Genomic DNA, 72089 nt, shown 5'->3' with positions numbered 1-72089 from the left:
TTTGGGTTTTTGGTGAGGTACTGCTTGTGAGCCGGAAGTGTTGAGACGACAGATGCGATTTGCTGTAGGACTGGCATAGTCGCCTACAAACATATGTACTGTCATTGTTAAACCAGCAGTCTTGCCTAAAGCAAGAGTCCAACTACGACAACCCAAGCACAACTTAAACACACACGATGCTCATCCTACTAAAAATACATAGGGTAACAACCATGATTCATCCATGTTCAACTTGGAGGGACCAAAAGTACTGGTTTCGGTTGGCTGACAGAAAATGTAAATGGATGAACATAGTAAGATAACACTTCTGGTGCAGGCAGTAGATAAAAACGCATGACCACAAATATAGCTGTTTGATTCCAGCCAGACCTCCACAGCCTGGTGAGCTGATGGTAGTCACTTTCAGAAAAGGGTACTGCATACTGTTGGAAATTACCCTTTCTGCAGGGTCGTCCCTAGGCGTTTTGTCTTCCTCCTCCTCGTTTTCTGACCCTGTTTTTGTTGGCTTTAGGACTCTGCACTTTTTCACTGCGGACCAGTGCTAAAATGCTTGTGCTCTGTGCTTCAACCATGGTAACAATGGCTTCTCCATGATTGACATATTCGGTTGTACTTGTAAGTCCATGGTAAAGTGCACTATGGGGGCCAAAGGCCTCCAAATCAAATGCTCCTAGTGGGCCTGCAGCACTCATTGTGCCACCCACTATGGTAGCCTTTGAAACTTGTCTCAGGCCTGCCATTGAAGAGCCTGTGTCTGAAGTTTGAACTGCCAGATCGACCTGGCAAGTGTACTCACTTGCCAGGTCCAAACTTTCCTTTTTATTGACATGTAAGACACTCCTAAGGTAGGCTCTGGTTAGCCTCAAGGGCAGGGTGTGGTGCATTTAAAATGTTGGACATATCCTTTTACGTTTAACATGTCCAGGTAATGAAAAACTCTCAAATTCTTTTTTCACTACAGCAAGAACTACCACTCCCATAGGCTAGTTTGGGGGTTGCCTAATGACCTTTTTTAAGTGAAATTTCCAATTGGGAAAAAAATAGAAAATTGAGTTTGGTGTCTCTGGACAATTTAAAAACACATCTTTTGGTAAAGGTGGTGTATAAATTGCCGGTCTGAAAATGCCATTTTTAGAAAGTTTGCATTTTCTTACTTTAACCATTCTGTGCCTTAGCCTGCCTCCAATCCACATCTGGTCTCTCTAAGGTTAGGTGACAGCTGCCTCCGTGCATTCCATCCAGACACCCATAAATACAGGACACTTAACTGCACCTGCATTCCAGCTGCATACTGATGGGTCTTCCTGGGCAGGAAGGGTGGAGGGGCTCTCACACTTCAAAGGTTAGTGGCTGACCCCACACAAAGGACTGATAAACGCCCACAGACCTCCTGGCAGACAGGACTGGCTGAAAGGGAACTGGGCACTTCAAAACCACTCTTTAAATTCTCCCCCATTTCAAAGACACATTTGGTTATAAGTACTGGGCCTCTGACACCATATATTAGGAACACTTCTGGACTGAGGACATTCTACGAGAACGAAGGACCGCAGTGTTGTCAGGAGGTACTATCACTTTGCTGTTTGCTCTAATGTGTTGGGCTGCTGCCTTCTACATCTTGCCTGAGAGTGAAAGGACTGGATCTAACTCTCTACATCCTTAAATCTAAAGTTTCCTGAAGGGCCTGACTGAGCTTGCCTCCACTTTATGAAGTCTCAGGGACATCAAAGACCACCTGCATCTTTCTACCAGCATCTGGACTCATCTGCTGAGAGTCCTGCTCTGCCAAGTAGTGCCAAATCCAGTCCTGAGCCTTTGAGGTGAGTGTGGTGCTGCAACAAAAGAACTGATGCAACAACATCGGTGTAACTTTGGGAACCGATGCATCCTACTGCAGAAACACTGCTTTTACTTCTGCCTGCACCAAAGCCCCGGACACCACTCACTGACTGAGCAACGCAATGACCCCAACTTACAAAGAATCCCCAGCTTGGCCGACGTAGAACTGATGCATCAGATCAAGTACTCTTCACTTCTGGATATCGATGCATCACCAACATTGCCCAATTAGAAACAACGCATCACCTGCAAGGGTGATGCACCCCCTCCTCTGGAGCAACACATCATCACCGAGCATCGACACAACAAAGGTACTGTCAGTGGGTTTGCGTGGCTCCTGTATGTTGCCCACGCTCTGTCGTGGTCACACTGCACCTTTGGATTTGCCACGGATAGTTCTGGTTGGAGCTATTGTCTTCTAAGCACTACATTTTGATTTAATCTTTGAAAATTCATAACTTACCTTGTGTATGTTGTATTTTGGTCTTATTTGACTCAGATAAATATTGGCTATGTTTCGAAACTGGTGCAAAGTCCTTTGTGGTGTTTTCACTGTGTTACTGTGAGTGTGCACAAATACTTACACATTGCCTCTTTAGTTTCGGCTGACTGCTCTGTGCCAAGCTACCAGAGGGCGAGCACAGGTAAACTTTTAGTGTGTATCTTCTTGCCCTGATTAGGATTGTGGTCCCTACTTGGACAGAGTGGAAATCTCTGCTAACTAGAGATCCAATTTCTAACACATATGTTGTGCTCTGCCGAACTACAGAACCCAGCTATGGATTACATTTTGTGTCCCAGGTCTCAGCAGTGCTCAGCATAGACACATGATTGTGATGTGCATCAAGTCAAAATTAAAACTTACTACAGCTTTGCTACCTATGGAACTCAGGGTCGGGTTGCCTGCTTTCCCTGGCTATACAGGGGATATTTTCCATACTAATAAGATGTAAGGCATATTTTCCCAAGTTCCACATCACCTGCACAAACTTGTCATTCACAGTGATTATTTTGGGTTGCAACTTGGCGATTTAGCTGAGGTTAAGGCATAACTTTGAAGACGTGGATGGAGAATGCAAGAAGTACTTTACCTACTTTTAAACAGGTCAAGAGACAAAACAATGTATTGACTAGAAATAAACTTATTGCAAAACCGAGGACCAATTCCTCCACTCAAAATAATATGAAGAAGAGCCAGTCATAAAAAAGGTTAAGTGGCTTCTTTTGGTTTTGGTGAGCTGTTCTTCATTCTGTGAGGTAAGCCCAGTGATGTATTTCATTGCCCTGGCAGAGTGCGCTGCCATATTTAGAGATGTTTGGTGGGCATCTCCATGCCTGCAGCAGTGCTGCTGCCACAGTAGCCCCATTGAAGGCACTAATGCTTTGCTGTGTATGCTTCATTTTCACTGCCCAGATGCAGCCAAGACTTTTTTTCAAAAATGATATTGAGAAAAGAAAATTCAAATGGCCTTGCCATACTGAGAGTTTTCTTGTAGCGTGTGAAGTTTCTTATTTGGTTTCCTTTTAAAGACCACTAAAGTCCACTAGGCTTTCCCTCATGAACAGGAAAGAATGATGTTAGAAACCTCCTACCAAAACCCAGATGTACTTTCACTAATGGCCCAAAGACAGTTGTCTCTGAAATTAATCTGCAAGCAAAGTGAGATGAGGTTCTGCTGTCAGAAGCATGATGGTTCCCCTGACTGTAGATGGAGCAGGGGCCCTGCAAGTTTGGCCTACAGTGTATTATAATACATTTGTGGCCAACTATCATATATGACACATTTTAAATAGGGCTCTTGTGGCCAGATGCACAAAGGCATTTTGTGGTTGCCAAACCTGTGATTCACAAAATCAGAGGGTTTGCAACTGCAAAATACCCTTTTACTATTTTTACAAGTCAAAACAAGTCATCCTGCCTCAACAAAGGACTTTGGTGACTTTTTCTGAATCAAAAATAGAGGAAGGTATGAAAGATCCCCTCCCCTCCCCCCAACAGCTTCAATAAGGAGAAGAGTATATCAGTGGTTTGTGGCTGCAATTGTGGCCATCAAACAAGTGGGCAGATACCAACACTTCAAAGAGGGTGGTGTCTGATTCACAAAGTGGAAGTTGTACCTTTGGGACAGCCTCCCCTCTGGGAATCCAGACAGCGGCTACTTGGGGAACAAAAAAAGATTCAGAAGACCACTGCATGCTATAAGAAATTGGTTTGTTATTTGTGCAGGATGTGAGGCCTGTACAAGTAATAGGCTCACCAGTTTCCCTTAATGGAAACCAAGGACCCCATTGTAGAACTTGACTCTCTCTGATTTGCAAAGAAGGGCAGTATAAGGACTACTCATCTAGTAATCACCATTTGCTAGCACACAATAACAGCACTCAATAAATGATTGTCCAGTCAGTGCTTTTTCTTTAAGAAAGAAAGGAAATGTTTCATTTATTGAACACACACTACTAAATACTGCCCATTAATTTACAAATCTATACATCAGGCACATTGAAAATCACATTTACGTTAACCCTTAGTGGGTCATGACCCCCCAAATCACAGTACCCTCCATCTACACCAGAAAGAACATCACAATATAGGGAGGAATCACTTAAATAAAACAGGCCTATTGGCTTTGTCACATGTTACAACCTTAATATATACAGCCAGCCTTTTGACTTTGTCAGGGGGTCATTACTTCAAAATATAAGGCAAGCTTATTGACTTTGTCAAGGGAGTATTACATCAAAAAGACCATTAATCCACATGTAAAAGAAAGTCCACCTGGACTCCCCTCCCATTGCCTTTTGCTGGTGCGGTGTGGGAAGCTAACTCCCACATTGCCCAGCCAGCTTCCCACCCAGCCAGATTTGTTTGTGCCAGTATAGCAGCTAGAACCTTATGGTGACTACACCACACCCCCAGACGTGGGGAACGGGGAAGAGGCCACTGCCAGGGACGGCGAGGTGCAACATCACTCCTTTTTTCTCTTTGTGTTGAGGCCCAGAGTTGACATCCTAGGTCCCCTTTCGTGCATCAGCCTTTTAAGGAATGGAGGCCCACAAAGCAATTGGACCAGGAGAGGGAGGGCCTCATGCATGCCTGCTCTCTTGCCCAAATCAATGCTACACCGACCTCTAGGTACTTCCCCACAGGAGGGGTATAGTTCAGGCAAGCGTCAGAGTCCCACGCGTGCCATCGCTCACAAGGGTTCAAAGGTCACAATCTTTAAGTGACCATAACTCAGACCCAGTTTGGCTGATTTAGATGACCCTCCCACCTGCCTGTAGCCACCAGGAGCAGCTACAGCAGGCCTCCTGGCCTCAAAATCAGCACACTTTGCAGGGAGCAGGTTCCACTGTCTCCCGGCTCCAGCCTCACCCTCTGCTGCGCCCTTCACAGACCCCATGACCTCCTGGCCATCTTGTAGAGCATCTGGGTGGGGGAAGTGGAATCCAAGTCTTCTCCCAACTGACCCTGACGGTTGTAAAGGAACCAGCCTCACTGGTCCTGGAAAGATTTACTGGTCCAAGGGTCAGTTGTAGGCAGAGCCCTTAGTCCATGAGGGAGCTTATCCTTCCAGCTCCCCATGGTATTGCTTCTGTTGCAATCCAGATCCTGGTTCCAAATGCAATAACTCTCTTTCTTCCTTCTGCAAGAGTTTTTAAATGAGGGTGGAAAGTTCTAGAAGCCAAATACCTCTGGCACATCCTGGGGTGCCATATCACCCGTCCACCTCTGACCCAAGCCTCTTGCACCGAATGCTGGGACAATTCAAGATGTCACCATCAATAAGTCACTGTTCTCATCTCCCTTCCCACCAAAACTTCCCCTCCTGTATTGGCTCCAGTTGTCTAAGCTTCCTCCTTTGTTTAGTGGGCCTGGGCTGTCCCAGCCATAGTACAGATTAGCTAAGTAACTAATGAAGATTTTCTTCTACTCCCCTTGTTCCTCAGGAGCTGAATAAAGCACTGTTAATTACTCCTTTAGTATGGGGATGCCTTTGTTCCCTCTGCTGGGGAGCAGAGTAATTAATGTGGGCCATCAGCGTGACAAAAGGACTCGACTCTGACCCTTGGCTGAGGCAGAGAAATATGAAATTTCTGGATGACTCTTCAGGTGTTCATATAGGATCTTGAGATCTGCATATTCAAAATGGCCTCACATGCTTCACCCCAATTTCAAATAGTATATGACACTGTAGGCCCAAGGAGAGCAAAACTGCATTTCAAGGAAGATATCTCCCTATATGTATAATTCAGAGTCACTGCAGACTAAACAGTAAACAATACTTACTTTACCTATGAGTGCCTGCTAATATTATAAGACCTATGCCAGGTGAACATCAATACTTTCAGAGTCCCTTCTGTGCAAGGCTATCTGTGCACAGTTACTGTTGCTGTGCACATTATTGGTCACCCATGTGCAAGCTGCACGTGTCCACACATGTTCACATGTACCCATTCAAGTGCCCCTTAACCTAGCTGCGGCGCAGAGGCCTTATCTTAAAAGGTGGATACTGGTGGTAAACAAACACCATCCAATTACCATATGATTACTGTGGATGAGGCACAAGTAATGAGAATCATCCACAATAAAAAGTCTAAAACCGGGTGATTCGAAAAGGGAAAAAAATTCTAGCCATACTGAATGGACAGAACTCAATTGCAACACATGTTCTTCCAGATCCTTTTTTATAAACCAGTCCATTTAATCAACATTGGCTACTGAAAAATGTTTCCCATTTGAAAACGGAAAGGCTGACACAGAGGTATGCTCTCCCTTTCAGCCAGTCACAGTAGGTCGCATAATGTAGCCTCACTTATTAGTATGGACTAGACAGGTCATTTATGACACCCTGTAAATGTATATGACATACTAATACATAGGTTGTATTGCAAAGTGCAATCATATTTGCAAACCAATCGTTGTGCAAGTTGCACATTTCTAGTATGCAAATAAGAATAGTACATAAGGCCTTCCTTTCTTTGCATGAGGACTTCTATATTCCCATTACAGAATAGGGTGGTAGTCAAATTCTTTAATATCTTGTGGAGAGAATTATTACATCAAGGTGTAAGAAAATGCTTTTGTTTGCATGAGTATTCCCACTTATTTGGACTGATGCTGCTGGTTTTGTGACTGCACACTTGGACACTGCTGACCAGGCCCCAGTGAATTTGTTCCGACCCCCAAAGTATGTCAAATTTAGCTACACTCCTTTAACTTAACTGTGAGTCTTTAGCATATGGAAGAAAAGTGTACACAGTGCATGTAAGTTCAATGTCACTAGTGGAATGCAGCACATACTGTGTCACCACTAAAGTCACAATGGAAAACATGTATCCAGGCCTTACCCTGCAGACTGGGTGTACAGTTTTAAAACTGTCAATTTGTTCTCGCAAAATAAGCATCTTGCTAGGCCTAAAACTTCCTATTTTATACTTATAAGTCATCCCTACAGTTGATCCAAAATGTCCACAGGGTAGGGTGCATGGTATTTAAAACATATGATATACGCATTTTATGATTTACATGGCCTGGCAGAGAAAAACCTCAAAAATTGATTTTCATTGTGGCAAGGCTGACTCTATAAGAAAGTTCTGGGTTACATTATTACATCTTCTGATGCCTATCTTCAGTTTGGGAGTAGCTAGAAAAACATATTCAAGGATTCATTTTAATGATCAAGTTGGATTTTATATTACTATTTTGAAAACTACACTTGTAGAAATTTGTCATTTTCCTGCCTGTGCCCATTATGCCTATCTGCCAGTGTTCACTCTCACCCAGGAGCTGAATGGCTCCTTGATTATGTAAGAAGTGTCTCCCAGAGCTGAGAGAAAGGGAGATAGTTTTACCTTTCACTGACAAGATGGCCACTTGGGCTTTACCCAGGAACATAATTAACTTTAAAGGATGGCTACTGTTAGAAATGGTGTCTCTAGTTGCCAGAGGTGTACACCCTTGTCCAAGTAGGGACCACAATGTGTAAAGTATTTGTGCAATAACTAATACAGTAACACAGTAAAAACACCACAAAAGGAACTCCACACCAGTTTAAGAAAATAGATAATATTTATCTGAATAAAATAGGACCAAAACCACAGAAATCAAGTGTGCACAAATCAAGATATCACTTTTTAAAGGTTTAAATGAGTCTCAAACCTTAAGAATCAGTGGTTGCATCCTTTTAACACACAGTATCTGGGATGCGTCAAAAATAACAATGCATGGGGCAGCAGAGGAGGAGATGCGTTGAAAAGTAAGGCAATGCATCGGATTTTTCAGTGGGGCAAAGATGATGTGTTGTTTCTTTCCACACTGCACGGGATGTGTTTATTTTCCAGGAGCGCAGCCTTGGTGCCTCAATGCAATGGGGGAGATTTTGACACCAGGGAGGATGTGTTGAAAATCCAGAAAGTGCTGTTAGAAAGAAACAGGTGCTGCATCGATCCGGTAGGTGATGCAGTGATTTTCTCACCCCTAGACATGCTCTACGATTTGGTGAGGTCACAGATCCAGTATATGTACCCAAAAGTGCCTTTGAAGTGGAGGACACTTAAAAGAGTGGTGTTGAAGTGCACAGGTACACCTTTCAACCCTGCCCTGTCTGACAAGAGGCCTGTGAGGGGTTATTAGTCCTTTGTGTGAGGGCAGGCCACTGGCCTTTGAAGTGTACGAGAGAGCCCCTCCACCCTTCCTGCCCAGAGAAACCCATCTGTATGCAGATAAATGCATATATAGCTGACTGTCCTGTGTTTCTGACTGTCTGTGTGGAATACACAAAGGCAGCTGTCAACCAGCACAGACCAGACGTGGATTGGATGCAGGCTGTAAGGCACAGATGGCAGTAAGTTCAAAGAAATGCTCAGATAACCCCTGCTGACCCCCTTGGTAGCTTGGCACAAGCAGTCAGGCTTATCTCAGAAGCAATGTGTAAAGCATTTACACATAACACACAGTAATAAATGAAGACACTACAAAAGGACACCACACCAGTTTTAGAAAAAAATAGCCAATATTTATCTATATAAAACTAGACCAAATGTGAAAAAAATCCACCATACAGTAATAAATATAAGCATTTCTGCAAGATGTACTCAAAAATACAGTTCCTTAAAGTTTATAGTTCCACCTGGGGCTATCACGACGTCATGATCAACAAAACCAACAGTTCAGGCCAGCTGCGCCATAGCGGGCCAGCTACGGTGTCAAGAAGACCCTCTAACAGTACTTTTGGAATTGCAGGGCATATTAATCCTCGGCGTGAGCTCTGGAGAGTGGCATTGCCGTGTCGGTTCCAGAGTCGGTGTGGGAGTCGTCCGGTGCTTGAAATCAGGCGCATTGTGGATTGAACTTCGGACTGATGAAGTCAGGAGCGCTGGTGTGGATGTCGTCGGGCTGTGGTGCGAAGTAGGACGATGCAACATGCGGGGCCCACAGGTCATGGTGCAGGCAGTAGCTCAGTGATGGCGTCCAGCGGCGTCGGTGAGACCAGGGCTGTGGTGTGAAGTGGGGCAGTGCGATGTGCGGTGTCACCGGGTCACGGTGCAGGCAGCAGCATTGTCATTGCTGAAATGCTATTGTCAGTAGGCCCAAACCAGTGGTGCGGGACGGGACGGTGCTTCGTGACCCTCACAAACAGTGTATACAGGCACGGTGCAGGCCGGGATGCCTGGTGATGACACTGGAGTCGATAGTGCTGTCATTGGGGGACTGGGGCTGCGGTGCCAGACGCGACGGTGCTTCGTGCTCCTCTCGAGCAGTGTCCACAGGCCACGGTGCAGGCTGCGGTGCCGGTGTCAGCAGTAGCGGCAGCATTGGGGATGCCCAGGCTGTGGTTTGACCAAAACGATGCCGGAGTGTGGGGCCCACAGGTTACGGTGCGGGCAGCGGCTCGATGAAGTAATCCAATGACAGCGTCAGTGAGACCAGGGTCATGGTGCGAACCGGGGCAGTGCGGCTCCTTGCAGCATCAGCAGGTCATGGTGCAGGCCAATGGTTTCTTCTCTTGAACAGCACAAACACACAGTTCCCAGTGCTCCAAGTCGAGTTAACTGAAGCCTTTGGTGTCCTTGAGACTTCCAACAGGAGGCAAGCTCTACTCCAAGCCCTTGGAGAACTTTCTAAAGTAGTACACACAGCAAAGTTCACCCTTTGCACTCTTTTCAGGCAGAAGCACCAACTGCAGGCCAATCCAGCAAAGCAACCCAGCAAAGAGACAGTACTCCTCCTTCAGCTCTTCTCCTGTGCAGAGGTTCTTCTTGATTCCAGAAAGATTCTAAAAGTCTAGGGTTTTGGGTCTTCTTCGTATACCCCGTTCTTCCTTTGAAGGTGGCAAACTTCAAATCAAAGTCTCAAGTGTTTGCAAGATCGTTCCTTGTCGAGGCCAGGCCCTAGATGCACACCAGGGGGTTGGAGACTGCATTGTGTGAGGGCAGGCACAGTTATTTCAGGTGTAAGTGGCCACTCCTCCCTCCACTCTAGCTCAGATGGCCCATCAGGACATGCAGGCTACACCCCAGACTCCTTTGTGTCACTGTCTGAAGGGAATTCACAAAAGCCCAACTATCAAACTAACCCAGAAGGGGAATCCGTAAATAGGCAGAGTCACAGAATGGTTTAAGCAAGAAAATGCTTTCTAAAAGTGGCATTTACAAACTCACAATCTAAAACCCAACTTTACTAAAAGATGTATTTTTCAATTGTGAGTTCAGAGAACCCAAAACTCCATATTTCTATCTGCCTTCAAAAGGAATCTGTGCTTTAAAGTTATTTAAAGGCAGCCTCCATGTTAACCCATGAGGGAGATAGGCCTTGCAACAGTGAAACCCAAGTTTGGCAGTATTTCTCTGTCAGGACATGTAAAACACATAAGTACATGTCCCACCTTTATACCTTACATGTATAAAAAGGGAAGGTTAAGGCCTGGCAAGTAGGTACACTTGCCAAGTCGAATTGTCAGTTTAAAACTGTACACACAGACACTTCAGTGGCAGGTCTGAGACATGTTTACAGGGCTACTAATGTGGGTGGCACAACCAGTGCTGCAGGCCAACTTGTAGCATTACACTCACAGGCCCTGGGCACCTCTAGTGCACTCTACTAGGGACTTACCAGTAAATCAACTATGCCCTATCATCGATAAACCAATCAACAGTACAATTTCTGTATGGAGCACTTGCACTTTAGCACTGATTAGCAGTATAAAGTGTGAAGGGACAATAAACCATCAGAAACAGACCTGAAAAAATAGGAGGAAGAATGCAAATATAAAAATATAAAAGAATCAAAATTTTAATGGGAAGGCTGAAATTTTTCTAAATCCAATAGAAGCCACTCATTGTCCTCAAAATATTTAGTTTGATGCACTTGCACTGCTCCCACAAATCAATCTGAGAGTAATAACTTAGCTTTTAGCCTCCATTTTCAAATTCCTTCACATTTACATAGCGTTTTAAAATTGTAACTTTTAAATGTTGCTTATTTATATACATTTTAATATGCTGGTAATATATTTACATTTCGAAGCAGCAGCTGTGGACCCATTTGGTAGGCTTGGGGACCTCTAGCTCCACCACAGCTGGCATTGTATTTTAACATGTAAGGAATATTTGCCTTGGTAGATTTGCTCGTATGTGGGTTTGTTTTCAGTACGATGTTTTAGTAAATCAGTGTAGTCAGGGCTTGTTCGGTTTGTTGCAATCGCTTTCTTTTTGATCATTCTCCCTTTTACTGACACTGGCTAAAAGCACATGTATCAGCTGCAGCGGCATTTACATGTTGTGTGAGTCTTTCCACACAATATCATTATGCTCCGCTCATGGTGTGCTGAACACCATGGCCTTGATTATGAGCAGTGGCGGCCGGCAGCTTTAGGAGGGAGGGGGGCGGGCGGGGCACACACACACACACACACACACTCATTCTTTCATACACAGACACGCACACACATCCATTAACAACACTCAAACCATTCAAACATGCATGCACGCACCAAACATTCATTTTAAAACATCACACACTCTCATTCTTTCACACACCAATGCACGCACATCCATTAACAACATTCATACCATTCAAACATGCACGCACGCACCAAACATTCAATTTGAAACATCACACACTCACACACACACACACTTACCTTCGGCCTACAGGTCCCAGGAGGGTTGGGACTGCTGCCTTCCCTCATTGGCTGACCTTAGGTCAGCCAATGAGGGAAGGCAGCAGTCCCAGCCTCGTCACAGAGTGGGATGGGGTCAGTGAAACTGCTGACCCCACCCCACTCTGTGACGAAGTGTCACTGATTGACACTCGCCCTGGGCACTTCAGGGCTTAAACTGAAGCGCCCATGGAGAGTGTCAATTGGTGACGCATTCCTCATCACCCAGGGGAGGGCCTCGAGGCACCTTTGCGGGGCTGAGGAGGTCACGCCCATAGGAGCTGTGATCTCCTCAGCCCAGCAAAGTTCAGCTCAGGCAGCCAGAAGTCTGCGCAAATCGCGCATGTCTGCTCCTGGCTGCCTGACCTGAACATGAAGAGTGTCTGTCACGCTGACCTTTGTTCAGCCTGACAGACACTCTTCATGGAGGGCAAAAGGTGGGGGGGTGTGGCCCCTCCACCTTAAAGGATGGGCCGCCACTGATTATGAGGGGATTGGAGTTTTCTGACCCCTGTACAAACCGTGTTCGCGAAGGGTTCGTTATTCTGAGTTGTGTGGAATTTTCCCCACCTGGTAATTCCTGCGTGTGATAAAGCCCTAACCCTTCATTACATTCCAGGAGGTAAAACCTGCTAGAATTTAAAAGGGGGGAATATATGCTATACAGTGGCAAGAATATTTTGCTGTGTCATGCACCAACATCTAGATGTTATTCCACATATTCTTGAAATAGGTGCAATTTATCACACCTGATAAATTCAAAACATAGAGAGGTGAATTTTATTGGGTGCAATAAATTGCACCTTCCCTCCAAGCCAGTCATAATCAGGACCTACGTGTACCCAATTTGCAAAACGTTTTACAGCTGTAATTTACGCATGGAAAAATCATAAATCACACACAGGTTATTTAGTGCTGTTAGCAAATGCATTCACATCTCCTTTTCACCTCTGTAGGTTCCATTTAAGCGTGAAAAATGTTTAAAAAAGCACGTGTGGAAGAGGGTTCTTTCCACAAAAGTGTCAGTGGAGTGGCCAAATAAATGCAATGCAAACGAGGAATGCCCAGACAGTTGTGATATTGTGGATATTCTCAATCATGTGCTCTTTCATTTTAAATAAATATCTGTACATTTAACTTGCATCAGCGACACCCTTTTTAACAAGTGCATGAACAGCTTACATGTCCATAAATTAAAAGATGTAAATACATATTAAGGATAACTATTTTTAAAGACTAAGGGCTTGATTACAGCCTTGGCAGAAGGGATTATTCTGTCACAAACTTGACGGATATCTCGCCTGCCATATTACAAGTTTCATTATATCCTATGGAACTTGTAATACGGCTTACAGGAAATCTGTCACGTTTGTGATGGAGTAATTCCCTTCGCCAAGGTCATAATCAGGCCCTAAGTCTTGTTCACAACAAAATAATAAAAATTCACACATTTCGTAATTCAACACATGCATAATCTGTGCATTGGAGATACTCCAAAAATCAAGGTTTGAAAACACAGTGTCTGATAGGGACTTAAAGTTGCAGACTCTTTACCTTAGAATTTCCCTCAGGCATCAGGCTGGATCTGGAGATTTTTCTTCAAGCAGTACCCATGCGTGCTGTCAGGTGGCATCGGTTGACTCCACATGCATTGTTGGCATCGTGGTTGCCGTGATGATGTCACAGTCGTAAATAGGCACCACCCCGGCTTACTGACATCAGTTCTTTTCTTGCCACGCCAGCCTACGCTCAGATCCAGAGAAGAGCTACCCTCAGTCACATTGTGACTGACTTTTCAACCTTTCTGTCAAAGTTTTGACTCTCTTGGTGTGTTGGGCTGTCTTTCTGTAAGACTGGTTTCAAGCCATGTCACTTCTGTCACTGCATGATGGAGTGACAAATCCGCACCTCGTGTGATTGTGATGCTTGGATCACGGCCTTGACCTGAAGTGGTGCTCCTAGTGCCGGCCATGCACTTAAAGGCTTTGAGGTAGCAGTCCCTAAAGCCATGGCGGCTCGGCCCTCAGCTCCACATCACTCCCAGTCTAATTTGAGAGGAAGGTCATGAGACCACTAGCAGAGCCACGACCACTCATCTTCATCCCACTCCAAGTCCTTGGGACAATCGGGTCACAATAAGAAGTTGAAGAAGAACAAATGTTCTTTGACTTAACCCCATTGCTTGAATGATGCAACACAGGAGGAGCATTGATGCTCCAGGCCTCTATCCTTGTAGCCTGCTTCTGGGTCGACTCCGTGCCTCCCAGAGTTTCTGGTAGTTGGAGCCACCCCTGCCCAACTCAAGGAGTTTTACGAGATCATGCTCCTCATTTTTGGGCAGACCGACCCTTCTGTGATGCCCTCGGGTACAGGAGGGTCAGAGGGGATACCCTCAGGTTCTGTGCCGGTGGCTACGGCCTTGGCCCCAGAGAGCACCTCAGGATCCGTTATCAGATCTGTACCAACACCGGTCATACCGTCATTACCTTCCCCAGTGCTGGCAAAGATCTCAACACTTCTGATGTTGGTCGGGCCCACGATCAACGTCAACCCCATTCTCATTCTCGACTCCGAGCCAGATTCAGACAGATGTCGCTCGACACAGATTCCATCTTCAACAGGGCCTATGTTCCCCAGGCTGGACCCTATAGAATTCCAGCTAGATGATCCAGAAATGGACTGGGCTCAGGAATTGGGCGAAGCCAGTGGTCTAAACACATCTCCTGAAGCTGGCATGCTTTCTCCCCCTACCGTTGCTATGGAGGAGGGAGCCTCTCATTCCAGGGTGGTGAGAAGAGAGTCTGAGGTCTTGGGCCTCGAGCTGCCTTCTGTGGCAGTCAGGACTAACCTCCTGACTGAGGTGCTTCAGTCCTGCTTGAGGCGTGCTCTAGACCCAGCACAGGGGCTCTGTCAACAGGATGATCACCCACCGCTATAGGCCTGCGCCTAACGACCCTAAATTCCTGACTCAGCACCCTACACCTAAGAGCTTAGTCATCCAGGCTACTTCTGCTTCTGGCACATTCCTATCCGTACCCTCGGATAGGGAATCAAAAAGATTGGACCAACTTGGGAAGATGTTTTTCTCTTCCTCCAGTCTGGCGTTGGGGTCCGTAAACACTGCATGCCTTTTGGGCTACTATTCCCATACTTAATGCCATATGGTCACCCAGATGCTGTCACAAGTCTTGGAGGAGGCCCAGCTATTCTCTCCCAAGCTGTTGCTGATGGGAGGGATGCAGCCAAATTCACAATACGTTGTGGGCTGCACATGACCAACTCACTAGGCAAATCGATTGCGTTGACAGTTGACTTGAGGCACCACACTTGGTTGAGGACGTCTGGCTTTTCAGGATATGTCCAGCAATCGCTTATATACATGCTCTTCAATGGCATCCATCTCTTCAGAGACAAACCGGACTCGGCGATCAATCGCTTTAAGGAGTCCCGAGCTACGGCTCAGTCCCTTGGCCTCGCAGCTACTCCTCGCCCCACTGAGTTTGCTTTTTGCCCCTTTTGTGGCTATAGAAGGGCACCCAATCACGTCTATTTCTCTCTGCATGCTGCCCATCCTCTGCGTGGCCACCAACACGGGATCCCATGTGCCCTTGGATCAGGGAGCCTTCATAGTCCTTCGCTTCATCCTGGACCAGTGGAAGGCAGGATGCACCATCACCTGCCACACTTTGAATCAATCAGAATGAACAGGTAGGTTTTGCAAATGGACTGTAGGGGCTACTCGTTCCCCTTTGAGACTGCCTCTCCAGACATGCCACCATCCTACGATCGGATGACAGGGGATCACTTGACACTTCTCCGCAAAGAAGTTATGGCTCTCTTGGCCAAGGGAGCCATAGAGAGGGTCCCTGGCCAGAAGGAGGTTGTGGTTGTTATTCCTGTTACTTGCTGGTGCCCAAAAAAGGACAAGGGCCTTCACCCTATCCTAGACCTCTAGTCCCTCAATCTCTTCCTCAGAAAGGAGAAGTTCAAAATGCTCACTCTGGCTTAGGAAAGTGATAGCAGTGGTCGCAGCTTACCTGCGGAGGATGAGGGGTTTCAGTCTTCCCTAACCTCGATGACTGGCTGTTGAAGGTGGGCTCACCATAGGCTATCTCCCACCTCCAGACTATGGCGCACCTCCTGCATTTGCTGGGGTTCACTATAAACATGCCGAAGTCACAGCTGACTCCCTCTCAGACACTCCCCTTCATTGGAGATGTTCTGGATACAGTGCAGTTTCGGGCCTATCCTCCAGAGAAATTAGTCAAGGATATTCAGGCTATGCTACCAAAGTTTCAGCCTCTGCCTTGGGATTCAGTGAGAATGACTCTGAGGCTGCTGAGCCTCATGGCCTCCTGTATGCTGCTGGTCACAAATGCAGGATAGCATATGAAGGCTTTGCAGTGGGACCTGAAGTTCCAGTTGGCGCAACATCAGGGAAATCTCTGTGACATGGTCCAGATCGCAGGGGGACCTGCACAAGATCTGCAGTGGTGGCTTTTGAATCGTGATTGGGTCAACGGCATATCCCTCTCCCTTCCCCAACCATATCTAGCAGTGGTAACAGATGCATCACTCCTGGCATTTGGCGCTCCATGGGGGAGGTGGAGATCAGAGATCAGAGGTGTCTGGCAGAGTCCAGGCTCCACATAAATCTTCTGGAGCTCAGGGCGATCAGGATTCCATTGAAAGCATTCCTTCCCTCTTTCAAGGGGAAGGTGCTACAAGTGTTCATGGACAACACATCTGCCATGTGGTACTGCAACAGGCAGGGCGGGGTGAGGTTGTGGGCCCTTTGTTAGGAGGCTCTACACTGGACATGGCTGGAATGTCAGGGCATATCCCTGGCGGTTCAACATCTGGCGGGTTCTCTGAACACCAGAGCAGATGAACGCAGCCATCAATGCACGTTCGATTGCAAATGGCATCTCCATCCAGAGGTGGCACAAGGTCTCTTTCAGCAGTGGGGAGAGCCTTGGTTAGATCTGTTTGCCTCTGCAGAGAACACGCAATGGCAGCTGTTTCGCGTGCTGGCAGCAATCGTTCAGTGATGCTTTTCATCTCAAGAGGAACTCAGGCCCCTGTATGCCTTCCCGCCAATACCCACTTCTGCCCAGTGTTCTCAAGAAGATTAAGAATGACCGGGCCCAAGTAATCCTTGTGGCTCCGGACTGGGCACAAAGAGTAGGGCATCCTGAGCTTCTGAGCATGGACATCGATCCTTTACTCAGACTGCCTCTTTGGGAGGATCTTCTGTTGAAGCCGCAGGGGACGGTTCTCCAACCAAAACTGTCCAGTCTCTGCTTTCTTGCATGGAGATTGAGCGGCAGCAGTTGAAAGCTTTTGATCTTCAGCTTGAAGTATGTGATGTTATCTTGGCAAAGAGGCGTCCCTCCACCAAGACAGTATATGCTTGTCATTGTAACAAATTTGTTGAATGGTGTACCAACAAGTCTTTTGATCCCCTTTCTGCACCTCTGTCTGAGGCTCTTTTGTTTGTACGTTCTCTTGCCCAGCAGGGCTCTGCTTTGGGCACCCTTAAAGGTTATCTGTCTGACATCTCTGCTTTCCTCAGACTACCAGTTCAACCCTCCTTGTTTAAATCTCTCATTGTTGGGAGGTTTCTCAAGGGGCTTACCCACATGTTTCCACTGACCTAGTTTATAGTGCACCAGTGGGACTAGAACTTGGTACTCACTTGACTTATCTGTGTTCCCTTTGAGCCCCTTCATAATTGTACTTTCCGCTTCTCACTTTAAAGACCTTTCTTATTGCCATCACCTCTGTATGCAGAGTGAGTGAACTGCAAGCTCTTTCTTCGAAGCCACCTTGTCTCTCTGTCCATGCTGTTAAAGTGGTGCTCGGCACCAGGGCCTCTTTTCTCCCAAAGGTGGTCATGCAATTTCATCTAGGCAAATCTATCACCTTGCCTACTTTTTACGCACCCCCACATCCTTCTCATGAGGAGGAGAGACTCCACCTGCTGGATCCAAAAAGAGCATTGGCGTTCTACCTCAATCGTACCAAAGACTTCTGGGTGGATGATCAACTTTGTTGGTTATGTGGGTGTGAAGAAAGGACGGGCGGTGTAGAAAAGGACCATCTCCACCAGAGCAATTGCTGCAACCACTGCATTAGCACATGTAGTTCCAATCCTGGACATCTGCCAGGTGTAGGAGGCTGGACTGGCTTGGAGTGAGTACCAAGGGGTACTTGCACCTTGCACCAGGCCCAGTTATCCCTTATTAGTGTATAGGGTGTCTAGCAGCATAGGCTGATAGATAATGGTCAGCAACATTGGTGTTCCTGCACATGTTCAAGAAACACTACTGCCTGGACAACCAGGTCTGCAGGGATGGTTACTTTGGTCGTTTGGTCCTACAGGACTTCCTAGTATGATCTTGGTTCGAAGACAAACCTCTGGGGATGGTATTGCTTGGGTATCAATACTAAGGTAAGGAATCTGCAACTAGAAGTCTCTATCAAATGAACGACTTACTTACCTTCTATAACAAATTATCTGGTAGAGAGAGGCATATTCTTCCTTACCGACCCACCAATCCTCCCCACTCTGTGAACTGATTTCTAGGTCATAGACTCCCTTTCAGGGCCCTAGCTCCGGGGGACCATTCTCAGTGTTTTTCATGGCTCCGGACTTCTGGTGTGGAAAGTCGTGAAAAGAAACTGACGTCAGCGCACCAGGGTGGCACCTATATATGACCACGACGTCATCATGGCGACCACGACGACAACGAAGTATGCTGAGTCGAACGATGCCATTGGACGGCATGCAAGGGTATTGCTCAAAGAAAAATCTCCAGATACAGTCTGATGCCTAGGGAAAATTCTAAGGTTAAGAATCTGCAACTAGAATATGTCTTTACCAGATAATTTGTTACAAAAGGTAAGTAACTTGTTCTATGGGTCAGCTATTTTCATAACTTTACTCGGTCAAATGACTACACTCAAACAACAGATGATTTGTAAATCAGTTCAGAACTTTTCTAAATTCTTATAGGATTTAGCTTGGGGTCCCTTAATGAAGGCCATCATATGATGATTGTGGAGTTTAGAACACATTACTGCCAATATTTATTTAATTTATTTCCTTCTATCATTTTTGTATCCAATGCACTGAATTGCCATGTTGAATAGCACCTGTTTCTGTTGAACCCCTGGTTTTGCTTCAATAAATGCTTGTTTGTCATATTAATTAATTGTTCACCATCTGAATTTCAAATTACATGCATGCAAATTGTGGGTTGTTCAGGAAGTAAATTTGCTTTAGGCGCAATTTAGATTCGGAGTCTGATCACGATTTTGGTGGTCCTAAAAGTGAACGACAATCCCATCACACCGGTGGCGCCCCCCCAAGAGTATTACAATGGTCCCGCCAGGCTGACCAGTGGGACATTGTATTACATGTTACTGCAGGGCTGACTGGAGGGAACAGTGCTACAATATTGTTCTCGGCTCATTTAGGAGCACACCATAGCACACAAGAACCATCGGAATGCATACTGTCTGCTCTGTCATACTCTGAATCAAACTCAACCCACTGGACAGTTAACCATAAACTATGCCCAATTGATTTATTTAATTTATATCTTTTTGAAGTGAAAACCAAAAGTTTTTGACACAATAATAACTAGATCATACTTCCTACAAAAGCCAGTAAAGGCCTTAAATGATCTCAGCATACCCACTTCAGCGAGATCGAGGATGACAGTATTGTTACCATAAAATAGGTATGATATTTCCACCTGTTTCAATCTTGGGGGAAAAGAACTTGCTTTTTTTAGATTACAGGAAATATCTGCTTGGAATTTGGAAAATAAGAGGGGAGCAAGGACACAGCCTTGCCTTAGGCTTTTGGGAGTTTCACTTTTCCTTGAAAGAGATCCATTGCTCCCCAACTCAATATGTGTCCATGACTCTTTGTTTAATAGAATTATCAGTACCAGACATCCCTCTGGTATTCATCAATTTATTTATTTTTCCACAGCTTTGACCTATTGATAGTGTCAAAAACGGGTGACAAATTAATATATGTAACATAGAGGACCTGCTGTTTAATCAAAAAATATTTTCTAACAGCAACATCAATACGAGACATCCATCAGTCACGGAATGGCCTTTCTAAAGGCTAATCTGCATGAAAGATAAAATCTTATCCTCTTCTACCACTCTTCTAGATGTTACAACAGTAATTTTGCATAAATCTTGCTGTGTATATCAAGCAGTGTTATCATCATATAATTTTGTAGGCAGTTCCTTGGACCCGTCTTATAAATTGGAACTCAAACTTCCACGCCAAGACCCCAAATTTCTATTTATTTTTAAACTGCCCCAAACAAAGACAGGAGGTCTTGGGCCCATAGTGTAGGATTTAACTGTAGTATTTATGCAGACAGCCTGCCAGGCCCCTGTGCTCTTGATTTTTTTAAAGGTTATAACTAGAACCTGAACCTGCTCAACAGATGGGATCTGGACTGACTGCAAAACTGTCCCCCGATTGCCCTCAACTACCCTATCCCCCAGTAATTAATCTACCTGATTGCCAATATCTTTTACTTTAACTAATGTATTAATATGATGATCCCAGGTTTCCTCCCCTATGGTGTAATGAAGCCCTCTTGGACCCTCGTTGGTTCTCCATTTTAGCTTAATTTTAGATTTTACCTGTTTTAGCCGACATTGCTTTTTAGCAGTGACATTTTACACATTTAGGCTTGCAAGTTTTATTCTAGGAATACGTTGTACGTGTTTCATGTTTTATTCACTTTCTCTCGGCTCATAATCAGTACATTCTGTCCAAAGCTAAAAACACAGTACAAGAAATCCTAGTGAATGCATTGCCTCAAAGCTGTGCCTCTATCATTGCATCATTGCATCAAAGATAAGCCTCTAACACAGTGTTGCTTTGAATATATATTGATGCACTGACCCAGAAGGGGCAGAGGGGCACTCCAGCTGTGACCGTCCATGGACAAATGCTGTGTTCTACATGCAGCTCTGCTGGCGCTGACCACCCAGCTTCCAAAAGGATTGCCATTCACTCTATAGGCAGATTCCTGAATCATTTCTCCAGGTATGGGGGCTAAGGCTAAGCTCTTAGATCGGTCAGAGGGTACACCCACTATGCTTTCAGAATAGTCTTAGGGTTATATAGGAACCTCTAGAAATCTTTTACCATGGTTGGACTGTTCATTCTCTTCACTATGTTGATAGTGCTGGTAACTTTGCTTTGTTTCATCTACCTAATTATCACAGCTCATTCGTTCTATGCAAGGCTACGATCGTTTCAATAAATGTATTGAAAACTTATCTTATATCTCTCTTGTGTTTGTGCCTGGGCATGCATGAACAATACAACAAAATGATAAGATCTGTTTCCTCCTTGGGAGTCAGAGTGGCATGTTCAGGTTGCCATAATCACCTTCCATACCGGTAAAGGTAGGGGTTTGGGTGAAGCACTGACAGCTACCCAGGAATTGGGCCAGCAGTCTCTGGTGGTGTGGAAGGACCCAGTCCCTACATCTGAAGTTCTATCATCTTAATAAATAGTTCTATTATTTTGGTAGAGATCGTATGACAATGGGAATACCTGCATTCTTTTTTCGTACCTAAAATATTTCCAAACAAACTTCAAAAGGTTAGAAGCCTATTCTTTCTCAAGGTAGTAATATTGTCTCTCTATTTCTTTTCTCTTTGTTGGTATGGTTGTAATGGTATTGAGAAATCATGCTTGCTGGTGAAGTTGGACTTCACATTACTATTTTAGAAATGCCACTTTTAGAAAGCAGGTATTTCTGTGCACGTACTGTTCTCTTTGCCTTACTGCCTGTCTCCAATCCACATCTGGTCTGTGGTGGTTGGCAGCTCCCCTTGTGCATTCCACCCAGACAGTCATAAAAACAGGACAATCAGCTGCATCTACATTCATCTGCATACTGATGTGTCTTCAGGGGCAGGAGGGCGGAGGAGCTCTCATTTACACTTGAAAGGGTAGTGGCTTGACCACACACAAAGAATGTTAACCCCCCACAGATCTCCTGGGAGAGAGGGCTGGGTTGAAAGGGGGAGCTGGTGCACTTCAGTCTCCCCCACTTCAAAGGCACATTTGTGTACTGGGTCTGTCCCCCCTAAAATCAGACACTTCTGGACTTAACACTGGACTCTGTCAAAAGGACTGCAGTGCTGCCCAAATGACTCAACTGGACTGCTTTTCAGAAAGGACTGCTCTTCTGCTTGTTGCCCTGCTGTCTGATGATCACTGACTCTGCTGGAAGGACTTTGTCTTCCCAGCACAAGTGGTCTCCTAGGGCTTGCCAGCTTGCCTCTTGTAAGGAAGTCTCAGGGCCATCATAGACTTTGCCTAAAAGAGGAATTCCACACCTCAATGCACTGTTCTGGAAGAATCAATGCAACCCCTGTCTTTCAGCTGAAAAATCAACGCAAAGCCCGTAGACTCGACGCAGCGCCTCTCTCACGGCTGAAAAATGGACGCAGTGGCTGTTTCACTGTCGTTCCATCATCACAGCGTGTCTGGATTTTCCACGCATTGTCCCTGGGTGTCAATTTGTCATCAACCCGCACCACAATAGGAATCAAGGCTCCGTGTCCCGAAATCAATGCATCACCTTTCCTGCGTTGAAAGAATCGACGCATCACCTCACCTGCGCAGTAAGGAACCGACACATAGCTTTGCTTTTCCAGTGCCCTCTGTCCGGCATCGTCTTTGTTTTTGATGCATCCTAAGTACTTTGTGCTAAAGAGATACATTCATTGATTCCTATGGGTTAATACGTACTTAAGCATCTTTAAAGTGATATCTTGACCTGTGTATATTGGACCTTTGTTATTTTGGTCTTGTTTTATTCACATACATATTACCTATTTGTCTGAACTGCTGTGAAGTACTTTGTGTGGTATTTTCACTGTGTTACAGTATGAGTTATTGCATACATACTTTACACATTGCCTTCTAAGTTAAGCCTGCCTGCTGTTTGCCAAGCTACTGGAGGGTGAGCACAGGGTAATTTAGGTTGTGTTGCGACTTACCCTGACTAGGATTGTAGTCACTACTTGGACAGGTTGCATACCTCTGCCAACTAGAAACCCAATTTCTAACAGGACCAAAGGCTTTAAAATCTTCCAAGACACCTGGGGCAACATGTATGAACACTTTTTCCCATAGACACAGAATGGGTAAAAACCTTTGCTACATCTGGCCCCTAGTCCTAATTCTGCACGGCATGCAAAAGTGGAGTTACCTGAGGGCAGAGCTAACAACCTTTTAACACTTGTGTCAAATAGAGAAATAGGCTGTAGAAATTGGGATCATCCATTTTACCCTTTTTAAAGATAGGCAGTATGATTGAATTCAACCAGGATAAATGGTTGGCACACTTAATTCCATTATTTACAACATTTGTCAAGGTTGGTGCAGCAAATCGATGTTGTGTTCACAAACATTCATGAGTACTCCATCTGGAGCTATGTGCCTTATACATTGGGCTTGTTATTATTGTGTAAATAATTTCTGCAACCCACAGATTCAAAAAAGAAGAGGTATTTTCCATTGACTCCTATGATTAAAAATTACCTGATGCTTCATTATTCAATGAAGAATAGATATCCCCAACGTGAGACACTCATCCGTCAACAGGACTAATTGTGGCCAAAGTGTGGGCATTAAACTCTTTGAAAAAGTAGAATTAATCACCTTCTAAAAGGTACAGTTGTCCTTATTGGCACGTGCTACCCAAAAATTTTCCCAAACGTGTTCTCCTACATTGACTTTCCTATTCCTAGTAGCCTTCTTGTAATTTATTCTTAAATCTTGTATATCTTCACTGCTTGCAATGAATGGCTTTTGGCTAATTCAATAGTTAACCTAATGGGATTATGAGCAGTGAAACGGTTTTCAAGGACATTAAAGCTAGTAACCAACAATCCAATGTCTCTACACATTAGTATGAAGTCAATGGCACTAATTAAGCCTCTTCCAGATGTAAATTGGTGCTGCAATGAGAGAGCTCGAACAGAAATCAAAATGAAAAAAACTAATTATGTCATTAACATATAATGTGAGGCTTCACCTTGCGGGTCCTATGTAAAATTTAGGCCCGTATTTATACATTTTTAGCGCCGCATTTGCGTCGTTTGTTGACGCAAAAACGGCGCAAACTTGCAAAATAACATTGCATTTTGTAGGTTTGCGCCGTTTTGCGTCAAAAAGCGGCGCAAATGCGGCGCTAAAAAAAGTATAAATACGGGCTTTAATGTCTTCACTGTTTAGACCTTGTACGCGGCAGGCTACTCCAACAGATGGCTGGCAAAGATGTGCATTGAAATCATCTGGCCAAAATATTGACATATTACCCTTATCTTTCTCGTTCCAGGCTTCTAGGGATTTTCTAAAACTCTGGATGCGTTCCAAATTCTGTTTTCTACATGCATTGTTATAAATTTTAACCACTAATATCGTATTGCTATCAATCCCCTTTAAGTATAGCAGCTGAAAGTTAGGCGAATTCAAACAGGTCTTTTTCTATTTTGAATGAGAGTAACACAGATACCAGGATCAACAGCCCATCCTTTGTCTGGACAGGTCTGGATATACTTGCTGGTGTTGAATTTGCGATGTGTCCATAAATATGATGTATATCAAGCCTCAAGGTTTCCTGTAAGGAAATAAAATAGTATTTTTTTCTATAATTAATCCAAATCTGGGTTATATAACTTGCCTTTAAACCCCGCAATGTTCCAGGAAATGAAGGCGTGTAGTAGCAGGCAAGGTCATTAGACCCTGTTCACGTGTAGATGAGTCTTTGTAGATTCTATTTCTTAAATCAATCCATCTGTTTTAGAGAACCCAGTGGCAGATCTGCTATATGTTGGAACATTGTAATAATGGTGAGCTTGCTGAGAATAGGTCTCGACTTCCTCTTGTGCCAGTGGCTGAATATTGTTGGCTGGTCTGTAAAAGAACCTCAGGGATAGTGCCTTAATCCTACTTTATAAAGATGTGATGTACTCAAGCTCACCCAAAAGACCCCCTACAAGAGCAGCGTCTCAGGAATTAATAGCAATGCAACCTTCTGCCCACCCACCGCACTCTCCTTGTCAACATAGTTTCATCATGCAAATAGCACAGATTGCCAAACTGTTTATTCAGCCTATGAAGAACCTTGTTTATTAGTTGACAGGCTTTCTCTGTTTGTGAAGGGAGTGGTTGAGGGTGGGAAGGACAGCTTTAAAGATGATCAGAGAGGGATTTGCTTCAGGCGCAAATTGTAAGGAATCAGACGCAGGGATGACTCTTCTGTGCTTTGACTAAAGAAATGTTCGTACTTATCAGTGGCGTAACGAACGTTGAGGGGATTCCCCTGCACACTACATAGAAGCCCCCCCCCCCCCCCCCCCCCGACTCATGCATGCAGGAGCTCTCAGGCCTGGGTACAGTGCTGAGGAGGACCCTTGGAGCTCGCCCTCCTCCCCTCACCGCGGGAGGGTGCTGGGAGCCTTTGTTACACCAATGGTACTTATATTTGATTCAGCCGCTACAGCTGGACTAGTTTCCCGCCACTCTTGTCCTAATCCCCCTGATGCCATCGAATTCATTTGCCCAGTGATGGAAGTACCCTTATATTCAACGTGTTTTCATGAATTGCATGTAATGGAAAGAGTTAGTAGACAACTTTTCATCTTTGTTAGTTTGATCATAACAGAACTAAGCATTTCCTTTACATATTCCTCTAAGCTAGATAAGCAGATTAGAAAAGCCTACCATCTTGGACTCTAACCTATCATTAGTGCCCATAACAGCCTTCTTGGAATGTGAAGGATGAAAAAATGGAATTCGAAATATTTCTTCGCTTTTTGCCGTATACCTGAGGTCATGTCGTTTTCTTTCTCTGCAGGGGGCGATCTCCGTAGATCAGCAGTCTGCGCTGGCTGCAAGTCTTTTCGACAGTCAGTGGTGCGATGTAATTGCAACAATAATTAGTGGTACTAACAGACCTATTGTTAGTTCCCTTAATTGTACCAGAGCTGGAACTCTCTTCAGTTAATACATCTACAGATGCTGCTAGCAAAAGCCCCCGCTTTGCTTCTAGGCATTGTTCTACAGTTATACTTTCATTATCTATGACACTATGAATGCCAGTCGTTGACTTTCTTTAGCCCACAGCAGAACTCTCATCCAGATACAATTTAAAGTTAAGAAGTCAGAGGACCAAGATGGGTGGCGCAGTCCACCCTCAACTGGGCTCTGAAGAGCGCAGACGGCCCGGTCTTGGTCCAGACGCTCCCTTGCACGATTATATAGCTCTGGTGTTGGTGTGTGAGGGTCCCTCCTCTTCCTGCCTTCTCCATTGTAATGTGGGGCCCTAGGCCCTCATGCTGGTAAGTAAGGGGACGCAGACACAGTGGTAGGGTGGTACTGAACTGGCCTCAGGCACGTGCGCCCGGCCCCTTTTATTGGCAGGGTCACCTGACTGGTGACGCCTGTGTTGGGTGGGTGTATGTTACATACGTAAGACCAGCCCTCAGCAGAGTGGCTGGCAGAAAGACTAGAATGAGTCCAGCTGGACTCTACATCCCTCCCAAACTTTATTGAGGAACCAAACAAAAGTCCAACCTGTAAAAGAAACAATAACAAAGCACCACAATCAGTCTCTCGGCCTCTAAAAGGCAGACTGCAGAATTGCAGTGGACATGGTGCCGCTGGGAGCACCCGGACACCTCCGCACGAGTCCATAATTTAACCAGGTACAGCTGGGCACGAACACTGTGTGGATGAAGTCCAGATACTTCAGTTGCTTGTCCACGACCTCACAGTTCGCTGGATATTGTTGATCGGGTCCTGCCTGGGCTCATGTGGTCAAAGTCTATTTACAGTTTCTGATGCGGGTGCATCCGGAACAGTGGGGAGTCCACTGTACACAGTTCTGGACGGCATTCTGACTCTGGAGATTGTCTACCTCCTAAGACTGCAGATGACGTGACGGCCTGGGGCACCTGGGAGTCCAGCGGCAGAGAAGCTGCAGTCTTCCCTCTCATGCCAGATCTCCATCAAGCAGGAGTCTCCTCGAGGCCCTTTCACGGGCTTCCACGGAACTGTGTGGACTGTGCTTGCCTATCTCAGGCCCAGCAAAGACGTCTCAGAGGAACAGCCTACAGGACCACATCCTAGTCTCGCATGGAGCCACAAGGTTGTTGATGCAGGGTCCGATTGCTCGAGCCATCCGGATTCAGGTTCTCTGGCCACGGTGCAAAGTCTTCAGGTGACCAGTCTCTCGATATGAGACCTCCGTGCTTCCGGATGCCTGACGTGGAGCTGTCTCAGATGCATTCTCTCAGCGATATTCCGCTCTCACAGGAATTTGTTGGAGGCCCTTGTCCCTGGATTGCGGCGGGACTGCGTGGGCTGTGCGGGCCAACGTCGGCCACGCCAAAGGAGTCTCTCTGAACTCCCAACAGGGCCACGTCCTAGTCTTGTGCAACCCCAAGGGTGGATGGTCCAAATGATCTGGTCTGCTCTCACCGGCAGGCGTCTGGTTCACAGTGCTCATGGCAAGTGTTCAGATGATAAGTTTCTACGTTGCCAGACATGCCTTGTCAGCATCGGTTCTTGTTGCTGACTGTCTCCACTCAGGTGGTGCTGTGCTCCTCCTTCGATGATTGGGCGATGCACCACATCATGATGATGATGTTTTTTTTCGTCCTGTTGCAGACCAAACAGGTGGCGGCGGCTTCGTCAGCGGAAGGACCACTTGATGGACATAGTGGCCACGGCGGGTCTTGTGTGGCCTGTGCAGTCGGCGTCAGGGATGCCATCACAGCCAAGCAGCCGGTGACAGGTGACAGGTCGGTCGTACTGGGAAGCGTGGGGGACCACCCGCATCGCTGTCTTCAGTGACGTCTGCTCACCCCGGTGACTGTCTTGTACTGATGGGTACCTCCTCATCTGCTTGCACGAGTCCTCAGTTGTGTCACTCTACTTCCTTCCACTTTCACACCTGCGATGGAGTTGATCTGTGGTGTGACCGGTCTGTCACACTCCTCTCATCATTTCTTGTTGGCATCGTGCCACTCTCTCTTCTCCTTGGTGTGGCGTCGTGCCACAGGTCACATGTTGCGGCACATGGACCTTGCGCTGCACCTCCGCTGGTACATCTTCCTCTTTGTCCTCGATGTGGCGTTGTGCCACGGGTCACATGCTGCTTCACACGGACCTATCACTGCACCTTCGCTGGTGCATCTTCCTCTTCGTCCTCGATGTGGCGTTGTGCCACAGGTCGCATGCTGCGTCACATGGACCTATCACTGCACCTCCTCTGGTGCATCTTGCTCGATCACAGCGTCTCACGGGCTGAGTCCTGAGGGTAGGACATGATCTGCTCTTCAGGCAGACCTCTCCCGGTCTGGTCCGTTCCCGGATCCTCTTGGTTGACCTCTATCTGGCAGGAGGGTCCCCACTCTCTTCCTCCTTCTCTTCACTCGAGGGCGCCATTCTTGTGCCTCGAGGCTGCGCTGTTACGGCGCTCACTCCTGCCATCTGCTCTGGCAGGGTCGGTCAGTTCAGATGACCTGCTCACTGATGGGCCAACAGTGGCCATCTTCCATCGCTGCGCGGCCAGCTGACATGGCCTCTTTTCCCGTGCGTTACGTCACGCTCTCGGGTACTCTCTCCATCTTCACGGACTTTACCCATGTCGTCACATTCTCGGGCGCAGCTCTCTGTGCTCGCTGCGCACGTGTCAGTCTCTTTTTTTTTTTTTGGGCGTCCTGTGGCAACGCCTGGCATGTCCCTTTCTTGTCCTTCGGTGATGTCCATCACTGCTGGGGCGTGTGGCGTTCTTTCGTCGGTGGCGGCGGACGACTGCCAGAGGCTGCGCAGACCATGCGCGCTCTCTTCGTATCTCACGTGGCACTGGCGTCCGTTTCTCACTGTTGCAGCTTGGCTGGGACAGCTGCAGTCTTCTCCTTCCCTTTTTGCAGCGTCGCCCGCGTCGCTTCCTTCTTTCTTGCCGTTTCCGTCTTCTGCGCCGTTTCTGTCCACGGGCGCACTCTTGGTTTGGAGCAGTCACTTTCTGAAGGTGCTGCTGTAAACTTTCCTTCATCCAAGCTTGTTTTCCCTTTAAAACAGAAATAGGGTGCAATACCAACTCTGGCCACTGGATGCCAGTAGTGAACTTTTTTTCTAACTTGAAAGACAGTCTTTCCTGTTACCGGCCTCGTTTATTTCAACAGATGCCGAGGAGGGCATGCTGCTGAGAGGACTTCTCATGCTGGTGGGGGCTGCAGGTAAGTTCAGTTTTATTTATTTTCTCTCTTCTGTCTTCCCTTTTCTCTTTGTTTTTTTTTCTTTCGGTCCAAACTTTGTTTTCAAGCTGCACAGCCTCGTTAAAAAGGCATGCAGAGGGCACACATTTCAGTGAGAGGGGGTGGGAGGCTCCGGGCACTGTTTTTTTCTTTCAAGTAGGTGCGTGTGAGCACCTCTCTTCTTTACTCCTTTGTTGGAGGTGGGGGCGCGGCCCTGGACATCTGGTGCTTGGATGCACCATGTTATTTCACGTCATTTTCGGTGCGTGTCTGCACCGCCTTCTTTAATTCATGCCGGGACAAGGGGGGCAGCCCCTGGGCATTTTCGTTTCGTTTTGTGGTGCATGCCAGCACCATCGGGGACCTTACGTTGCGGCTGCAGCAGTCCTCCGTGCTGCGGCCGTTTTCCGGCATTTTTGTGGTGGGGGCGGCCCTGGGCAAATCTTCTTTGGTGCGCGAGTGCACCATTCTTTAAAATGAAAAAAACAAAGCGACGGGCCCAGCCACCCTTTTCCAACTTCTCCTCATGGTGCACGGCGCGCGACAGCGCCACTTTAAAAGAAAAAAAAAGGAAAAAACGGTGCCGGCCATTGTTTTTATTCTTGGTGCCTGATCGCACCATGTACATCACACGCGGCCGCAGCTGCATGACACGCTGCGGACCGCCTTCTTTTCCTGGGGCGACGGGCCCCGGCCATATTTTGGCACTTTCACTCTCCTTCTTCGCGGCGCGCGACAGCGCCATTATTTCACATATTGCGCGGACCCAGCAGCCTTCTCCTACTCTGCGGGCCACGCTGCATTCGACTCTTGGGGGGTGGGTGCTCTGGGCATTTTTCCACGTGGGCAGGGGGGAGAAGCAGCACTGCGCGCCTCGTAGCGCATTAATTGTTTTCGGCACCCGCAGCCTTTCTGGCAGTGCTGTGGACACTCCGATCGGCAGCACTCACCCCCTCCTTTCACACCGGTGGTGCTGGGGCTGCGAAGGCCTCCTTCCTCCACCGTCTGCTTTTCCTGCGCCGGTCTTGCTGACAGGATGCATAGGGGTGCCTTAAGCAGAGGCATTCTTCTCCCCCATGTGCACCATCAAAGTTCGTGTCTGCAACCACATGTGATTGCAGATCCCACTCGTCGCCATTGTAATGTGGGGCCCTAGGCCCTCATGCTGGTAAGTAAGGGGACGCAGACACAGTGGTAGGGTGGTACTGAACTGGCCTCAGGCACGTGCGCCCGGCCCCTTTTATTGGCAGGGTCACCTGACTGGTGACGCCTGTGTTGGGTGGGTGTATGTTACATACGTAAGACCAGCCCTCAGCAGAGTGGCTGGCAGAAAGACTAGAATGAGTCCAGCTGGACTCTACATCCCTCCCAAACTTTATTGAGGAACCAAACAAAAGTCCAACCTGTAAAAGAAACAATAACAAAGCACCACAATCAGTCTCTCGGCCTCTAAAAGGCAGACTGCAGAATTGCAGTGGACATGGTGCCGCTGGGAGCACCCGGACACCTCCGCACGAGTCCATAATTTAACCAGGTACAGCTGGGCACGAACACTGTGTGGATGAAGTCCAGATACTTCAGTTGCTTGTCCACGACCTCACAGTTCGCTGGATATTGTTGATCGGGTCCTGCCTGGGCTCATGTGGTCAAAGTCTATTTACAGTTTCTGATGCGGGTGCATCCGGAACAGTGGGGAGTCCATCACCATGTGCAGGCTGTATAACAGAGTACAGAGTCAAACGAAGCACTGCTGGTGTGTGAGTGCCCTTCCTCCTCTTTCAAGCTGGATAATAGAGTCCATTGCCAAAGCGCAAATTAAAAATTCTTAATTGAAAAGTAGCAGATGAGGTAATTACGTACTTCTACTGAAATATTCTATATCAGGAGTACGAAATAGTTATTGAGCTTCTTCTAGAAAAAAATATTTTTGAGGTTATGGTGATGTGCCTTTCTGAAAGTGCTATAGACCATACGGACTATTGCTCACTAAGCTATTTTTTAAAGCACTCTTTTGTTTTGAAGTTATTTCCAACTATTTACACCTTCTGGTCAGTGTCTGCTCACCCAATCTGCGCTGCTCCACCTGCTGCGGCTGCTGGTCCTAGTGAGAGCCTGCCTGACTCTCAGTTCAAGGCCCACCTCCACCCACAGGCACCCACCTGTGCCTCATCCTTGGTAGCCTACGGGCCATCTGTACCAATCTGTGTGTGTCTCTTTGCCTTTCTGTCATCTTTTTTCTCTTCTTGTCTCTTTTTTCTCCTTTTTTCCACTTTTTTTGCTTTTTTCCCCCATGCTCCAACCCTGCTGCTGCTGCCTCTGCGACCCGCCCCGTCCCTGCGATGCGCTTTCCCGCCCTTTCGCTTCTAAGCTGGCTAGTCCCTCCAACCGCCCTCCCCTTCTTAATGAAGGCCCCTGCACAGTGAGAGGATGACTCTTCTGACCTTCTGGTCAGAGTCTACTTGACCCCTCTGTGCAGGTCCACCTGCTGCTGGTCCAAGTGAGAGTCTGCCCTACTCTCAGTTCAAGGCTGACCTCCACCCACAAGCACCCATCCTCACCTCATCCCTGGTGGCCTAGGGACCATCTGTACCTGTCTCTGTGTGTCTCTTTGCCTTTCTGTCATCTTTTTTCTCTTCTTGTCTCTTTTTTCTCCTTTTTTCCACTCCTTTGCACTTTTTTCCCCACACTCTATCCCTGCTGCCTCTGTGGCCCCGTCCCCCTCCTTTCAAAGCTCTTTCCCGCCCTCCGGCCTTCCAGCTGACTGGACTCTCCCACCTCCCTCCCCTTCTTAATGGTGGCAGCTGCGGGGTCGCACCACGGGTGCACTGAAGGCAAGCCCGTCTGTGCCCATCCACACCTGGACCATACCCAGCACAATGGACCCTGGTTCCTGCAACACCCACCGGTACAGCACCAGCACTCCGCATGCCCTCAACCCTGGAAGATCCTCGGCCTACCACCAAGTCGATCCAAAGAACCTTTCCTGCCACCACACGCCCCACCCACAGTCCAGACGGACACCTCAGGTGCTTACTCTTCAACACCCAATCCCTCACAAAACACGCAGTAGACGTCTGGGACCGCCTTGACTTGATCGCCCCTGACATCTCCTTCCTCACAGAGACCTGGATCACCCCCACCTTAGCCCCAGACACCACCACTGCCATTCCTGATGGCTACAAAATTGTCCACAAAGACAGAGTCAATCGACCAGGAGGAGGCATCGCTATCTTCTACAAGAACACCCTCTGCCTCTCAACCACCATCGAAATGCAGAACCGGCCAACCACCACTGAACACCTACTCTTCCTAATTCCGACCAACCTGAACACCTCCCTTCATGGCACACTTGTCTATGGACCACCCAGACCCTGTCCCCAGATCAGCAAAACCTTTGCTGATCTCACCGCCCCCCAAGCACTTGCCTCCACCGACTACATCCTACTCGGTGACCTCAACTTTCACCTTGAAAACCTCAACAACCATAACACCACTTCCCTCCTGGACAACCTCACCCCCTCAGTATCAAGAAACTAGTCAAGCGCTCCATCCCCTCAGCAGGTCACACCCTCCTCCCCGTCTTCTCGGCTGGAAACAACATCGCCATTTTGCACACCTCCGAACACCATCGGACCGACCACCGATGCGTCCACTTGACCTTTACCAAGACCACCGTATGCCACCAACCCCCATTCCCCAGGCAGAAACTGGAACAAAGTCACTGAAGCCCAATTTACCGATGCCCTCAGCCACTCCCCCCACTGGATGCCACAAATGCGTACAACTCAGCAAGCAACCTGCACTGCTGGATTACAGAATGTGCCAAAACCATAGCACCCTTCAAAATTTCAAAAAACCCTGTGGAAACCAGCACCGGAGAAACCGAACGGGAAAATGATAGAAGCCCAAGAATCCAAACACAGCTGCAGACGATTGGAATGAAATTGGAGGAACTGCAAAACAACTGCAGACCGCACAGCCTACAAAGACGCAGTCACCATGCACCACCAGTGCATCAGGGCCTCCAAGAAAGCTGCCATTGAAGAACGCATCAGCTCCAACACACAACAACAAGGAGCTATTCACCATAGTCAAGGAATTTATGAACCGTGGATCAAACACCTTGGACATCCCCCCTCCCAAGACCTCGGCAACAACCTTGCCACCTTTTTCCACTGGAAAATCTAGGACATATACAAAGGATTCAATAACCATAACCCGCCCCCACCACCTGCCAGCATCACCACGGACCCCATCCTGCAGACTCTAAACCACTGGACTCCTATTTCTACTGAAGACACCTAGAAAATCATGAACTCCATCCATTCAGGGGCACCCTCGGACACGTGCTCGCATCAGATCCTGAACCTGGCCAGCGCCACCATCGATCTGCTGGACTATAAACTGTTCCATTGAAACTGCCACCTTCCCATCTGACTGGAAACATGCAGAGATCAACCCCCTGCTAAAGAAACCCTCTGACGAACCAAAGAAAATGAAAAACTACAGACCCATCTCTCTGCTCCCCTTCCAGCCAATGTAACAGAAAAGGCCATCAACATGCAACTGACGGAGTTCCTCGAGTGAAACCACGTCCTAGACCCCTCACTGTCCAGTTTCAATAGCAACCACAGCAGTAAGACAGCCCTCCTGGCAGCCCCCACCCTCTTTGGTATGAGTGCAGTCGTCACCTGGATGCAAGCCAGCTGCCTCAGGCTGAACTCGAACAAGACAGAGATCCTCGTACTCTGATCCACCCCCTCTGCCTCAGAAGACTCCTGGTGACCAGCCGCCCTTGGAAACGCCCCCACTGACCATGCACGCAACCCGCGTATCATCCTAGACTCCATGTTTTTCATGACCCAGCAAGTCAGCGTCGTCTCATTAGTCTGCTTCCACACCCTTCGTCTTCTTCAGAAGATCTACAAGGCACTTCAAACATTGGACCAGACTACCTCAACCACTGCCTGACCTTCTACACCCCGCCAGGCAATTCCACTCCTCCAGCCTCACCGCCATCCCCAGGATCAGGAAACGCACAGCTGGAGGCAAATTCTTCTCCTGCCTCACAGCCTGGACATGGAACATTTTCCCACTTAACCCCAGACAGGCCACATCACTGAAGCAATTCAGGAAGGAGCTCAAGGCCTGGCTCTTCGAGTGATCAGCATGTCCATAACAGCGTCTTGAGACTCCACGGGTGATAAGCCGCTCTTTACAAGTAATGATTGATTGATTGATTGCTATTTTAATAGGCTGTTTTGAGTATGCAATAAACCAAGCTAATGGGTACGAATTACATTAGCTCTTCTCACAGAAATTGAGGCTCAGGAATCACCGATAATAGACTTCCTGAGTGATCTTAAGTATGGGTATCACATTACATTGTGGTGTTTTCACAGTTGGCTTGTGGCTCTAAGCAACCTTCAGCTCATTTGTTCAATATTTCATGTGGGGCAATAGTATTTGTATAATGATAGTAATGCCTGGAACTAAAAAAGAGATCTATATTGAGCCTTCAGTGAAAATGTATCCTGCAGCACGTCATAGTATTATCTACACATGTACTAGTACATTTGTTTCGTTACATTTTCAGGGGAAAATAACTTTAAAAGCCTTGTAGTTTAAGAGAGTCTTTTGTAAAATTTGCGGTTTTCCATTCCTTGTCATCTATGCGTGGATGAAGTGTTTGTGTGCACTGCGCTACAATGAACACAACATTTCAAGAAAGACAAAAACAGGTTTCACAGAAAACCATTTTTTAAACAGCTACAAAAGGACTGACCCCAGTGATAAGGAAATGTTGGATTTTGAATGCATTGTGCTTACTATACACATGAAGTTTCACAGATGCTGTTCCATCACCTCACTTGTGACAGTGACGGGGTCTTTCAAAAGCTGGCCAAAAGGGCTCTGACTTCAAAGGTGCCTTAGGATAAGGCACTGGGTACATAGTTTACACCGCAGTATCATCAGTAACCATGAAATAGCATAGCAACATGATGGGGAATATCTACAAAGAAATGTATGATAACAACAGGCATTGCCCAGGAAGTATAGGGCTAGGCAAATCATTGTTGAATGTGTGTGAACTGTTTACCAAGATAGTGTGGGAGATACTCACTGAACGTTCCTCTGCAGGTGCAATTTGAGATTAAATCAACTGCCTTTCTTGTAGACATAAAGCTAATCAATGAAGGTAACTATGTTTATTTTTTTATCTTAAAATTTGGTAGCTTCGTTTCAATTCCACAAGACTAGAAGTGTGAAATGGAAGTGGGACCAAAGAATTACAACTTCAACAAATTAAATTACAGATTTAGGATTCAATATATAACTTATCACTTTAGCACTAATCCTCTACATGAATATTGATTCAGTCCTCTGACCAAATGTCATCCAGAAATGTCAGAACTAGTTACATAAACAACAGTGAACCATTGTGAATGAATGCAATACCACATGCAAGTGGAAAGTCAGGTCCTTGAGAAACTGTTACAGCAGGCACTCTTTGAGAAAAGTAGAATGCAGAAATAAACAAATTTACATCGTGCTGCACGTAGTCTCAGGCAGAAATACATAGAGAATGAATTTGATGATGTGACACCCATTTTGGGAAAGATGGAGTTGAGGCCTAACTGAGGCTTTGTTGCCTTAAGCCAGGAAAATACACTTTAATATGTTGTAGCAAATGTGTTTCAAACTGATTATCTGCATGTCATATACACATTTTAAGTCATGTGTAGAATAATCGCTCTGCACACCAGTAACCTTTTAAGTGCGCTCGTTGGCCAGTAGGCGACAGCCGTACTACCTCCCCAGTACAGGTGGCAGCCATAGGCCGACTCTGGGGAGGAACTTAAAGGCCCCTCTGGTTTTTTGCATCAAGCTGCTTGGGAAGTGCTTCTTGAGTAGCATAATTGTATTTTTTATTCCAATGACGATTGATGCGCAGGGAGCACTGATGTCATTTCAATAAAAGGGAAAGTAAAACAAGCAGATGGTCTCATTTTACTTTCACTGAATCAGTGCTCCAGGGCAAATTTCAGCCACCCGAGCATACTCTAAAGGAGAATCACCCCTTTCCAATGGTACCTCTGCCCAGTGCATCCCAGGTTGGGGATCACCACAGACAAGCAATCCCCAAGCAGGTAACATCCCACTAGCCATTAGGGATATGGGGAGGGGATGTCATGAGATTATTATAGCATAATTTTATGGGCACATTATTTTAGCCATAGGCCTGCAGCTTGTGCCCTTTAGCCTAGAAACAATTCATTTTATTCTTTTAGCAGAAACTTCATTCTGTGGTAATTTTAAACTTATTTTATCTATTGCACTTTTAGCCTAGAAATTATTTCACTTTCTTAGCATGACATCTTCACTCTGTGCTTGCTCAAAGCTGCACACAATAATGTTGTCAGTGCAAAGTAGAACATCATATTTCCTGTGATTTCATTGAAACATGCACATTTTACATTAGGGCTGTTTTCTTAGAATGCCAGCTGTTTTATTATAAAACATCTCTCTGCCCCTATACATTAGAGAGAAATTCCAGCCAGAAGTTGCCACCGCATGCTGTTGCTTCCTTGCAACCATCTGCTGAGACTCAGGGGGTCATTCCGACTTTGGCGGGCGGCGGAGGCCACCCGCCAACGTAACCCCGCCGGAAGACCGCTCCGCGGTCAACATACTGCGACTGTCATTCAGACTTTCCCGATGGGCCGGCGTGCGACCGCCAGAAGGCCGCCCGCTGGCCCAGCGGGAAAGCCCCTTCAACAATGAAGCCGGCTCCGAATGGAGCCGGCGGAGTTGAAGTGGTGCGACGGGTGCAGTGGCACCCGTCGCGATTTTCAGTGTCTGCAAGGCAGACACTGAAAATCTTAATGGGGCCCTGTTAGGGGGCCCCTCCACTGCCCATGCCAGTGGCATGGGCAGTGCAGGGGCCCCCAGGGGCACCACGACACCTGTTCCCGCCATCCTGTTCCTGGCGGTAACAACCGGCAGGAACAGGATAGCGGGAAGGGGGTCGGAATCCCCATGGCGGCGCTGCTAGGATTCCCTTGGGCAGGGGTAAACCGGCGGGAAACCGCTGGTTGCCCTTTTCTGACCGCGGCTTTACCGCCGCGGTCAGAATTGCCCATGTAGCACCGCCAGCCTGTTGGCGGTGCTACCTCCGGCCTCCACCCTGGCGGTCTATGACCGCCAGGGTTGGAATGAGGCCCTCAATGTCTTTCCTGCCTAGATAGGAGAGGACTCGGAAGATCAGATTAGGGCTTCCTCTGCTGTGCTTTTGTACAGAACCTTACTGGTGTAGGTGTCACAGGCACTAGGCCCAGCCACACAAGTGGCACAGCGTTTTTATTGGCACAAGTGGGGTAATGCTGAGTGGCTGAAATTTTGTGGCTTCCTGCAATTCCAGAAGTTTCCATCACAGAAATGTAAGGAAAATGCATGATTTCAGGTAAAGAATTAGGTTTGCATAGTGTTGTGGGTAAAAAACCTCATGGGATCCAAGCAAGGCACACTATGTTGGACTACCTCTAGGTGTCTAGTTTGAAAATATGTACAGGTGTGCTAGGTTTACCTATGTGCCGACTGAACCAGGGCCCAAAATCCAAAGCTACTCATTATTGAAAAAGCGGGTTAGTTTTGTTTGGCGAATATGACATCCATGTTGTGTTTTTGGCAGTTTCCTGTTGCAGGCACTTGGCCTACCAACAAAAGAGAGGTAATATTTTTAACGGAATAATTAGGGGAATGCTGGATGGAAGGAAGTTTGTGGCTCCCTGCAGATTCCAGAACCTTCCATCTAGAAATGTGAGGTAAATGTGTTTTATAGTCAAAGTTTGAGATTTGCAAGTCGTTATGGGTAAAACAACCTGGTGAGATCCACACAAGACACCCCATCCTTGATTTCCCTGGGTATCTAGTCTTCATAAATGTACAGGTTTGCTAGGTTTGCCTAGGTGCCTGATGAGGTACGGCCCAAAATCCACAGCTACCCACTTTGCAAAAAAAGAGGCAGTTTTGTGTGGAAGAATGTAATGTATCCATGTTGTATTGTGTGCCATTTCGGGTCACAGACACTAGGCCTACCACATAAATGAGGTATTTTTATTGAAAGACTTAGCGGAATGCTGGGTGAAAGGAAGTTTGTGTCTCCCTGCAGATTACAGAACTTTCCATCACAACTAAGCTAGGGCCCTAAATCCACAGCTACCCACTTTGCAAAATACTGGTTAGTGTTGTGTGGAGAAATGTGATGTATTCATGTTGTGTTTTGGGCTGTTTCCTGTCACAGGCACTAGTCCTACCAACACAATGAGGTGCCATTTTTTATCAGGAAACATGTGGTAATGTAGAATAATAGGTTATTTGTTATTACCAACTGGATTTCACTGCATTTGTGCATTCCAAATGTAAGCTAATGTGTAAGAAATAAGATATTTTGAAAAATATCCTCTAAATCATTTGTTCGCACAGATATCCACAAATATAGAGATGTACAAATAAACACTGCTCCTAAATCCATTTCAGAAATACATAGGTTACATTGATACCTATTTTTAACTCTATGTATTTTGACATATGGATGGGTGTATACTCAGTTCACAATGAAAAAACAATTTACTGTGCAGTTCAGTAGTTGACTCTGGGTACCTCGGGTTCTTGGACAACAGACAAACCCTATTATACTCACAACCAAAAGGGTCTAGCCAACTTAATGGCAGATTGCTTTTGTAAATCAGCTCTCTAGACAAAAAGTTACAGAGGAAAACATTGCCACAAATGGCTGTTTTTTCCTGCTCATTTTTAATATTTCTTTATTTCAACATTTAGTTTCTTTAAGAAAACCTTGAGTGATCTACACACAAGACCCATGGTTGAATTCTAAATTTCATCTACTTTTAAGAAATATATAGTTTCTCTGGATCACCCTTGGGTTTTACTCCCGTTTTCACCACAAACTATACGTAGGTGGAAAGCACAAAAAATAGGAAAAATGGGCTACTTCTTTAAAAAAACACCAAAACTGTGATAAAGAATAGGTTTTTTGATTCCACTCTGCCTGTTCATAAAAGCTGGAAAGATGATGACTTTAGAACTGTAAACCATTTGATGATGCCAATTTTAGGAAAAACAACAAACAACAAACAAGACACTTTCATCCACAGCACTTTTATCCCAAAAATCTCAACATTTAGCTATATTTTGCCAGTTTTCCCAGTCCCCTCAAGGGGAACCCCCTAACCCTTGGTACATTTAGAATCCCCAGAAGGTTGGAGAAAAAGGACCCAATGTTGGTGCGAATACCGCATGTGGAAAAAAAAAATATGGAGCCCTCACCCCGATCTACACCACATAGACAAGAAAGGGCTCAACACTGTGAGGGAAAGGCCCAGCAGTTAAGGGGTTAATAATGCATATTTTAATTTGAATGCACAAAAGTGCTAATATTTAGAACCCATGATATCCAAGTGGCTACTTGTTTCAGTGGTGAGCAGTTGTGTCCTTGATGTTTCCTGTTAGAGTCTGTCATTCTGATGGTGAAGCACAAGTATTTGAGGGCCATAGAAGACTCAAAGCTAAATCAATTACTATGGCGAGATTCTATCTAATAGTTCCAGTTCCAGGAATGTCTTAGAGGTGCAATGCAGGAGAACACATGCTTGCACAAATGTACTTTTAATATTTGTATTGTATCTGTGCAACCTGCCTCTCACTGTACCATCTTTATTTTCCAGCGCTGCAGTGCCATGGAGCAGGTTATACAGTTATCTATTACATCAATGCTCTGTACATGTGTATACATGCCTATGTTTGCATGCATTAGTACTAATCAGTCAGAACTATTCGAGTTACACTGCTATTTTCCAAATGTGTGCAGGCATTGTTCACACTTGAAACATATTACTAGTTACAAATATTACATTTACATTTAAGGCTAATCCGTATTCATTTTAACACTTTCACATTGCCACCAGTTGCCAATTCATTACAACATTTTCTGCAGAACTATCTCAAATTTTTCTCCCAAATTGTGAGGTTTAAATGTGATAACCAAATGTTATATGAATCTCATTGTCTCTAGACATTTTAGTCATAAAAGCTAACTAGTTTCTTCAATGGCTGTGTAACATGGTCGGACTCTGGTAGGTCACATGTAATATAAAAGTGTGTACACCTCCGTGCGGCAGAAGAAACCACGGTTCCACCAAACAAAAATGAAAAAGTATCTGGTAATTAGGTGAAAGAGTTCCCATAAGTGCTAAACGAGGCTTGGCCTCTCTAAACTAGCTACTAACATCCAACCTTCAGATGCAGATTAAGAGCAGAACTCTTCTCAGGGGCTCAGTGATCTGGTAAACCCTGTTCATCCATCTTAAAGGAATTCTCAACTTCACAAGAATTAAGCTTTGTTAGACCTTCACTTGAAATCTTTCGTGTGTGTTACCTGCACTTTCAATTTACCTTCTTTATATTACCATCTCAATTTAAAGTTAAACACCAGGAAGGAAATACATCTTAAATGTTTACCTCGGTCGGATGCACCGCCCTTCATTTGGAATTTCACTGCAGCAATACCATGAGTGGCTAGCTGTTCCAGTTCTAGTTTTGTGTTTGTGATCTGGGATGTATAGTTCAAAGCTAAGAATGGGACTAACAAGTAAAAATCCTGGACTGGAGTGCATAGAGTCCCATGAACTTGTGTAACTTGACAGGGCTGTATAAGTATCATGTAAGCACCTCTAAATAAAGTAATATTTTCTTTGATGAATGGCAGAAGTAGAAAAAAAACTCAGGAGGTTTCTAATGTTGACTAACCACGTGTTTGAACGATAACTAATTGAAATGTGTGTAAACCGAACTGCAGTATAACTGACTTGTGAATAAACTGAGCTGCATGCACTGTAATGCATTGCTGGTGTACTGGTGCAGCATGTATGAACACCACCCTGAATGAGCCAAATCTGTTGGCTTGTCAATGCTTGTTTACAGTGCAAACGAAGCCCTACAGGTAGGCATGTTAGTCTTCCCCGTGACTGTCCTCTTTTCCCCACCCAAACCGGCTCCCAAGTTTTTCTGTGTCCTATGCTGAGAAACGCTCTAGATTTCTGCTGCTATCCCATTTTGAACGAATTTCTGGGACAGTGCACTACAGAATACAGCACAAGGAAGGAAATACTTCTTTAGTGTATGGAGAATTATTTTGTATTATTGGGAAAACAACGGGGTATCACTATTCCCCACGGAGTACAGTTTACTTTTTTTCCCTGATATTCATTAACCTGCCAATACAAATGCATTTGATAATGCAAAACGTCTTTTGTTGATTCTGTGTATCTCAAGTAGTTTAAATGGTCACTGTGAAAAAAATACATTGTATTGCTATTCATACACCCCCTAACAATGCAGTCATAGAAACAATACACGAAATGAAATTTACATTTTAGCTCAATTGTTTAATGCATACTGGTGGAGTGTAGCTTTTATAATCGAAATTAACATGAAATGCTTGCAAAATAACGTGTAATAAAGCTGCAGAGAAAACCTGACAGACTAGTGTTAACATACGCGTTTGAAATGTGCCCACGGGGAGTGGCCATCAATGTATACGATGATTAATTAAATTGACTAATAATGAATTATTAATGTACTCATGTATGATTCTGTTTTAGTATTAAGAGTTATATGTTAAGGTTTTGTTGAACTAATCATTAGGTCTTAGTTAGCAAGGGTCTGGGCCTAGCTGCCTGGTCTCATATAAAATGTGTTTTTACTAACGTGCAATGTGCTGTCTTCCTGAAGGACATAGAACTGTACTTTTCCAGAAGCTAGAGATGTGTGTGTAACGGTAGTAAATTCTTTCTCATGAGACGCGACTTGCTCAAGGAGACATTCTTGCTGAATGCAACAGTGTAATTCGCAACAGGTACAAGGTCGCCCAAACTGGTAAAGATAATGGAGCTACTGACTGAAGCAAGGAGTGTAACTTTTCCTACCTGACATTCTACCCGTTGAAGACGTAAATCACAGGAGCCAATAAACTGCATGAGAACTGTTTTAAGTGAAAATTCTAGTAAGGTGATCAACGGACTATTGGATAGAGATAATGATGCACCAAATACTGACCAATTGGAAATTAGAGACTTGTCTGGCAAATTCAATTTAACGACGGGTCACAAGGAGAAATCAGCCATTGCGTGCCTTTATCCTACCACTCATACTCAGCCATTTTCGTGTCTCTTACTGAGACATTAGAGGGACACTCTTAGTGTTGCTCTGATATTCTGATTCAGTCCTTGCTATTGATACTTCAATCCATCCTCACTTTGTCTTGCCCGATATTCACTTCTCCTTCTTATGAGGGAAGTATTCCTACTTACCTTATTCTGTCAAGACTTTGCTGTTCTATCCTGGCTGATGGTGGATCAACTGCTGTCCTGAGGACAAAGACTGATTCTGTATGCTGACCCATTATGGAGGGAAACTATATGATGATGAAATTGTAATTGTCTGCTTGCCTTTTCTCTCTAGGTACCAACTGCTCTTTTGATAGAGACCATAGTTAGATGTTTTCTAAATTTGTGTTACAAAATTGTTTTGCATGAAGCCCAACATGCCGATGCTAATCAGAGGTTAGATAGGGAGTCCACTGAAATGAGTGCAAATAGACAAACAACTGAATCTTTGCTTTGTTGAATAACGTGCTAATGATACTCTGCTAAAGTTGATTCATGTTGACGTCGTGCTTTGTTCTAATGTTTATGATCTTTGCTTTGCTTAAGTCATATTCAAGCTGTCACATTGTGACGTTGTTAATGTGTTTTCTGGTATTGAGACTAATAAACCTGCTAGTAGAGTGTAACCAATAGGGAATAAATATCATAAATCTTACTAAATTCGTGTGGTTATTCGTTGGCTGAAAGGTTATGTTGTGTTTCTATTCTCATTAATGCAATTAACTAATTTGATTGATTTGATATTTGTGAATATTGATGAGGTTATTGATCTAGTGATTGAAATGTGGAATAGATATCTCGTCTTAAGGTGTCTCCAATCAGGGTCAAAAGGTTCATTGGCCTAAAACGAGTCCCTGTGTAAGTAAAATACCTAGGTCGGGACGAGTTATCAGTTCAAGGTGTCCAAAATAAACAGTACATTTCACTTCATTATACAACTTAAATGTTGCAACTTGGACCTTTTGGTAGCCAGGATTGTTTGCTGTTTGATCACCTGGTTTTAGGACCTTTACAGTGGGGGAGTCTCAGCGCCTGAGTCTAACTCACGATATTTGCATTGCAATTGGACTGCATGTAATTTCCACCAGTGTCCGTCTTTTAATGTAAGGCTTCTGCAATGCCACTAGGGTAAGGGGGGACAGGGGCTACACTGGTTATGCATGAACACATGTATACACATGTGTGGCCAGGTGAAGGCTACATATGAGAAATTACAGTCATGCACTGCCTGGAAGCAGAGCACAGGTAAGCTGCCTATGGCAGTTTTAAACTAATAATTCCTTAAACCTTCCATTTATTTAAATGTTATAAGTCTCTGGTATGTATGCCTTATTGCCTATAAAGGCAACATGCATGATATATAAAATTAGGACATGGAGAAATTAATGTTGAGCATGTCCTTTCAGTGAAATATTCCCCAAAACAATTTTCACTGTAGCAATGCTGGCTGATGCCATACGGAAGCATTGGGCTAGATTGTTTCATTTATTAAATACTAAATTCGAATTGGTTGCACCCAGAAAAATACTTCTTCCATTCATTTTAATTGTAATTTTAAAAACCTTTTAATGGTAAAGTCAAATTATTATTTAGGAAATGGCACTTTTAGAAGGTTGACATTTGTCTGCCTAGAGTAGTGGTACTTGATGACAGGATGGCTGGAGAGGAGCTGTGCCCTGCCCCGATTACACTGCATAGGAACTTCCCTCCAGCAGGCACACAACTTGACCCCAGGCCTCTCCCTGTCTTTGTCCACTGACCAGGCTGTAGCCAAACCAAGGGGAAAAGAAGGGACTGGCCAGGGCCAGGTTTGGGTCTAGACAAAGTGGTGTACCCCACAGTAGGCTGGCAATGGCATACAAATGTGCATCCCCAGAATCCTTAAGGAAAGCAAAATCCTGCACCTGGACAATGAGGGCAGCAACACCATGAACAGCTGGAAGAACAAGACAAGTCAACTGATGCCCCTGGTGGACTAAGGGCTTTGCCTGAAGCTGACTCACAGGACCAGATGAGGATCCCCAGGGCGAGTGGAGCTGGCCCTCTTATGGTTCCTGAGAACCAGTTAGGAGAAGACCTGAACTACTGTGGCCCAGCAGGAGGAGAGGAGCATGAGGAGCCAGGCAAAGAAGAAAGCTGGTGAAGGGACCCCGTAAAAAACCAACCACCTGCAGAGTGCGCCCTTGGTGAGGCTAGCAGACCTGCTGAAACTGCTCCAGTTGGCTAGGGCTCAACTCTAGGTGCAAAATGAGTCCAACAGCAGGAAAACGGGACCCAATATAGGCCCATTTAAAGATCTTGACCTTTGACTCCTCCTTTTGTTAAAATGGAGCGTTAGGGGCTCCAATTGCAAGTTCCACAGAAGTCCCTTGGGAGGGCCAGTGTCTGGGGGCAGCACATTCTTAATGCACAGGGAGGAGATGTACATGGTGCCCTATTCCAGTAGGGCCCAGGGAGCCCATGATGATAAGAGCTTGAATAGGGCCTGGAACCCCTTTCCCTGAAGACAAAGACAGGATCCTGGGATCACATCCCTGGGCCTCAGAACAAAGGTCAAGGAGGCCCAGGAACCAATAGCCACTCCCACTGAGAGCGAGCGACAGGCTGCTCCCTCTTTGGAGCAGCAAAGGAAATGCCTTTCCCTGTGCGCTTTACATGTGGTGCACACACAACTGAGGGGTTAGCAGGGCAGCCAGAAGTGGGCTATTTGTGCTGCCCCCCTGCCCTTACCTGCATCGGAATGCCAAGTGGGCTCAGGCAACCAGGAATAAAAAGCTAAAAAAAAAGAGAAAACACATACTCTTGCCGCACAGCAGGAGAACCCACTGCTATAATATTCAGTGCTTTGGGGCTGTGAGAGCCCTGTAATGCCCTGCAAGGGCTTGATTTATATATGCTGCTCTCCTCTGATGCCTAAGGAGTGTTGGGGGAATCAATAGCATTATTATTCATTGTTGTGGGGCCTGCATGGAGTGCAGCCCCCCTTTAAAACTGATCTTAAAAATTACCTGTAAACCCCCTCGCTCATTGAATTCATGCTCCCAGGAGAGGGTTTCATTCTTTTAAAAGGACTGCAGAACTGGGGCTTTTCCTATATTGTGTGGGAGTGCAGAGACCTTTTGAGGTTGGTTCTGTTACGGATTTTATGTCTACATATTAAGTGCAAAAGCAAGATTGAAACATATACCTTGTTGATGTTTGTTGGAGTGTGACTTTTATAACCAATATGAACAGGAAAAGCTTGCAAAATAATGTATAATAAAGCAGCATAGAAAATGTGTTAATACAGTACTAATATACGCGTTTGAAATGTGCCAACGGGGAGTGGCCACCACTGTATACGAGGATTAATGAAACTGACAAATGATGAATTAAATATTGTACTAATGTATGATTTTGTATTAGCGTTAAGAGTTATGTATTAGGGTTTTGCTAAATTAATCACTAGGCCTTAGTTAGCAAGGGTCTGGGCCTAGCTGCCTGGTCTCATATTAACTGTGTTTTCTAACGTGCAATGTGCTGATTTCCTGAAGGACACAATGCTGTACTTTTCCAGAATCTAGAGATGTGTGTGTAACCGTAGTAAATTCTTTCTCATGAGACCCGACTTGCTCAAGGAGACATTCTTGCCGAATGCAACAGTGTAATTTGCAACAGGTACAAGGTCGCCTAAACCAAGGGAAGACAATGGAACTACTGACTGGAGTGACTAGTGTAACTTTTCCTACCTGACATTCTACCCGTTGAAGACGTCAATCACAGGAGCCAATAAACTGCATGAGAACTGTCTTAGGTGAAAATTCTAGTAAGGTGAGAGACGGATTATTGGACAGAGATAACGATGCACCAAATATTGCCCAATTGGAAATTAGGGACTTGTTCAACAAGTTTAATATAACGACATGACACAAGGAGAAGCCAGCCATTACCTTGCTGTTCTCAGCCATTCTTAGCCGTCCTTCCCACCACTTTGATGCTGTTATTTGTCCTTACTCCTGAAGAGACTTTGGCGGTCATTCTGCCCCTGGCGGTTGTAAACCGCCAGGGCAGAGTGCCGCGGAAGCACCGCCAACAGGCTGGCGGTGCTTCATGGGCAATTCTGACCGCGAAGGTAAAGCCGCGGTCAGAAAAGGGCAACCGGCGGTTTCCCGCCGGTTTACCCCTGCCCCAAAGAATCCTCCATGGCGGCGCTGCTCGCAGCACCGCCATGGGGATTCCGACCCCCTTCCCGCCATCCTGGTCCTGGCGGTAAAAACCGCCAGGAACAGGATGGCGGGAAGGGGTGTTGTGGGGCCCCTGGGGGCCCCTGCACTGCCCATGCCACAGGCATGGGCAGTGCAGGGGCCCCCTAACAGGGCCCCATAATGATTTTCAGTGTCTGCCTAGCAGACATTGAAAATCGCGACGGGTGCCACTGCACCCGTCGCACACCAGCAACTCCGCCAGCTCCATTCGGAGCCGGCTTCATCGTTGCTGGGGCTTTCCCGCTGGGCGGGCGGGTGGCCTTTTGGCGGCCGCCCGCCCGCCCAGCGGGAAAGTCAGAATGACCGTCGCGGTCATTTGACCGCGGTGCGGTCTTCTGGCGGTCTCCGCCCGGCTGGCGGAGTCCGCCGCCCGCCAGGGTCAGAATGACCCCCTTTGTCTTTAGCTGTTTGATGCCCTATACCATCCTCGCCGTACCCCTTGCCTGATTTGCACTTCTCCTCCTTATGAGGGAAGAGCCTTTGCTATAACCTGCTGAGCCTTAATTGCTTATCCTGGCTGATGGCAAATCGACTGCTGTCCTGAGGACGAAGACTGTCACTGTATGCCGCCCCATTTGGATGGGTAACTATCTGATGATGAATTGTAATTGTCTGCTTGCCTTTCCTTTCTAGGTACCAACTGCTCTTTTGACAGAGGCCATAGTTAGATGTTTTCTAAATTCATGTTACTAAATTGTTTTGCATGAAGCCCAACATGCTGATGCTAATTAGAGGTTAGTTAAGGAGTTCACCAAAATCGGGGCAAATAGACAAATGACTGAATCTTTGCTTTGTTGAACAATGTACTAATAATACTTTGCTAAAGTTTAATTCATGTTAACTTCGTGTTTTGTGCTAATGTTCATGATCTTTGCGTTGATAAAATCTTATTCCAGTTGCCATATTGTAGTTTTGTTGATGTGCTTATTGGTATTGAGACTAATGAATATGCTAGTAGGATGTAACTAATTGGGAATAAATATCCAAAATCTTACTAGATTTGTGTGGTTATTCATGGCCGAAAGGTCATGGTGTGCTCCATTCTTATTAAATGTGAATGATTAGTGTTACTGCTTAATTGTTGTGAATATAGATTTGGTTATTGATCGGTCGGTTGGGATGTTAAACAGATATCTTGTCCTGAGGAGTCTCCAATCAGGGTCAAAAGATTCATTAGCCTAAAACGAGTCCCATTGTAAGTAAATTATCAAAGCTGGGATGCGTTATCAGTTCTGGTAGCAGAGGACGGTTTAGGCCCTTTGGGGCCCTAGGACAAGGGACCATTGTTTGAAAATTGATTCTGAGATAATGCAAATTGGAGGGATGATGTGCCCCTAAATCCCGAATGACTTTCCCGGAATCTCAGAGCTTGCCGAATTAAGTAGGGTATGTTCTCGGCGCTTTAGTGATAGTGTGAATGACGTAGGGTTTTCCCTTGCACAGCTTATGCATACCGCAGGTGAATTGTGAAGTTTGTGAGTATTTTAGGCCAGGTAATGTTTTAGGAGGAGTGGGCGTACTCCGCAGTATGAGAGTAGGGAAGTCCGCGAACTTCATGTGAGTGTGGCGTTTTGTGCTAAAAAATTGTCCACGTGGTTGTTGATGATGTACGGACCCTGCGTGGTGTAAGACTCCGCAGTATATTGATGGTTTATGTTGTAATTTGCGCGGTTTAATAGGTCAATCAGGCGTGGTTGACAAGTCGAGGTTGAGTCAAAGTGAGTGAATGAAAACTTCGATGGAGATTTTGGGAGTTCTAAAGTGCACTAGGACAACCCATTGACAAGTTGAGAGTAGAATTTGCAGGCCAAATTTTGCTTGCGAATGCGGGAGCCGAGAAGGAGAGAGTAGCGGCCGAGGCTTAAACTGAAATGTCTGTAAAGCTCTGAAGCAATTGTGTTACCCTTTGAGTAGTAGACCGGCAAATTTGAGTTTTGTTGGTGCTCGCAATATATTTAATTAGTTTTGTGTGAATCGAGAGTGTGGAAGACAAGCTGCAAGACTTTGTCAGCCTCAGGGGGTGTGAGTGTGATGTCATTAGAGCCGCGCTGGGATAGGTCAGTTAGTGAGAAGGGTCGCGCACGGATTGGCAGCCGTCCGTAAGAGGCAATTGGTTGAGAAGGTAGGCGAAGAGAGTTCTGGGAATTAAAGTCACTTCCTGATTCAATTGTAAACAAATAAAAGACTTAAAAATTAAGTTCTTCAAAGCTCTAAGGAGCACTTTGAGGGGAGATGTGTACATTACCGCAAGTGTGGGGGAGCCTACACCGCCAGAGGACACTCCGGCTTATGTTGTGATGGAGGAGAGGGGAGTCACGCCATGTCTTTGTCTAAAACAATGGTGCAAATTAACAGGAAAGGATGGGAGTTTGGCATTTCCAGAGAACGGATCGTTCAATATAATGATCTTAGAGAATTTGCCGAAGGCGTTAACTGAGCAAAAGCCGCCTCCGAGGCCAGCACAGTTTGAGGCATTAGCAATTTGGGAGTTGATGGCCATATGCCAACGGCAACAAAAGTTTGAGAGGAGAATGAGGAAGGCAGAAAAGACACTGGCGGAGGCTAGGTGGGATAGTGAGCACAGGATGTGGAGAAGGGAGAAAATAGATGGAGTAAGGATGTTTCCGGCAATAACGCAAGAAGCCGGCACACAAGGAAGAAAAGCCACTTGCAAGATGGATAAAGGGTCTAGCAAAGAAAAGGAGACTAAAAAGTCCTGGGCAGAGGCAGACGACTCAGAAGATGATGAGTTCCTTAATCTGTTGCTGCATGATTGACCACCGCCATATGCCATAGATGACAATAGACCGAGTACAAGTGCAGGTCCTGTAAATTCGACACAGAATCATGGAACCACAAATACAGGCCAGGCAAATACAGTTGCGACGCCAGCTCCGGTACAGAATAGCGTCAGTGTGTCTACTGCTCCAGAGATGCAGGCACAGTTGCAGCCACCACCCGTTCAGAGGCTTTATCCTGATGTCCCAATATTGGAGACAACTACGAGTTTGATGGTGCCCTCAGATCCGGCATATACGAGACCAAAATTAGTGCAGATTGAGCCAACTCCAATTTTACTGCCTCAGGCACAGCAACAGATGGTTCCGAATCATGCCTCAGGCACAGGACCGCAGTTAGCTACAGCACCGATAATGAATCAGGATATGGGGGCTAATGCTCCACAGGGTTTGGGAAGCAGGCAGTTGCCAGCCACCATATCCTTACCTATTACAGTTGGTCCACAAGTACCGTTATATACACAGGCAAAGTCTAGTGTATGTGATCAGGGAGTAATGACCCAAGAAATTACAAGAGGAGGGTTCGTAGGGAGCTCTCAAGGGATGACTCCAGTGGAACAAACAATAAACAGGTTTAGATCACTGTTAGACTTCAGTCTGATAGGGGTTCCTCCAGATACCATGAGACAATCAGGTTTGGGACTGCTGACTCCGCAGATCTCAAGTGTGAATGTACCACAGACACCGATGATGCAGGCTGGGAATATCTCATTGCAAGGGTTAACCGCGCAACAACTGAATGAATAGCTGAATAAGTTAAATTCACCACAGACTACTCCTGCAACAGCAGAGCGATCGGAAAGAGAGGAGTATCTGAATTTTGTGAGGTTGGGCATGGAAGCAACTGAGCTAGTAGAAGGGAGCATGGGAGTGAACAGACTAGAGTCGTACACTGAAGCAGAGTTGAGGTATCTCTGCCCAAAGATCACTAAAGAAGAGAGCAAAGTACACTAGAGACTGGCGAACCTAGCAGATAAATACGATATAGACCTAGACAATACCAAGCATCTGAAGAGGAGTTACAGGTTAGACTTTGAGCCTAAAGATTTTGATCACATGAGGTCTACTGGAATGAAGGCACACCTTAAAGAAATTCTGCAGAGCGCACAGGTCTGGGGAGCCTTAGAGAAGTGGGAAGGCAGATGGGCAAAGAAAAGAGATAAAAGGAAAAGCGACTGCTCGGAGCAGCTGCAGGCAAAATCAGTGCCAGACACTGTACAATAAAAGCGTATCCCATGAGAGAGACAGCTGTAGGGGTTCTTGTCCACTTACCATGGTCCAGAGGTGACATTTTGTCCTTCACAAATGACTTCCCCAGGCTGGCTGAGGAAGAAGGCGATAGAGTGGTATCATCAGACAGACAGGTTTGTGAAGCTTGCGAAGTGTCTTTGGGAAGACTTGAACACGCTGTTTGAGATTATAGTTCCAGCTGACTTGTGGATTGAATGCAAGAGGAGTGTTGATTGGCGGACAGCGGAACCGGCAAGGGACAGAATGACAGGAGCACCGTCTCCCGATGTAATGAGGTACTACTATAAGGTGATTGAGTTTTTGAAGCAGAAGGTGTCGCAGCAGAATATTGATTGGCAAAAGATTGATCGAACTGCTCAGGAAGCCAAAGAGTCGATACATGCCTATTATGAGAGGTTGTTGAAAGCGTTCAAGCACTACAGTGGTACAGAGGTCATAGAGGCAAAGGACATGAATCACCTTGTGTTCAGGTTTGTTGAGGGATTGAGACCAGAGATTAGCCAGATGATCAAGAATCATTTGATCTGTTGGCAGGCGAAGCCGATTGATGAGGTGTTGTAGTATGCAAAATACTGTAGTGACGAAATTGGGTTGCAGCAGAGAAAGTTGAAGGAGAAAGTGATGGTGATGCAAATCAAGGTAGCACAAGCAGGAATGCAGGGGAATGGTTTGCAACAGATGGTGCAACAGCCGCAAGGAAACAGTGTGTTTCAGATGCAAGCGAAAGGCAGAGGTTGAGGAGGTTTTGTGAATCGTGGCCCAGATTTGAATACTGTAGTGGTTCAAAATGATTTACAGGGGATGAAGAAGGTGTTACCGTGTCATGCTTGCAGGGGCGTCAGACACTGGAAGCGGGAGCGCCCGATGATGGTGAAGGAGGGTGTTGTTCAACAAAGCAATGATGTCAATGCATTCCAATATGTTAAAGGACCAAGAATGAGAGGTCCTAATCCGAACTTCCAGAATAACATGGTCCAGATGCAGGGTCTTCAACCCATGCAACAAGTGCAGATGCCACATGTACAACCAGTACAGATGCAGCATGTGCAACAGCAGATTCCCGTGGTACTTAGACAGCAAATGCAGTTGCCCTTAGCACAAATGGGACAGCAACAGGTGATGCTTCCTCAACAGGTCACAGGTCAAGGAATGAGTCAAAGTAACACAGTACAACAGTTCCCTTTGCGTGGTGGGAATGGAATAAACGATGACTGGTTGGATGAGAGTTCAGATAATGAGGAGTGTAGACTTGCAGCATACCTAGAAGTAGATTAGAGAGGGCCATATGTGCAAGGGAAAGTGATGGGTCACAAAGTTTCATTCTTGGTTGACACAGGAGCTACACGCTCTACAGTCCGAAGTGCAGAGGTTCCAAAGTTGCCACTTTCGGGACGTACGATAAAGGTAGTGGGAGTAGCAAATCAGCTCCTGACTAACCCGATTACTGATCCGGTTCAGGTTGAGATTGGTACCTTTCAGGGATTGCACAGATTCGTGGTTTGTGACTCAAGTACTGTATCCCTACCAGGAAGAGACTTAGGGGCATATTTATACTCTGTCTGCGCCGAATGTGCATCAAAATTTTTGACGCACATTCAGCGCACACCTTGCCCCATATTTAAACTTTGACGCCCGACCCCGCGGATGACAAAATTCCGCCTTTCGCGTCATTTTTTGGATGCGGCAGCCCGCCTTGAGTTAATTATATGCAAGGTAGGTGTTCCAGTCCAAAAAAATTACTTAAACGGCCGTGCGTCATATTTATGCTTTCGCGCAAAAATGACGCACGCACGGGAGGCGGAGGCGGAAAATGACGCACAGCCCGATTTGCGTCAAAAATTAACGCCTGGGTCAGGGCAGGTGTTAAAATGGGGCAAACACACCTGCATTCAATCAGAACACACAGAAGCAACAGCAGGGCAGCAGAGCAGCAAAAGGGAGACTTGGAGGTGCTTCTCATCCAGCGTGCATGCAGACGCAGAGCCCAGCAGCAACAACAGCAGCTACCACAACACCAGTAGGGACCCCAAAGGCAACGCAGAAGGCAGGAGAGGATATTCCGCCCCAGAACAACCCTTCATGGCCTCAGGGAACATGACATCATCCAGAGGTACAGGTTGAACTGGCAGGCCATTCAGCAGCTGCTGCGAAACATAGAGCCACAGTTGGCACCCACCTTGCTGACACCCCACACCATCCCAACAGAAACCAAGCTGCTTGCTGTACTTCACATGCTGGCAAGTGGCTCTTTTCAAACAACTAGTGCCCTGGTTGCCGGAATATCACAGCCGTCATTCTCTGCCTTTTTGCCCAAAGTACTGGATGCCATCATTGGACTCACACCCCGCCACATCTGCTTCCCTAACACACTGCAGAAGCAGCAGGAAACAAAACAGGGGTTCTACCTCATTAGTGGCTTCCCACACGTCCTTGTTGCAATCGGCTGCACACATGTACGCCTTGTGCCACCTGCTGCAACTGAACACCTCTATCGCAACAGGAAGCACACACATTCCATCAATGTGCAGGCCATTGTCGATCACCAAGGATTGATCACCAACATTGTGGCAAAATATCCTGGGAGTGTCCATGACTCATTCATCTTCCGTCACAGCACCATCAATCAGCACTTCCAGGATGGATGGTATGGCAATGGAACACTTGTTGGTAAGTACAAAAATCTACTTATATACACACTGCACAGCAACCCTCTAGGACACACAACACATACACCACAACAGCACCATGTTGACAGGAACACCCTGAGGCCGTGACTCCGCTATCCATGTTTCTTAGGTCACCATTGAACCTGTCACACATCTGAAAATACTGTACAGCCTAATGTTAAGACGTCAATGATCACAACGTTTGGAGTGGGTTGCCTAATTGTCACCTTGCAAAATGTAAGCGTCTCAATTATGTTTACATTAATCCATTGCATAAGTCTAAAGGTATGGGATGTCCAGGGTACATTGATATGAACGTGTTAACAACACTGTCAATTTTAACCTGTGTATGGAACTATCATCTCACCCCCAGTGAAGACACAGGGACACCTGCATCACAAGTCACAGTGGTAGGGAGGGCACACTGTACTGCAAATCCCAAAACATACTGCTGACAACTGGTTAGCAGCCAAACACTCGTTCAGCCAAGGAAACAACACAATGTAGATGGTACATCCTACAAGCCTAGGATGCGACATAATAACACAAAAGAGTCACAGACAACACAAGACAACTACTGCCATGCAAGGTGATTTCAAGGGGGCTAGCTACATCAACATGATCCCATTCATTTTATCTTGCAGCTGATCAGGGGTATGGCATCCAGCCATGGATAATGACACCTAACTGCAGCAGAGCGTGCCTACAATGACGCACATAGGAGGACACGCACCATAGTCGAGAGGACCTTCGGCATCCTCAAGTCGAGGTTCCGGTGCCTCGACATCATTGGTGGTAGCCTCCTATATTCCCCGGAAATGGTCTGTCAGATCATTTTAACATGTGCTATTCTGCACAACATTTGCATAAAAAGGAACATTCCCCTCCTGGAACCAGAGCCACACATGCCTGAAGAGGAGGAAGAGGAGGATGGTGGCCTGCAACATGAGGGGGAACAAAAAAACACGGCCGCTGGTTTACATAGGCGGCATCATATCGTGAACAATTTCTTTTAAATATAATCACCATCACCACTTTATGGACTAATTTAAATAAACACCTATAATAATCACCATATCATGGTTTGGCTTTTCATTTTTGCACACCTATATCTCTAACTATCAAATTAAGAGTGTTGCCTCATGGAGCATTGCTGATATACCGATTAGGACACGGAAAATCCCAGAGCAAATCTGATGCATACGATACAATGGTCACATACACACACACTGTAAATGTCATATATCCTGGACATTTCACCTTTGAAGGGCACTAGCAGAGGACCACACCTATTTCACACATACATGTTGGAAACATGGTTCATCGCAGCATATGGCTCACAACTAAGACACCATCACTCAATAAGGGGAAAACAAGCCTCATACATGAGGCAGTTGATGTGCTTTTGCATCAGTAACAGGAATGTATGACCAGACCCTTGACAGCAGTAAGTCCAACTGCATCCAATCTTTGCAAGGACTATCTGTGACTAGAGTTCCATGTAAGCAGAACATAGACAGCACAAGTGCCACACATGTGAGCAGCATTGCACACATGACATTTCATGTACATATCAGCCCATTTCCTGACTCCTGACACACACATGCTCCTGGTCACAACCCACTTGTCTGAAGAGGTCCCTGGAATAGTAAGATGTGTACCCCGATATTCCCTCCTCTACACACACACCTTGTCAATAGCAATCCAGTGTGCTACACCCTTTCATATGGTATACCATTGTCTTAGAACATCTGACTGCATGGACGTCAGGTCAATTAATACACTGGCTTCTAGTTTCCAAGCCCTGTTAGCCCCTGTAGATTGCGTCCCGTGTGAAAATGTCTGTTGTCCATTAGAATGCAAATCTCAGCTACAGGACTCGTGAGAAACTGATGCAGCCCCCACCTGTGATCACCTCCATGCACACCACCCATTTCAACAAGCACTGCCCCTGCTGATGCCTGGAACAGCATAGGAGTTGCCATTTTGTCAAATACACTGATAAGCATTCCTACTAATTAAGCCGTGTAACACAGCCCTTGGGTTCATTTGTCACCTTCAAAAACACAGGACATACACAGTTTTACATGTCAACTGTCTAGTTCGTCCTCCAAACAGTCTTAGTCAGACCACTGATTATGTAACTTGTGAAATTGCTGGATCCTGATTCACCCTGCATCCTGTCAGCCTGGCTGGCATCTGTCTGTGCATCACCCTAAAGTTTCCCTGTGGCTACATATGTACCACACTTGCGTTAGCAAACCTCTCATTCCTCAGAGGGTATTTGGGCATGTGCTTCATCAATGCATACCCAAATACATTTTTAGAGCATCATCTGCCTTTTAACTGTACCATATGAGTTAAATCCTCTGTGAATACCAAGATTCATGGCCCATCCCTTGTCTGGGTCTCATTTATGCATGAACGACAAAGTGTGACAGTGTCCCAGGGCTGTATGCAGGGATTGGGTATGGGGCCTTCAGCAGAACTAGCAATCTCTGATAATGTCCATGAAAAATCCACACATGTCAGGACCCTGACAGTTCACACACAGAATTACATTGCTCAACATTTTGATGGGCTGTGTGTGGTGAATAGCTGCGAGAATAATCAGCGCATAGGCTATGATGTTCCCAGATGCAGTGGGAATTGCAGAGGCTAACCTGTGTGCCAATGTTGTAATGACACCTTGCCCTGTTGACAGTCTCATTACACGTCTTCAGTGACAGGGTGGGACCATCCCCATGTAGGTTCTCATGTCCTTATCCACTTTTCTCACATTGATCAACAAAGGACACTCAGTAGATACAGGAATAGCTGCCACTGACTCATGATGAGACCTGAACCTAACTGTGACAAATTACACCCCTAAAAATATACAGGATCAACATTGGACCACACAGATGAACAAGACACCTCTGTGCAATTTATCACTGGAAATATGTGGGCATGTGCTGCCTCGTCTGCTGGTCCACCACAGCCACTGGAGAGTTGTGGCTCAGTTATATGACCTCAACTGTGGTGTCATCATACATTTGTGGTTCACGTTTGGCTATCTGGGCCAACTACATGGTACCCACTTTCTCAATGCATGTGTCTGACTCACTGTGGGATTCACCAACAAGTGCCTAGGAAGCTGTTAGCAAAAATCTAGGACATAGGATGGTGAAATTGTGGACCATTGACATGAACAAGCGCCTGCCATCTATCTGGTGCATGCTTTGTCATCTGTGGTGTCTATGTTACCCAAAACCTTGGAAGTGCACATAACGGATGTTGCTACATGTATGACTAACACATGTCCTCCCTCATTTCCACAATGACTTGCATCTGAGGTTTGGATACATTGACTTCACATTCATACAAGCATATGTTCAATAATGCATCATGTGATGCACACACACTCGGTCAACAACTACATTAGTTGCCACTGCACACACATTGAGCCATAGGCATTGAGGTATTGTACATATGTGCGTCACATTGCTATCCTCTCCCGATGCCAAACATGCCCAAATTGTGCAATACATATATGTAGGCCACACATATGGCCATCTAGTGCATCAGCCAACCGTCGAAATCATGTTAAGGAAGTAGCGGGTCATGGTCCGCTGCAGTATGATGTCTCACATGTGAACACACACTATCAACACCATAGTGGGTGCCATCAGCCTATCTCTGATGTGTCCCAAATGTAACATAACATAAAAACAGGAAAAATGGCCAAAAACAGTTTATGCACTGAAATTTTGACATTGCTAGCGTTATGCGTCATTTTTTTCCACCAATACAGATTGTGCGTCATATTTTTTGATGCACAGGAGTGAAAATTAGGCCGCATCCAAATAATTGTACAGACTATTTACTATTATTTGGATGCGGGCTAATTTTCATTCCTGTGCGTCTAAAAATATGATGCACAAACTGTATGCGTGAAAAAATATGACCCATAACACGAAAAACAGCAGCCATTTTATGCAGGAAATGATGTAATAGGATATCCTGTTTACAGATTATGTACAGTGGGTGTACTTTCACTTTCACTTTGCAGTCTGTGAATCTTCTAGACTGTGTGGCTGTTTTCTGAGTGCTGTCAAGTGATTTTGTGCTTTTGTGTCCTGTGGGCTATCCAAATTGTCATTTTGTGAAATAAATATTGTTGTTGTATAGTGTCCTACTGTGTTTTGTTTACATTTGTCCAGTATTCTAGTGTTTTTGTTGTTTGTGGGAGTCTGTTGTGGGTAGTGCTAGTTTGGGGATAGTTGGGCTCTTTTAGAGGTTAAGTTTACTTTTCATCTGTTTTTGTACCCCTACTTTCCCCCTTTTCCCCTTTCTACTTCTTTCACCCCTATTCCCCTTTTCATTTGCAAGATGTCTGGTAGGCCACGTCTTGGCAGGATGGGTGAAGAGGAGTTGGGGGGCTTTATATGGCTTGTGTGCCATTTCCTACCACTGATGATCGAGGCAGGGGGCAGGGTGATACAGGGGTATCTGAGGCACGCAGGATCCGGTGGGGAAAGGTGCTGCATCACCTGCAGCGCGTGTATGCCAGTCAGAGGAATGACCACCAGCTGAAGCACCGGTGGGCTGACCTCATCACCAGGGAGCAGGATCTCTTGGACCACCTGGGAATCGTGATTGGTGGCCCTGTTGGTGAGTACTAATCATGTAAATGTGCACGATTAAATGCTCTGTAGTGAGATCAGATGATTTGTACAATATCTGCCAGCTAACTTGCTGATTGTGGGTAATGCTGTGGAAACATACAGGGTACTTGATGCACTATGTGAAGGATAACAATTGCTAGCTGTCAGGAAGCACGTGCTCTGCAAACGTACAGCATACTTTTCCGTTTAGTAAATTGGTGCTGCCTTTGTGTCAGACAACCAAACAAAATAGGAGCCAATCATGTCTATATAGGCCACATTTGCCAGAGAAGTAAAGATGTACTAAAATATTGACTAACTTTGTTGACACAATAGCTAGACTGACTCTAGAAACACTACATGATGCAGAAAATGAGTGCTGGCTTCACGTCAATTGATGATAGCAAAGTGGCCCAGACATATGTCTCATGTGAGTCTGGTGAGTGTGGAAGGAAAGCGTTCACGGAAGTTCTATGAACGTTAGGAATTATTGTGGTCCTTCATCTTTTTGGATACATGTCAGATCTGGATTTGAAAACATCGTGAAAAGGTGTAAGGTGCCCTCAGCTAGCATCTTAGACTGGTATTTGGAGTTAGTTGTGCCACATTACAATTAGGGATGGCAGTCCAAAGGTATGCACATGGCTTCACATCTCCATTTTTGGTGCAAATCACCATTGGAGGGCCACATCAAATGAAGAAACTGTAACAACAGGAGGGCTTACAAAAGTCCCTGCCCCTCTGTACATTGTACCTATGTGTCAGAAAAGTGTCATGGCCACATAGACTTTTTGACTGGTAATGCAGTCCTCAGGTAACCAGGCTTTGGATGTCTCTCTTGGATGCACATGATGAGACGATTACACTCCATTTTAATTTCTGATCACTAATGACGGAGCATGTTTGCCACCACATGATAGTTAGGGCCAATGCATGTGTGCAGATATGTGTGTAACTGTCACAGGAGACCCATGCTATGTACATGTTGGCCGTGATATATCAGATGCAGTATCATCATGTCTGAATGGCTGTCATTTCAATATTCAGCTTACACATTGTATATGTCTTTGAAATTGTTGGTCAGTGCACAGATTTTGAGCACGTTTCTCCCTTCCATGCCTTACAGTTGGACCGGCACCCTACACTGTGGGAGAGGTGGCTACATTTGAGGACCCCGACCACTCCAGTAAGTGTTGATATGTCTGTAATGTGTTGTGTTTGCTGGTGATGTGTGATGGACTCGTGAGTGTTGAACACATAGCAAGGTGTGATGTGCTGGCAAATCATTTGTCTTGTTCCGTGAGTGGGATTTCAGTTTCTCAAAAGTTTTGAGTTGGCCAATGCTTATCCTATTGTATTATCTAGGGGTTGTAGGTCATTCCTGTAGGCCCCACAATGAGTACTGGGGTGAGTCATGTGGATGACACTTGTATCAACAAGAGTCGCACTGGAAGTCAGCTCAGATTTCGTCAGCCTGTCAGACCCACATTCTCCCAGATTGGTACTGCAAATCGCTTTCCAACAGACTTCAGCTTCCCTATTCACCAAAGTACTTATTAAACTGTAGGTAGAACTTCCTAGCAGCATGTACTTCCACATGTAGTGCTACAGGTATGTGGAACTTGAGTGCAATGGCCTAGGTGTGCATGCTAATCATGATCATGGGTGTTCTTGCAACTCTGTGTCTGGTGTAAGTCATGCCTTACTGGAAGTATATGTTGTGTACCAAGCTCTGCATGTCCTGACATGTGTGGCGCTATGATTGGTCACAGGTTTGCAGACTCCTAATTGTTGATGGACCTTACCTGTGGTGTGTGTGTAGAGCCAAACACGTGTGGAGTTTTCTATACACTCCACGGTGTCCAACTTGTTTGGAATTGTTAGTTGTTTCTCCACCCCACCTCAAACACAGGCATGGGTTTGTGAATAGGGTACCTAGGACTGATGCTACCAGTATGTTACACATACGTGTGAATAAGTGACTGTTTGGTCGGAACCTAGTATACACACTCAGGTATGGCACATGGGTACTATACTGGCAAGTCCAGTTACAACTTGCAGACCATGTGGCTTTAGTTTTGCATTCCGTACATTGACATTTGTAGCCCAGGTATTGGCGGAGGATATGCAGCATGATTGTTAGGTGATAACTGGCAGAACTCAGATGGCAAGTCAATGCCAGTTGTTACCCATCTCGTAGGTTTTGGATATGCTATGTGTGATGTGCCTTTGTAGGCTAGCCTGCCATGTACTTCCTCAGGGACATTAAAATATCTGTATGGTGATATGAGCTGTTACTAGTACAGTAGATGTATTGTCTGATTGACTTCTTGTGCCATTTCACACAATGCAGTCACTAATGTAAATTATTTGCATTTGTCTTCACAGCTGCAAACATGACTCCCATCCAGGTCCGTGAGTTCCAACGGCGGGCCATGAGATATCAGCATATCCTTCTGGTAGAGTCGGGGTTCAGGAGGATGGCCCGTCGATACCGCCATGAACGGGCCTCCGGGGCAGGGAGGCCTTTCCCACAGGGTGGCCCTACTTTGCCCACCACAGCCACCACCAGCACAACCACCAGTTCTACCCAGGTGGCCCCACCCACAGCTTTGACTGTTGTCCCTACGTCTGCTGCAGTTCCAGGCCCCAGCATTGCAACAGCTTCAGGACAGCCCACTGGCCTTGGCTCCACCACCCACAAACCTCCTCCGCCGGTACCCAGACTGCCCCAACTCCAACAGTTGACCCTGCAGCATTCCACGAAATGGAACGGAAGATGGACCGTGTCTTGAGGAAGATAAGCAATCTGAGCTGGGATGTTCGCCACATTAACAGGAGTGTGAAGTCGATAAAGCGGACCCCCCGGAGGGACAGCCTCTAGACTTTGGTGACAATGGACATGATTCCCTCCCCGCCCTCCTCTTTCTTTGTTCTCATACTTAGTGGGCTTAGGGGGCTTAGTGTTAGGTTAGTATAGTCTGTTAGTTTAGTTAGTGTTAGTGGGTGGGGGGGTGGGGGTCCTGATTCTTTCTATTTTTACTTATTAAGTGTGTGTGTGGGTGGGTGGGGGGCTATGTTGGGGTTCTTGTTTGTTTAATAAAAAATAAAAAATAAATATATATATATTTGTTTAGGATAGTATAGTATGTGTTTAGGTTAGTATGTGTTGTCCTCCATGTGTCCCGTCTCATAATGGGGGTGGGGGGTTGATGTTTAGTACGTTTCGTTACATGTGATAAGTAAGTTTAGCTTAGGTTAGTTAGGGACAGTTGTGGGTAATGAGTAGTCAGGGTAGATTAGGGTAGGTAAGACTTTTCTCTCAGTTTCCTCTTCTGTGATTACCATTTAATAAATGTATAGTTAACCCTTTACAGTATGTGTTAAATGTTACTTGATCATGGCCTTGGCATTTGTGTACATGAATTTTGTTCTATTTCATTTGTGTCCTATGCTACGAACAAATCCCAACTGAGCTGTAAGATTAGCAGCTGGCCCAGAGCTACCTTGCAAAGATTCCACCATTCGTTGCAAACACCAATCACAGTTAATAAGGATCCCAATGTGTTTTTTTCAATAAGTATGTTTTCAATGTCACATACTGTGCTTCCAGATTTGGTATTGGGGACACTGTGTTATGTCTGACTGCAGTGTGATGTTCAAGGAAACCCTTATAAGGTGAGTGGTAGTATGCACTCTTCTAGTATCGTGATCATGACTCACATAGATCATTTGCAACACTGTTCAGCATGATTACTTATTTGGATGTAAACTCAGACACCTTCATTCATGCAGTTTGTTGACTGTTTGCTTAGATTTGTGGGCAATGTTATATGTGTTAGTATTGTATGGAGGCAACATTTTGCTGCCACTATTTAATGGCTTAGAAATCCCTTGAGGAAGCATTATTCTGTCCAACACAGCATTATGGTGTATGGTTTCTCTTTTCATCAGATATTACCCTCAAGAAGGGCAGAGTATGGTAGAATCCAGGTCACTGTGCATAGTTAGCAGACTACATTATTTCAGGACAGTTGTATTGACAAGCTATGTAATTTGAAAGGAGGCACAATTCAGTGATCTACTGCTACCTGTGAAGGTCTTAAGGGCAGTACTGCAGCAAGGAGGATCTGCTGATTCTTAAGAATAGCAGCCACATCACGATGGTAGGCAGCCAGGTCGGCCCTGAGGGGTTCAATGTTCCATTCGTGCACGCGTTGACTGGATTGCTGTTGTAGGTGTTGGGTCAACTGTATTACAGCTGTGCTGATTTCCTTCAGGCTTTCTTGCTGTTCCTGCAAGATAGATGTTAGCGCTTGCATGGCTGCTGCCTGATCTGCAGATGACATAATGCACGAACGCACCCCCTCAAGGCTGGCTGCCATAGTTTGCATCCCTACCCGCACCTCATAGGCCAGCTCCCGCTGTACCCCAACTACAGTTCTCTCAAAGCTGGTGCCTGTGTCGTCTGAGTCCTCAGCTGTATTGGAGCTGGCAGGTCTTACAATTGGGGTGGTGGGTGGGTCCTCTGTGATGGCTGCTTGTTCTGTGCTCCTCCTTGTGACTGAAAGTGGGGTCTGCAGGGTTCCAAGGACCTCTTGGATGGTCTCCTGGGGAATGTTTGTCAGCTCGTCATCCATGTCATCAGGGTATTCTGGGACAGGCATATCCGCAGGAGATCCATCTTCCTCTGCAATGGAACGGGGTACAATTAGTGGGTCTGTGTTGTGGCATTAGTGATGTGACATGCTTGACTTGTGATGAATTCACATTGTGATCTTGTTTCGTGTTCATTGCTCCAGTCTTTCAGATGGGCATTCTCCCTGGCCTGTGTCCCACATGCATGTCACATGTATAGTATTAAGTTATTGGACTTCTCAGCATCATCTCCTGTAGTGTTGTTTTAGGCCAAATTGTATATTGCCACCTTCTTGTCCTACTCAACCCTCCGTCTACATACATTCTCATGGTGAGGCCTTTCACTGGCTGAGGGTGCTCTGATGGCACTGGCAGCACACTTTACAATCTGGACCTGCCCCAGTCTCTGATCTTTAACATCCACTTAAATGTAGTTGACATGTAGCGTATCCTATGCATAGCATTGTTTTGGCACGATATGGATGTTGGCATTGGTAATGTGTACAGCTGATGTTGGGAATGTGTGGTACATTGGATTGCTCTGATAATCGTATCAGTGTCCTTTTTCCTCCTCTGACTGTGCAGGTGTATTTCAGTGACCAGTTACATGTGTCCTCCCCCTCAATGCTGTTGTCTGAGCAGTATGACATTTGGAATGTTGCATTGTGACCCAGGCACAGGATGGACCCTGACATATGCAGCATGGGTATGTCCTTAGTGCTGTGTAGCTCCTATTGTTGATGACATTGGCTGATGTTTACGACAACTATGGGCATTGACTTTTGTCAGTACTGTGGCCTTTATCTTGTTTCAGGGGATTACTGGAGTTGTCATCCTCAACCCTCTAATTTAGGTGTGTATGATCCCTGGGGAAGTTACTGCCATTGGCTACTTGAGCTGCACACAGAGCGGAGGTGGTAGTGGCAACTGTTGTCGCAGTTACATTCCAGTTGTCGGTATGGCTAGAGGTTGTTAATAGGGCCCTAGTCAATGTAGGGGGTATGGTGGCTGATGTGTGCCGGGATGTCAGTTTGACATTGTGCCCTTCCCTCCTGGCGTGCCTTTACCTTTGCTCAATCGTTGTCATGGCAGCATGCCCCCATGGGACTGTTGTTGGTGTAGTGTTATGGTGTGCCCCAGCTTCTGTCTGTGCAGGCGATGCCCCCATGCCATCCCCCTTTACCCATGCCACTCCATGTATATGATGACTTCCATGCATTTTGTGGTCAGTATCCCCCCCTGCTTGCAGTTAACATTAGTGCATTTTAATTCCACATGCGACTTACCCTGCATGTGCGTTGTCTCCTGGTAGTCTGCGCTGTCTTGTCCTTGAATCCCTGTGACGATCTCCTCAGGGATGATGGCTGCGACTATCTCCTCCATGTGGTCCAGGGCCTCCTGGTGTGCTGGACTCCCATCTCTAGTCTGCAGTGCTGCCTTCCTGTTCCCGGCCATCTTTTCTTTTGTCCTGCGCTTGCAGTCATGCCAGCGTTTCTTGCACTCGATGACTGTTCTGCGTACTTCTGCCACACTGTTGATCTTGTCGACAATTTGTTGCCATATTGCCTCTCTCCTACTAATTGGCAATTTTGAGGTGACAAACAGTTGGTGCTGGTGTTCCGTCACCTCTTTAACCAGAATTTCCTGCTCCTCTGCACTAAAGCGACACTTTCTTTTCTTCTTAAAAGTGTCCTGGTACTTGTGTGGGTCCTCCTGGCTGGTTCCTGCTCTGTTGTCATCTTCCTGGGGTCTGTAGAGGCATCTGGGATCCATTTTGGCTCTCCTCTGCTGAAATGGCTGTGTTCGTGGGGATTTTTGACGCTATTGTGTCAAAAAACGCTGCATATCCGGTTTGTGGGGTCGTAACTCGATCCACAGTAATTTCTGCCACGTTAACGTCGTTTTGCTTTACGACTTGACGCTGCGGTGTGCGTCAAAAATAATGACTCACACCTGTGGTTTGCGCCGCCGTGCATCAAAGTATACATTTTATGCCCGCCCGGCGCACCGAAATGGCGTTAACCGGCAGTTTTGGGTCAAAAAGTATAAATATGGCCCTTACTGTGCAAGACGAGGTGTTCTATCACCTGTTCCAATGAAGGGATTGAGGTGCAGACAAACATTGACGATGAAGGGGACGACGGACAGATCTCAGATCCTGAAACGGAGACCACAGATGAGGAGTACCCCCTGATAAGCTTCTTCCCAATGTTCATAGTGACTGATCTGCCAGCAGACTTGCAGGGGATGGTAACAGAGAAGGTATGGGATTTGACAGGAAAGGAAGTGGGACTGATAAAAGGAGTAGAACCAGTTAAGGTTAGTGTGAAGCCAAATGCAGTGTTTACCCAGGTACCGCAGTACCATATGAGGCAAGATGTCCTCATACAGGTAACTCAAATAATTGCCGACTTTGTGAAGCAAGGGGTCCTGAAAGAATGGATGAGCAGTCCATGTAATTCACCCATAATGGGACTGAGAAAGCCTTGTGGGAAAGTTCGAATTGTCCAAGATTTGAGAAAGATCAATGACATAGTGGTGAAGTGTTGCCCAGTGGTACCAAATCCAGCTGTGATCATGTTCCAGGTTCCATGCGATGCAGAATGGTTCTCAGTTATTGATTTCTCCCAAGCATTCTTTTCTGTGCCTCTTCATGAGGACAGCCAATTTCTTTTCAGTTTCAAATTCTTGGACAAGGTTTAGAGTTGGTGTCGAATCCCCCAAGGGTTTTCGGAATCACCTTCCATCTTCAATCAGATATTGAAGAAAGATTTGGAGTCATTGGATTTGCCTTTTCAATCGACTCTAGTGCAGTACATTGCTGATTTGTTGATTGCATCCAAAACAAGAGATGATTGTAAGTACAATACCATTGCCTTACTGAACCACTTGGGAAAGAATGGGCATAAGGTGTCGCCAAAGAAGCTGCAATATTGTCAGAAGAAGGTGAAATACCTATGTCATCTAATTGAGAAGGGGTCGAGGAAAATATCCAAGGAAAGAGTGACGGCCATATTGCAGATGAGTCCCCCAACAACACGGAGAGATGTTATGATGTTTCTGGAAAGGGTGGGCTACTGTCATCAGTGGATCCCGAATTTCTCAGTTATCTCCAAGCCATTAGTAAGATTGACGGTTAAGGAGGTTAAGCATGACCCAGATACCATAGCTATGTCGGAGAAAGAGATGAAAGCATTCATCGAGCTGAGGGAGTGTATGTGCAGGGCTCCAGCTTTAGGTATGCCTGATTCCACGAAGCCTTTTGTTCTGTTTTGTCATGAACGTGATGCATGTTCTTTGTCTGTCCTGACACAGGTCCATGGAGGTGCAAACTGACCAGTAGCATATTTTTCAGCTTCTTTGGACCCAGTCGCAGCAGCTTTACCAGGTTGTCTGCATGCAGTAGCAGCAGTTGGTCAAAGCCTCCCACAGTTTGAAGGCACAGTGATGGGACATCCTTTAACAGTTATGGTTCCACACTCAGTTGAGATTTTGTTAACCCGTACCAAAACGCAGCACATGACAAATGCAAGATTGACAAAATATGAAACCATTAAATTGGGATCACCGAATGTGACTTTGAAAAGATGCACAGTGCTGAACCCAGCAACTTTACTCCCAAATGAGAATACAGAAGTTGAGGATGCTGATGATGTAGAACATGATTTTCTTGAGGTAACAGAACTGTGCACCAAACCGAGACCTGATATTAAAGATACCCAATTGGAAGAAAATTACTACATTATCTTTGTTGATGGCTCATGTTTGAGAGACTCAGTAGGAGTACTGAGAGCCAGATATGCTGTGTGTACAATTACTGGTATCCTAGAGGCATCTTGGCTTGAAAGAGTATAATCTGCTCAAGTGGCTGAATTGGTCGCTCTTACCAGGGCATGTCATGCCGCTGACAAACTGAAAGTTACTATCTATACCGACAGAAGATACGGATTTGGAATTGTTCATGACTTTGGTCAGCTATGGTCTCAGAGGGGTTTCCTGACCTCTTCTGGTTCTCCTGTGAAAAATGGTGAAAGAATTAAGGAGTAGTTGCACGCGATTCAGTTACCTCAGGAAATTGCAGTGGTAAAATGCAGCGCTCACATGAAATCACAAGACTTTGTCTTAATGGGAAATGGATTTGCAGATCAAGTCGCGAGGTTTGAACTGTATATCATTCAAGGATTGTTAGAAATGGGGTTTCTGGTTGGCTAGGGTATGCACCTCAGCCAGGCAGAACTTACCCACTCTAGTCAGGGCAAGGGAGTTACACGTCCAAGATAACCCCTGCTCTCCCCCTTGGTAGCTTGGCACGAGCAGTCAGGCTTAACCCAGAGGCAATGTGTAAAGCGTTTGCACAACACACACAACACACGTGACGCAATATCCCCACCACAAAGGAAACACCACACCAGATTATATGAAAATATACTGTATTTTACACAAGGCAATTATCAGACCAAACATCACATATCAGTACTATCCTGCTACATTAGCAGTTGTCAGAAGGTTACACATTAGTTACTCTGCAACCTAGCAGTAGTCACACATAACACACAGGTTACTCAGTATTCTGCAACATAAGCAGTAGTCAGGAAAACACGTTATTACATCACAGCACTTGTCATAAGAATATCATAAAATGCCCATAGTAGGAACATTAGAAAACACATGGCAAGTTAGAAAAAACATATTAGCAAGCATGTCCATAAAAGGAACATTTGCATACACATATGTAAAAACATCAAACGCAGGTAGGTAATATATGAATCAAACCAAAGTCTGTAGAAAGAACTTTGGAGTGCAACTACTGTATATTGGTCCTTTAAACAGTACCTGGTTGGATGAAGGCACCTCCAGTGCCTAGAAGGCGAACAATGGGGCCCCCGGCGCTCCTGTGCGCAAAACGGGGGCCTCCCTTATACTCTGGGGTCAGAGGAGGGTGACATGCACCTCTTCTCTTTTATAGACAGGCCCCTCTGGGGACCGTGATTACTGGGGGCCCCCCAGGGCCTCAACCGGCCCTCACAAGGGGGGCCAAAGCCAGCAAAAACAACTTAGGGCAGGAGGGGGGCACCACGCACCCCCTCCGGTTTAATGACAGGCCCCTCCCGGGACCCGCGATCTCTGGGGGCCCCCCGGGCCTCCACTGGCCCTTCCACCAAGGGGGGGGCCCACAATAATGCCTGTTTTACCTAACAGCAGAAAAGGAGCTTCCTGCTCCTAAAGAAGAGGCCAGGGGGGAGGGGGCACTCCTCACACCTTCACTTGGTCCTGCTGTGAAGCCACAAGAAGATCGGACCCCTCCTGGGGCCCGAGCAGACACTCCCCTGCACCCGATGCGGTGCACGAGTGTTCTTCCAGCTTCCCGGGCCGCTGCGGTGATCTTATTTAAAGGGGCACAATGCAGCCAGGAGCCTACGAGTTCCCAAGGCTCCATAAGCACGCTGCAAACCACGGAAAAGCACCCCTCGTGAAGAAATGGATGCAGGGGTCAGGGGCCACAGCACCCTGCCCCTGGGGAGCAGAATCTTAAGACAAGGTCCTCAGGTGGAGGGCCCAGCTACAGGCCAGCACAAGGGAAAGGCAGCAAGTGGCAAGTCCTTCACAGTGACCAGGCAGGTCACAGGTCAGCACAGCAGCAGCAGTCCATGGCGGTTCCTGGTGAGTCCTTTCAGCCTTTGGTGTCCAGTTCCAAGATGATTCCAAGAGTCTCCAAATTGTGGGGAAAATTCCCCTGTACTTATAGTCAGTTCTTACAGTGTTTTACAATGGTAGGGAGAGGAGGTTCCAGCCAGTTACAACTGGTTCTGGGAGTGCCCCCTCTCTCCTTTCAGCACAGGCTCCAAACATCAGTGGGGGGTTACCGACCCTATTGTGTGAGGCCAGGGCACAGTCTTTACAAATGCAGGTGTGCCCCGCCGCTCCCTTCTCTCAGCCCAGGAAGACTATTCAGTATGCAGATGCACCTCTGTGACACCTCCACCCTCCCTGTGTACAGGCTGTCTGAAAAGTATGCACAAAGCCCCAACTGCAAAACACCAAAGTCATAAGCACAGATAAATGTGCACTTTCTAGAAGTGGCATTTCTGTGATAGAAATAAAAAATACACCCACACCAGTAAGCAGCATTTATTATCACCATCACAACCATACCAAACACGCGTACGCTACCCCTCATAAATCAGACAATACCCCTTACACATAAGGCCGGGCATTTCTAATGCAATCCTATGAGAAGGCAGCACTCACAGTGGTGAGACACCAGTTAGGCTGTTTGTCACTACCAGGACAGGCCACACATCTTGGCACATGTCCTGCCTTTCTACATTCATGGCACCCTGCCCATATTGCTAGCTAGGGCGTACCTTAGGGGTGACTTACATGTAGTAAAAGGGGAGTTCTGGGCCTGGCAAGTAGGTTTAGATGCCAGGTCCCTGTGGCAGAAAACTGCGCACACAGGCCCTGCGCTAGCAGGCCTGAGACAGGTTTAAAAGTCTACTTCAGTGGGTGGCGCAAGCAGCGCTGCAGGCCCACTAGTAGTATTTAATTTACAGGCCCTGGGTATAGAGATACCACTGTACAAGGGACTTATAGATAAATTAAATATGCCAATTAGGTATAAGCCAATCATACCAACTTTAGATGGGAGAGCACCTGCACTTTAGCACTGGTCAGCAGTGATGAAGTGCTCAGAGTCCTAGAGCCAACAGCGAGAGGTCAGAAAAACCAGAAGGAAGGAGGCAAAAAGACTGGGGATAACCCTGCATAAGGCAAAAAGTCCAACACAACCCCCTACCAGCCAAAAGCCAGGGGAGAACAATCAATACCTTGATGTACTTCCCTGATTGGGGTGATAGAACAAGGACCCCAGCCCACAACAGCAGGGGCATGTTCCAGTTCTACGCCTTCCTGACTCCACTTGGATCTCTCTGTTAATGCTTCCCAGGCTGCCTAGACCAACCCACAGGGGTTCTCTAGCTGCCAATGGCCAGAACCAGGCCCCAGGCCATCTAGGAGCCTCTGGTCTCTGAAACCATAACAAGTGGGGGGCGGTAGCCCCAGGTGCAAAGCAACCTGTCTCCACTCCATTTCCAATCAGTTCAGGGGCTCTACCCTGCCACTGATCCACCAACCTAGGGTCCTCACCCATAGGTTCTACAGGGGCTAGAGGCGAGGCTCTCCTCCCTCTACCTCTCCTTCTAGGATCCCGCCCTCCTCTCCTAGGAGGCGTATCACCAGAATCCACACTTGCCAGGGTGCTGGGTACAGCTGCCCTGCACAACTCTCTCGCCAGCCCAGGATCACTACCTGGCGACTGACCACCCAACCTAGGGACGACACCCTTGGGTTGCACCGGGGTCCGGGGCGGGCTTCCCCCTCCCTGAACCCCACTTCCAGAATCCTGCATCTCCCCACCTCGGGAGAAGCCACCAGAAGTTTCACACGGGGAGGTGAGCACACTAACCGCCCCCCAACCAGGTCAGAGTTTACCCCCTGAGCCTGTCTATCTAGTCCAGGGACGACACCCTTAGACTGGACCATTGCCTAGTGAACCAGGACTTCCTTGGGAGCACACCTATCCCCTACCAGATCAGAGCTTACCCCCTGAACCTGATCAACCAACCCAGAGTCACCACCCTGCGGTTGAATCATTGCCTGGCGCACCAGGACTTCCTGGGGGGCACACCTACCCCCCACCAGGGAAACACCTTCCCCAAGGGCCACACAAGAGTCTGGCTGGCGCAGGTCTCCTGACCTCTGCCCATCTGACAGAGTCTGGATCCCCCCCAGCCCAGAAATGGTCTCACCAAGGTCATTCCTGGGGGGCTCTGCTCTCAGAGCTGACCCCTGACCCTCCAGGTTCTCCACTGGGGCCCACAGACCCCTCTCAACCCTATGCCTGGATTTCCACCTCCTCAGCTGTAGAGCGAGACTACCAGACACCAGGACCGGCGGAACGCTATCACCAGCCACCCGCCCAAGTCCTAATAACAAAATGGGATCCTTCTGAAGAGCTGGCCCTACGGCACAGGCTAGGCTCACCTCCTGGCGTTCACTCATGGAACCTTCCAGGACCTGGAACTGGAGCTCGGGTACCCAGGGCCTCAGCCCAACCCCATTCCCTCTCCTCTGAGACTGGACATGGGGTGCCTTAACCGCCCCAATACACTGGGACCTACCTGGGACATAAGCCTTTCCCACCACACCTGGTTGGGAAACACCTAGACCACTCTCATTAGGAACACCCCCTAATGCCACACCAGACCCTCTGGTACGCAACCAGAAGTCTGCCTCCTTTGCAAGCCCCCTGGGGTCAGAGAGCTCCCACACTGACAAGTGTTGGCGTAACTCTGAAAAATAACAACGAAGCAGGTGCTCTCTGACAATCAGATTAAACAGCCCTTCAAAATTGTTTACTCTGCTACCCTTCACCGATCCATCTAGTGCAATGCAGCAATCCTCCACAAACTCCTCCCAAGACTGGTGGGACAGTTTCTTACCACCCCGAAACCTTTTTCTGTATTCCTCAGGGGAAAAACCATACTTCACAATCAGTGCATTTTTTACAGTGGAGTACCCCTCCCTGTTACTCTCTTCTAGAGTCAGTAGGGCATCCCTCCCCTCCTCAGGAATAAATCTCCCTAGGCCAGTTCCCCAATCCCTCTCAGGGATCCTGCGCTCTACCAGAGCCCTCTCATATTCCTTTAACCACTGACGTATGTCACCCCCCTCTTGGAACCTAGGTACCAGATCTATGGGTATATGAGGAACATCTTCGCTACAGCACTCTCCATTGCTGCCACCACTGGCCTCCACCTGCAGCGCTGGTGAGTCCAGAACCTTCAGACTGCGTTCTAGAGCGAGTCTTTCTCTGGCAAAGGCCCTCTCTGCCTCTGCCATTCTCTCCTGTACTAAGGCCTTCTCTACCTCAGCCCTTCTCTCCTCAACAGCTAGGCGCGCTAACTGCAACTTCAGGTCCCTCTCTTCCCGCCTATCTCTTAGCTCACAAGGCGTCAAGGAATGAGAGGTAGCCCTGCTTCTTACACTGGACCCAGCAAGGGACTCCCTATCTCTGGGGCCTTCCCTGTCAACTGGTGTCCCCAACCGGTCATTCTCACCCTCCTGATCAGTCTCTCTACCACTCTCTAGGGATGAGGTCTGGGAGCCCTCCCATTGGGAACCCTTGCTACACTCAGGATCCTCTGGGTACTCCCTAAGCACACTCCCTCCCTGGGTATATGTCACAAACCTTTCAAAGAAATCAG

The sequence above is a fragment of the Pleurodeles waltl genome, chromosome 2_1 (assembly GCF_031143425.1).
Source record: "Pleurodeles waltl isolate 20211129_DDA chromosome 2_1, aPleWal1.hap1.20221129, whole genome shotgun sequence".
NCBI classification, from domain to species: domain Eukaryota; kingdom Metazoa; phylum Chordata; class Amphibia; order Caudata; family Salamandridae; genus Pleurodeles; species Pleurodeles waltl.
Note: the sequence above shows the minus strand (reverse complement) of the source record.